Source organism: Peromyscus maniculatus, chromosome 17 (assembly GCF_049852395.1).
Source record: "Peromyscus maniculatus bairdii isolate BWxNUB_F1_BW_parent chromosome 17, HU_Pman_BW_mat_3.1, whole genome shotgun sequence".
NCBI lineage: Eukaryota > Metazoa > Chordata > Mammalia > Rodentia > Cricetidae > Peromyscus > Peromyscus maniculatus.
The window spans coordinates 16,655,968-16,708,554 of NC_134868.1; the positions used below are offsets into that span (position 1 = coordinate 16,655,968).

At 41.6% G+C, this 52,587-nt stretch overlaps 1 long non-coding RNA gene and 1 pseudogene across 1 annotated transcript; both read left to right on the forward strand.

Moving 5' to 3' along the window:
* The first annotated feature begins 19,529 nt into the window (after positions 1 to 19,529).
* On the forward strand, positions 19,530 to 20,312 carry LOC102911638 (ATP-dependent RNA helicase DDX39A pseudogene; annotated as a pseudogene).
* Positions 20,313 to 25,287: 4,975 nt separating this feature from the next.
* LOC121823430 (uncharacterized) lies at positions 25,288 to 40,398 on the forward strand. The gene is made up of 3 exons (XR_006064881.2): positions 25,288 to 25,527; positions 39,856 to 39,988; positions 40,339 to 40,398. It is a non-coding gene; the product is annotated as an uncharacterized LOC121823430 (long non-coding RNA).
* The last annotated feature ends 12,189 nt before the right edge of the window (positions 40,399 to 52,587 follow it).

The window sequence follows — 52,587 nt, forward strand, 5'->3', positions numbered from 1 at the left end:
GGAAGAATGAGATAGGACTCTCTGGCATTGATAGCGTCCCCAGGGAGTCACGGAGACAGGCCAAAGTGGATCAAGGTTAACAGAGTGAGAGGTAGGGTCTTGTAGTTGGGAGCTCCGGTTCCAAGGGTCCTTTAGAGAGTGTAGGACATGTTGCTGCTGACAACACTCTCACTTTCCTTGTGACACATCTCAGGGAAGCAGCTGAAGGGGGGGGGAGCGATCAAATACAAGTCGCTTCGGGCATAAATAACTCAAGAGGCTCTGTTGACAACAACAATAAAAAACCCCTCTGGCATTCACAGTAGTTAACAACGCTATCTTCAGATTCAAAGGGCCCTGAGATCTGTCACTGTTGTCCTTTGTAGTCAAGTATGACACTGTTGACACTGTGCTAATTCCTGTACAAAAGTGTGGCTGAAAATATCCGAACGTGACAGATGGTACGGTCTTTTTGCAGAGAGCAGTGGAAAATCTTTTTTTGGTTTGTGTCCGTTGGGCCTCCCAGGGCACAGTTTACCTCGTCACAAAGTCATTGTGTATCTGTCTATAGAAGGCCCGGATGTTCTGGTTATTGTCTCTTGCCTCCAGCATCTCATGAACATCTCCATTGCTTGAGTGCCTTTCCTTTGGGATCATGGGAAGATCTTACCTGGTCCACTTTTGGTCACCCATGCCTGTACCGAGGCTTGTGAGAGGATCACTTTATAGTGGATACCTGTGTTCCCCAGTGGTTTTGTTCATTGATGGTTTTTACTTTTCTGCTTGAATGACTGGAGAATTTTCAACTGGAATGATGAGAGGTAGGATGGAGCCCCACCACTTCCATTTTGCTTGTCCTTGAAAATAGAAAAGCAGAGGTAACACTTTGGGCTGAGGGATGCCTCTCTTGTAGGTGAGCAGGTCAAACATTTTGAGGTCTGTTGCCTTACAATCTGTTTCTAATCCTGGAGAAGAAGAAAAAGAAAGAAAAATGTTTCCATAACAACACATGTTCAAAAACGACTTTAAGGCTTGAAATCCCTAGGGGTCATCTCTGAAGGCTGATAAGGGTGTCCCCAAGCCACTGCAAACATTTCAGAGAGCTTTTCAATGCTTGGCTGTTCAGGTAGCTCATTTGAGATAACAGCTGGATAGCTGCCAGGTACAAAGACGTAAGTATCATGGAGAAAGCCAAGTGCTTTTCTGGCAATTGGTCACTATCTTAGTTACAGTTTCTATTGCTGTGATAAAACACCATGACCAAAAGCAGCCTGGAGAAGAAAGGGTTTATTTCAGTTTACAACCCTCCGATCACACTCCATCGCTAAGGGACGTTAGGGCAGGAACTCAAGGCAGGAAGCTGGAACTGAAGCAGAGGCCATGGAGGAATGCTGCTGACTGGCTTGCTCACTCGTGGCTTGCAGCTGGGCTACATAAGTATATAACATAAGTTCGACTGAAAACGAAAGTGAGTTTGACAGAGTCTACGCTGTTCTAGAAGAGACTTTCTTTACTCCCCACCCTTCCCGGGAATTGAGCCTAGGGCCTGCTGTCTGTGAAACAAGTGTTCTACTTCTGAGCTATCACCATAGGTGTAGAGCGTCTTCTGTTTGGGCTGCCCGCCCCAGAGGATGCAGCATAAGGCATCATCTTGGAAGTCGTCACCAGATCTGTTGGAAGCTTGAACCTGGATTTCCCTAAATGATGAGAAGTACATTTCTATAATTTAAACTCATTGATATTTTGTAATAATAGCACAAACAGTCTAAGACGTAGTGGCATTTAAAGCTACAAACCATTTTCAGAGTATTTATTAGAAGAAATTGAGGCTAATTTTTAATCTCACATTATTTTGAATGTGGAGCATATTGCAAACTACATCTCACATCTCCCAAGAGAGGAACCATCCCATGTCTTTTTGGCATTTAAAAACATTAAAAAGTCAGAAATATGGATAATCCATCTATATGTGGTCATAGGACCCCAAAGAGGAGTCAAAACAGTTGAATTAAAGTCTTTTTTTAAATGAAGAATTCAGTTAAACTTAAGTTGTTTGCTTGTAGTCGAAGATGACCTTGAGCTTCTGATTCTCCTGTCTCTACCCTGAGTTCTTGGGTTACAGGTATGTACGACCATGTCCAGGTTATGTGGCACTGGGGATTAAATCCATGGCTTCATGAATGGCAGGCAGACATTCTATCAACTGAGCTGCACCCCTTGCCCAAATAGCTTTTAGCTTAAGACCAAAGTTGAAATTCTGTGATCTGTCACTGTTTATTTGCTATTCTCATGTAATAGGCTCCTTGGCTTTCTTGTAAGAAATGTGAAAGTTCGGCCGGGCAGTGGTGGCACACACCTTTAATCCCAGCACTTGGGAGGCAGAGCCAGGCGGATCTCTGTGAGTTCGAGGCCAGCCTGGTCTACAGAGCGAGATCCAGGACAGGCACCAAAACTGTACAGAAAAACCCTGTCTTGAAAAACCAGAAAACAAACAAACAAAAAACAACAAAAAAGAAATGTGAAAGTTCATACCTGTCATAAGTCAAGTGACACTATAAATATTTCCCGAGTTTGCACTATGCTCAGAGGGCTCCCATGCTCTTGGGTGCTCAGCACTTCCATAGTGGGGCCACTGGAATATCAGAGGAAACTTTGGAAGACTGCCCAGCAAGCCATTCCTAAATACTTGGAAGAGCCTAGGGCTGGCAGGAGTCTAACTATGCACTAAAGGAGCACTGAAAAGATAATCCCAACAATTTTTCATGCACATCTTCATGTTATACATGAAGTATACACATTATACTTGTTACAGAACATAGACCTGTAGCTTGTGTTTCAGGGAGCAAAGGACACTTACTGAATGAGGGCGAGTGTGTTCCTTATATGTTGAGCACTGCATTTTTCCAGCAGGAACGGGGTCACAACAATCTCAAGCTTACTTTCTCTCTTTCTCTCTCTCTCTCTCTCTCTCTCTCTCTCTCTCTCTCTCTCTCTCTCTCTCTCTCCCCCTCTCTCCTCTCTTTCCTTCTCTCTCTCTCTCATTCTGCATTGTTTTGTTCGACACAGGGTCTTGCTATGCAGTGTGTGACCCATGCTGACTTTGAACTCACTATGTAGTGCAGCCTACCCTCAAACCTCACATCAATCCTCCTGCCTCATTCTCGAAAGTGCTGGAGTTGCCTGGATGCGTGCCACTATGCCTGGCTCAGCAGCATTTTTTTCTGAGAAGCTCCTTGTCCATTGACCGCCCTTTAGTAGGTGAGCTGTGGGCCAGCAACACTCAGACCATCATCAAAGTATTCCTGAAAGTCTGGTTGTTCCCAGTGATCAGTTCTTCAGGAAGAAGAATGAGCGTGGGAGCTTGGAAAGACAAGCTCATAAAAGAAGTCAGCAATGACAATCCCCCAACAGATTGCCATACGTGAGGTAATTTGTGGTTGGATGCTACAGCTAAAATATAAACCAAGAACTGAGGGTTGGTTTGGGGGTGGGTGGGCCAGTGGTAGAGAACTTGTCTAGCTGATGTAGGGCTCTGAAGTTTAATCCCCAACATGGAAGGAAAGACAAAAGAACAAGAGAAGGGAGAGAGAGAGGGAGGGGGAGGAAGAGAAGGAGGTAGGGAGGGAGAGAAGGAGGGAAGGAGAGCAGATGGGCCTTCAGAGGGGAGGGAGATATATTCAGGTCAGGCTGGAAAGGGTTGACAATGTCTGCGATGGCTCGTTTATCCACTTGACACAAGCTAGACCCACCTGGGAAGAGAGTCTCAGTGAGGGATTGGCTACGTCAAGTTGACCTGTGAGCGTGTGTATGGGAGATAGTTTGGATTGCCTTAGCAGATATGGAAGGACCCAGCCTGAAGGTGGGCAGCACCTTTCTCTGGTTTGGAGCTTTGGAGTCTTTAAGAGTAGAGAAAGCCAGCGGAGGACTACGCACTCCTTTCTCTCGGCTCTTGACTGGGTGTGATGTAACCCATGTCAAGCCCCTGCTGCCGTATCTTCCCCACGGTGACGGACTGTACCCTGGAAGTACGAGCCAAAGTCAACGTTTTCTCCCCTAAGCTGCTTTTTTGGTAAGGGTATTTTATCACAGCAACAGAGTGAAACCTGGATGCATGCCATGCCTGGAACACTTGAGGTCACATCAAAGCAAGTGAAACTCTTTTAAAAAACCAAAACCAAAACCAAAACTTTTTACTGATTCTTTGTGCATTTCACATCATGCATCCTGATCCCACTCATCTCCTCCCCCCCTTGCTTCTGTCCTCTGCCCTTGCAACCTCACCCCATCCCTTGAAAAACAAAACATGAAAGTAAAACTGAAAAACAAAACAAACAAACAAACAACAACAGCAAAAACAAAAACAAATAAAAAGATCTCAGCATGGAAGCCGCAGTGTGGCCAAGTGAGTCACACAGTGTACCCTTTTGTCCATATGTCTTTACTTGTAAGTGTTCATTGCAGTGAGCCACGGGTCTGGTCCGAGGCCTCTGGCTTCTGTTACACCCTTGATACTAGGCCCTCACAGGGACTCCTCTTGGACATCCTGTTGTTGCCTGTGTCTTGGAGATCCTGTAGCTTTGGATCTGTAGATTCATCCCCTTCACACGCTCCAACAGTTTATAGATGAGACGGATGTTGGGTTCCAACTCATAGGCCTAGTTCTGGGTCTGGGTGGTAGCTGGGTCAGTCAGCCTGCCAGCTTTCCCTCATCATCACCACCCAGGCAAGCTCACTAGCACTGCCCTGTCTAGCTCACCCAATGTAGCTGACAGCAAGGAGTATGGCCAGTTCTCCTGCCCTCACGCCCTTGAGTCCAGCTCACCCACACTCACACTACCAGGGACAGCTCTACTGTTTTGTTCAGGCAAGGTGCAGGGCCCATTCTGTGAATCGCTGCACTTGGTGAGGGGCAAGGCCAGTTCTTCCAGGGAAGCTCATTTTCACACTGGCCACATCTCAAGTACTTAATAGCTACATAGAGCTGGTGGCTACTGTATTAGACAGCAAAGCTTTAGTTAAGGTCTTACCTGTCAGGTCCATGGCTTATGTATTCTTGATAATTGTTGCTGTTGGTTTAATAGCATGGTGCCTTGGAGTCGGGACATGTTTTATTCATGACTGTTCCTTCCACAGCATCGTTTCAGAAGCTTGGGACTCGGCATCCACAACCATCACAAAGCCTCTACTCCCCAGGAGTTTATATTCTAGTGTCTAACATTGACAATAAATTAATAAGAATATAGAATAACTGCTGCTGGTAAGGGATGGTGTGACGACAATAAAAGAGAAGACAGGATCAATAGTTTGGGGCCGGCTGAATGAAGTCTCGGCAAGACTAAGTTTGCCCTTGGCCTGCCCTCGGCCTTGATGTGTACGCTCTGCTCTAAGAAAGGCGCGTTTATCAGCTCTGGAGCATACAGATGGGGTTGAGGGCCCCTTCTGGATATGGACTTAACCACATGTTCAAATTCTCAGAACGCAATCTCTTCATGGCTCTGTCTGGTATCAGTCACCGGTATGGGCTTTTGCCAATGAAGAGAGGCATATGGAGGAAAGGTATCGGGTCCAAGGATTGGTAGCCATAACTTCTCATTCCTGATCTGTTACTCATCAACTCCAGACAAGCCCTCTGACCTCTCTGGCCTTGGCTTTCCTCTGTGTCCCTTAAATGTTAGCATTTTTGTGGTTCTGTGTTCATATAAAAAGAAAAAACCCAATGGCTTCAGGCCCGTGAGACCCCAGTTATAATGAATATTGGGAGCTTGGAAAGGACAGGGAAAAGAAATGAGTGGACCAGCCTCGTCCCACAGTACAGGGAGTACAAGGCTGGTACTCTGCCCCATAGGTCAATGACAGCACTAAAGAAGAAAGAAGTAAACTAACTGAGCTGGTGGTGTGAAAGGCGGCTGAGTCAGAACTAAACAAGCAAAGGGATGAATGATGATTTCAGCAGCAGCCAAGGAACACACACACGTGACCAGATTTTAAAATTAGTGGAAGTTTGGGAGGGGAGTAATGGGTCTTCCAAAAGGTTTTGCAAGAATCTCAAGCTATTCCCTCACTTAGAATTATTCAGATTTCCTCCAAACCCACAAAGCATCAAACTGAAGTTACACACAGAATCAAATCATCATCACCTCATCTGTCACTTGTTTTAAAATGTATTTTTATTAACTCTTTGAGAATTTCTTGCAATGTGTTTTGTTTCTTTGTGTGTGTGTGTGTGTGTGTGTGTGTTTTTTTTTTTTTTTTTTGAGACAGGGCTTCTCTGAGTAGCTCTGGCTGTCCTGGGACTCGCTCTGTAGACCAGGCTGGCCTTGAACTCAGAGATCCACCTGGCTCAGCCTCCTGAGTGCTGGGATTAAAGTGTGAGCCATCATACCCGTTTCAGGTAATGCGTTTTGATGATATTCACCTTATATTCATCCCGCTAACTCTGGCCATATCCACCCCCACCTCCACACCTACCCCAACTTATGTCCTCTTTAAAAACAAAACACACAAAAAAGGCCAAGTGTAGCTGTAACACGAATTGCTAAACGGTCTTATTAATAAAAAACCCAGAGTCAGATATTGGGGTGAGAGCTGAGAGATCAAAGGAATAGAACAAGCCAGCCACAAGTTCTTACTGCTAGGAAATCCTCAGCCCAAGAGAAAGCTACTTCCTGTATACTCATGTCTATATCCTGTCTGTGCCCTGCCATCTTACTTCCTCTCTCTGCCCAGCTACATCACTTCCTCTTTCCAATAAGCTATGTCATTTCCTGTCCGTCTGTACAGACCTCCATGGTTAACTAGTGCAGGGATTAAACGCATGTGCCACCATGCCTGGCTCTGTTCTGAGTGTGGCCTTGAACTCACAGAGATCCAGATGAATGTCTGCCTCCTGAATGCTAGGATTAAAGGCGTGTGCTACCATTGCCTGACCTCTCTATTTACTATAGTGGCTGGCTTTATCCTCTGATCCCCAGGCAAGCTTAATTTGTTAGAGTACAAATAAAATATCACCACATGTAGTAGCACAGGCCTGTGATTCCAGGGGTTGGATTTATCTTATTTTTATGTGAATGAGTGTTTTACTTGCATGTAAATAAGTGCACCATATACATTCCTGGTGCCCATAGGGGTCAGCAGAGGGTGTCAAATTCCCTGGAACTGGAGTTATGGATGGTTGTGAGCCACCATGTGGATGCTGGAAATCAAAACCAGGTCCTCTATAAGATTAACAAGCACTCTAAACCACTGAGCCTTCTCTCTAGCCCCCTCTTTTTTAAAAAATAACCCCACGAAGCCCAATATGTGTTGCCCACATACTTCTGAGTGTGGGGCATCCCCTGGAATGTGGTCAACCTGCCAGAATCCATACCTGTAAGGAAGACAAACTTTCTCTGCCAGCAGCTATCAGTTGTCAACTCTTCAGCTAGAGGTGGGACTTCTTGACCTCCTTCCCGCTCCAGGCTGAAATTTTTGTCAAGGCTTGTTCTTGGTCAGGTCTTGTGCATGCTATGACAACCACTGTGAGTTCCTACTTGTAAATACCCGGTTGTGTCCAGGAAACTCTTCCCATGTAGTCCTCTACAGCCTCTGGATGTAGCACATGAATCTTAAGCATTCTTATTGATAAAAATAAACCTGAAGCCAGGTATTGGGGTGAATGCTGGAAGATTAGAGAGACAGAACAAGCCACAGCTTCCTCCCCCCACCAATTCCTCTGCTGATTGTGGTGGTAATCTAATTGTACTGAAATATTATTTTGATTGTATGTTAATAAATAAAGTTGTCTGGGGGTCAGAGCTATTAGAGCCATAGCAAGAGTGTGGCGGTGGTGGCACACGCCTTTAATCCCATAGATATCTGTGTGTTCAGGGTCAGAGTTATTAGAGCCATAGCAAGAGTGTGGCGGTGGTGGCACACGCCTTTAATCCCATAAGATCTCTGTGTGTTCAGGGATACAGTCAGCATTGGAGACATATGCCTTTAAGACCTAGGGGGCTGTACATTCAGACAGTGACGAGGCAGTCATGTGTTTGGGTTTACAACCAATGAGAAGGCAGAACAACATACTATAAAAAAACGAACCGACAGGAAGTAGGGCTTTTTTCGCGAAGCTGGGACAGCAGGAGGAAGGGTGAGATTTTAGCTCTGAGCTCTGACTTCTCGGCTTTCTCTTTTACATTGTTTCTGTGTTTCTTATTTAATAAGACGGTTGGTTACATCTACATCTGGCGCCCAACGTGACAAGAATCCATTAAAAACCGCTTGGCTTGACGGCAGGTCCGCTTTCCCGCAAGGGCGGCAGGCGGTGGCAGGCGGCGGAGGAAGCGGCCGGCGTCTTAGTCCGAGCTGCCGGCGTCCTAGTCCGAGCTGCCAGCTTCCTAGTCTGAGCTGCCGGCTTCCTAGTCCGGGTAGCAACTTCTAGCCCGGGCCTAGGTCTGTGAGCAGCTTGCCTAAAGCCGGTGCTACAAACAACTCAGACCTGCCCTGCCGAACAGGGCCCTGCCTGTAAAGCCAACGCACGTGGTCGGAGCTTAAGGAAGCCAGACCCAAGCCTTGACTCGGCACAAGAGGGAACACGTGGCTGCATTTAAGCTTTAGCCGGCTACGCTTTCTTGTGCGTTCTCTCTTTCCTCTCTCTCTCTCTCTCTCTCTCTCTCTCTCTCTCTCTCTCTCTCTCTGGATTTACACCTGGGACACTAGGTGGCTGCTTTGAAAATCCCCTCGGATTTCTACTGTTCTACGCAGATTTGGTAAGTCATAATATATCAGATATTTTAAAGGAAACTATCTAAAAGAGAATTTTTTCCACATTAAAAAACAAATGGGTTTTATGTGTACATTGGAAGAAAATTGGTTTTTGTTCGAAATTTTAGGCAGTCTGGCAATGGAACAACTATATAATATTAGTGTTGGTGGAATTATGCACCTTATCACTATAATTATCCACATTTTAATATTTAAAAAGATAGTCAATTTAAGTGCCAGGATAACAGCTTTAGAAGAACTTGTTAAACCTGTAAAAATTCAGACAGAAGAAATTAACAGTGAAGTTGTTTCAAGTCGGGATCATAAGGTTGCAGAAAGAAAGCCTGTTTTCACACAGTCACCCTTAATTTATCCTGTAACTGTACAGCAGATGCCTGATCAAATGGCTACACAAAATACTTGGGCTCCAATTGAAATGTTGGATTTAAAAAGGTTTAAGGAGGCAATAGTATCTTATGGCATGCATTCCCCATATGTAAAGCAAATGTTAAACACTTGGTCAACATATAATAGGATAGTACCACAGGACTGGCGGGACCTCGCACAAGGTGTTCTGGAACCCAGCCAGAGACTTCAATTTCTGACTTGGTTTAAGGAGGAGGCTAAAAACATAGAAAAACAATGGAGGGATAAAGGAATACAAGTTTGCCAGGATCAGCTTATGGGCGAAGGCCAATATGCTTCAGCACAAGCACAATGTTTATATGATGTCCAAACCCTAATTTTATGTCGAACGGCAGCCTTGAATGCATGGGACAAAGTTGAGGAACCAGGAAAAAAATCTGAGTCATTTACAAAGGTGAAGCAAGGCCCAAAAGAGTCTTTTACAGATTTTTTACAAAGACTGGCTTCAGCAGTAAAGAGAATGGTCTCGAATTCAGAAGCTGGTAAGGCAATAATTGAATCTTTGGCCTTTGAGAATGCGAATGCAGCATGCAAAAGAATAATCAGGCCATTAAGGGCAAGATCTGCACCTATGGAAGATTGGATTAGAGAAACAATTAATGTTGAAGCTGATGAGCATGATGATACATGGGTAGGAGAAGTAATTTCAAAAGGTTTGAGGAGTGTTAGATGTTTTGGATGTGGAAAGCAAGGACATTTGAAAAGGGACTGTAGACAGGTCATTTCCAGAAACAATGTTTCTTCAAGGAACAATGGCAACAGAATGCCCCTTCCTTCTGGAGTATGCAGAAGGTGTGGTAAGGGAAAACACTGGACCAACGAATGTAGATCAACAAAGGACAGACAGGGTAATCCTTTGCCTCAGTCTTCGGGAAACTCCCAGAGGGGCCTCAGGCAGGCCCCCAGTGCAAATCCAGTTCAAACCTTTCCGGCAGCCATAGAGGAAATGCCTGCTCTGGAGAGCGATTAAATAACCAAATGCCTATTGGAATAAATCATGCTGGTCAGGATGATGAAACAGAGAGAATAGAAAATTCAGGAGAAAACATAAAGAAAATTTTTTGGCAAACTTCTATTAATGAACAAAGACCAAAATTAACAATAAAAATAAATGGTGTTTTGTTGTCTGGTCTGGTAGACACAGGTGCGGACGTTACCATAATTGCACCAGAATTTTGGCATCCAACTTGGCCTCTTCAGGAGGTAAACGTTCAACTGTTAGGAATTGGGACATTATCTCAGGTGAAACAGAGTGCAAGATGGCTCGAATGTATAGGTCCAGAAGGACAGAGAGGAAAATTAAAACCATATGTGGCTAACATAACTATGAACCTGTGGGGTCGAGACTTGTTGCAACAATGGAATACTCAGATTAACATCCCTCCAATCTCAGAAACAAATCATAAACTAGCACATGTTACTGAGAGAAATATTAGAAGATATTGTTCTAATGAGTGGTCACCAGCCATCCATATTATACAAGAACAGGGCACAATAACTGATGATCTTCCAAAGACACCAACAGCTCTACCTTTAAAATGGTTAACAGACAAGCCTGTATGGGTCCAGCAATGGCCTTTAACAACAGAGAAACTCCAGGCTTTAGAAGAGCTGGTAGAAGAACAGTTAAATGCTCAGCATATTGAAGAATCAACCAGCCCTTGGAATTCTCCTGTATTTGTTATTAAAAAGAAATCTGGTAAATGGAGAATGGTAACAGACCTTAGAGCAATTAACAAAGTAATTCAGCCAATGGGCTCTCTACAATCTGGGATGCCTTTGCCTACTCTGTTACCAAAAGGATGGCCTCTCATAGTTATTGATTTAAAAGACTGTTTCTTTTCAATACCCTTACAAGAAAAAGACAGAGAAAGATTTGCTTTTACAGTGCCTACTTATAATAATTCTCAACCGGTTAAAAGATTTCAATGGAGGGTCCTCCCACAGGGAATGTTGAATAGCCCAACTCTGTGCCAATATTTTGTACAACAGCCATTGGAAGTGATACGTAAAAAATTTCCTAAATCTATAATTTATCATTATATGGACGATATTTTACTAGCTGACTCAAATGCAGATACTTTAGAAATAATGTTTGAAGAAGTAAAGAAAATTTTGCCTCGCTGGGGATTACAAATTGCTCCTGAAAAGATACAAAGAGGAGATTCTATTAATTATTTAGGATATAAAATAGAGCTACAAAAAATTAGACCCCAAAAGGTGCAAATTCGGAGAGATAGACTACAGACTCTTAATGACTTTCAAAGATTATTTGGAGATATTTCTCATCTACGAACTATTGTTGGGGTAAAAAATGATGAACTGACTAATTTGTTCAAAACCTTAGAAGGTGACAAGGACTTAAATAGTCCAAGAGAATTATCACCTGAAGCTGAGAAAGAATTAGCCTTGGTAGAAAAGAAAGTGCATGAAGGACACGTGAATCGTATTGATCCAAAGCTGGATTGCATTTTGGTTATCTTACCTTCTAGGCATTCTCCTACTGGAATATTAATGCAGAGGGAAGATATTATATTGGAATGGATATTTTTACCAAATAAGCCAAATAAAAAATTAAAAACTTATGTGGAAAAAATCTCTGACTTGATTTACAAAGGAAAACTGAGACTTCGTCAATTAGCAGGCATAGACCCAGCAGAAATTGTCGTACCATTAACTAAGGAGGACATTGAAAAATTATGGACAGAAAGTGAACCTTGGCAAAGAGCTTGCAGTAATTTTTTGGGAGAAATTAACAGCAAATATCCCAAAAGCAATAGAATTGATCTTATAAAGAGAGCTGAATGGATCTTGCCTCGAATTGTACGGCAAAAACCCATATCTGGAGTTCGTACATTTTATACAGATGCCAACAAAGAAGGAAAGGCAGGTTACAAATCAGAAAATTTAAGTAAAGTGGTTCAAAGTCCGTATAATTCAGTGCAAAAATCAGAATTGTATGCTATTCTGTTGGTATTAATGGATTTTTCAGAACCTCTCAACATAGTAACTGACTCTCAGTATGCTGAAAGAGTGGTGTTACATATTGAGACTGCAGAATTTATCCCTGATGCTTCAGAATTAACTTCACTATTTATTCAATTACAAGATACAATCAGGAAAAGGAATCATCCTTTATATATAACTCACATTCGATCCCATACTGGTCTGCCAGGCCCTCTAGCACAAGGCAATGATGAGATTGATAAATTATTGATAGGAAATGTGCTGGAGGCCTCAGAATTTCATAAAAAACATCACGTCAATAGTAAAGGTTTAAAAAAGGATTTTTCCATAACCTGGCAACAAGCCAAAGAAATAGTAAAGAAATGTCCTACTTGTTCCTTCTACAATCAAACGCCATTACCAGCAGGATGTAACCCAAAGGGTACTCAGAGAAATGAAATCTGGCAGATGGATGTGTTTCACTTTGCAGAATTTGGAAAATTGAAATATGTACACCACACTATCGATACTTATTCAGGATTTCAATGGGCAACTGCTTTGAGTTCTGAAAAAGCTGATTCTGTAATCACTCATTTGCTAGAAGTTATGGCCATCATGGGTATACCTGCACAAATCAAAACTGACAATGCTCCATCATATGTCTCTGTTAAAATGAAACAGTTTTTTGCTTATTACAATATAAAGCATATTACAGGCATACCACATAATCCTACAGGTCAAGCAGTTATAGAAAGATCAAACAGAACTCTAAAGGATATGCTAAATAAACAGAAATGGGTAACAAAAACCCCCAGAAATAGACTGCATAATGCTCTTCTAACTTTGAATTTTCTGAATGCCAATGAGAAAGGAACAACAGCTGCAGAGAGACATTGGATAATAGAAAAAACTACAGAATTAAATCAGCCTATATACTTTAAGGATGTGCTGACCTCAGAATGGAAACCAGGGTATGTATTACATTGGGGACGAGGTTTTGCTTTTGTTTCTACAGGAGAAGATAAGCTGTGGGTACCATCAAAATTGATAAAGGTTCGATTTGAACAAGACAGACCTCTTAATTGAGGAGGTGATAGTTCATCAACCAACATGAACATCCAATTTAAACTAACTTGTATCAATAACACATGCCTTTTCATTTAATCAGATAATAACTTGCCAAAAAGGAACATCCCCAAAATTAGTCTTGGGGAAAGGTTTTTGTTTTTGTCTTTTAGGAGAATAAAGGTTAAGGAATCTGAAGAACACTGGACAAATGAGACAACTGAAGAAAAGGGACAAATCATCTATCCCAAGAAACAGAGTGAAACGGTGTATGGGTATATATTATCTAAAAAAAAAAAAAAAAAAAAAAAAATCCTAAATGTTTGTTTCTGCTTTTCTCTAAAGATTTAACACTATTGGTCTTCTAACAGTCCCAGTTCAATTAAAATTTAAAGCTGACTTTGGAGTTGGAGAATGGCTCTCTCCTTCTTTAAAATCAAGCATGTTGTTAAAAGGTAAATGCAAACTCCCTGTATCATGCCAGAATAAGAGCCATCTTCTGCTATGGTACAGGACAAAAGCAAAATTAATTAAGGGACTATTCTATTACTAATCTCAACTCTTTGATTCTATTCTGATTCTTTAAACTTTTCTCAAAGTATAAATTTTATATCAAAATTTACAAGATTAATATATATATATACATTTTAAACTTTGTTAAGATATGAATGGTCACATAGAGTGCTAACTAATTCTAGAAAACAGGCTAGCTGCATATATATGTTTTTGTGTTCGAGTCTCTTATCAGTTTTCTGCAGGAAATCATGGCCAGGCCTAACATCAACTGAAGTCTCCAGAAAGAAGATGGGGCCCCACAACAACAACAATTCCACGTGGACAATAATAATATCATTAAGCTGACAAACATCATCCACAGATCAGCTTTGAACTACAAGGTGCTCAGAGCAAATTTGAGATGACTAGCTGAGATGATCCAGTCTCAAAGACTACTTGAATAAGGACTTGAGATAAACCCTGAACTTTGGCATTATACACAGACTGGATAATGAAGGATATAGTTACCTCTCCTAGAATTTGACAATTAACCTAAAATTTTTCTTTCAGGATAAAGAAAACTTCGCCCATACCCAGCAGGAAGCAATTTTAAGAATACGACGCCCACATTCCCAAAGAGGTGGTGTGGGGCGGGTGTTTTTTTGGTCTTTTTAATGGGTTTTGGGTCTGGGATAATTTTCAGTAAATAGGGGGGTTGGTTACAAGTTATTGTCAAGGGTTAGGAAAAAGGCTAAGCAAAGGAGATTAGATTTAAGTTTCTTGTTTAAAAAAAAAAAAAAAAAAAAAGGAAAGAAAAGAAAAAGACAATTACTAATTTTAAATACTTTACATTGGATTGAATTGTTTTATATTGTATACAAATTTGAAATTGATATTAGAAAATGCTATATGTATATTTCTAATTGTATTTATACCATTCATTTAACAATGTAATGCAAATTTCTGATCCTTGAATGTTATTATCAACTATTAGGATATAAAGAAATGAAAGCTAGTAGTTAGACATTATCATAGAACTTGTAGTCATATTAGATATGTTTTAAAAATTGAACAGAGATGTTTTAGACAGGTCATCTTCAAACCCTTCAGAGATCTACAGAATATGGCATTTAAAATGTTTTAATAATTTAGAAAAATTTTCTTTTTTTGAGACATGTCGGCTCCTGGCAGTACCAATCTACTTTAGAGAAAATATGGGCATTGAAGAAACTGCATATGGAGTCAACTTTCATTCTGGCAAAAGTTAGCCACTGGACAACAAAGTATCCTCGAATCAACAGGACAAAATGGATAGACAGATCACGAAACAAGGGACTACTGATTCTTGCCAAAACAAGTGTGGTTATGGCTTTATCAAAAGGCATCTTCTGAGGCCAGGACAATATGGCCCCATCCCTGAAGTGGCCTTCGCATCCGGAAAAGGTACAGTGCCCTTTTCTTCGAAGGCAGCTTAACAGGCAGAGGGCCGATGGATTCTGTTGTACAATGGAACAGCAGCTGAAAGCTCATACCTCTCAAAAGTAGACTGGCATTTAATAGAGGGATGTGGAGAAGAAGGGGATGCTGAGATGAAGCCATATATACACAGCCAAGAAGAATGGACAGCTGAATTAAAAAACTGTCAACAATTTCCAGAATTTAAAATCCTGAATCATGACAGGACACTAGTGGAATTCAGGTGTTTCTGGTACATGGACTGCTCTCACCCAATGTGAGGTTGAACTGTTGACCTTGTGTACATCCTACTTCACAAATGAGTCTGTCAGATACACTAAGCCTATAGGCTGAAGATGATGCCCCAACATTGCGGAGAAACCTCAGGTGACTGCCCAGGCAGCTGGCTGTTTCTGTCAACTCACAAAATTTTTTGGAAGTTGCTTGCATGCACTTCCTGTTTTTTATTTTTGTTAGCTAATTATTCCCTTCTTGGGTCTCTGAGGGAGTTGAAGATTAGTTAGTTATGGTTGAAGATTAGTTAGTTATAGTTGAACATTAATTAGGATAGAAAGTACATTAGATACATCTTGGAATTACCAAAATAGGATAGATAATGGAATTATTTTCTCTGATTTGTCAAATACCTGTTTAGGTATTTATTACTTGTATATATTGTATATAGTTATTGTACTTTTGTATATAGTTTTTCTTTTGTTAGTTATAACCTTTTGCTTTTTTTCTTTTTATTAAAATAGAAAAGGGGAAATGTGGTGGTAATCTAATTGTACTGAAATATTATTTTGATTGTATGTTAATAAATAAAGTTGTCTGGGGGTCAGAGCTATTAGAGCCATAGCAAGAGTGTGGCGGTGGTGGCACACGCCTTTAATCCCATAGATATCTGTGTGTTCAGGGTCAGAGTTATTAGAGCCATAGCAAGAGTGTGGCGGTGGTGGCACACGCCTTTAATCCCATAAGATCTCTGTGTGTTCAGGGATACAGTCAGCATTGGAGACATATGCCTTTAAGACCTAGGGGGCTGTACATTCAGACAGTGACGAGGCAGTCATGTGTTTGGGTTTACAACCAATGAGAAGGCAGAACAACATACTATAAAAAAACGAACCGACAGGAAGTAGGGCTTTTTTCGCGAAGCTGGGACAGCAGGAGGAAGGGTGAGATTTTAGCTCTGAGCTCTGACTTCTCGGCTTTCTCTTTTACATTGTTTCTGTGTTTCTTATTTAATAAGACGGTTGGTTACATCTACAGCTGATCCTGTTTCCTCAGACTGGAAGCCTCTGAGTCCTCATCCAAATGGATCTCAGCTGAATTGCTTCTTGAAAGCCTGAAAGCTTAACCAGGCTCTAGTTCCTGGTCCTCACACCTTAAATACCTTTCTGTTTCCTGCCATCACTTCCTGAGATTAAGGGCGTGAGTCACCATGCCTGGCTGTTTCCAGTGTGGCTTTGAACTCACAGAGATCCATCCAGAAGGCTAGGATAAAAGGTGTGAGTGCCACCATTTTCTGGCCTCTATATCTAGTGGCTCTTCTGTTCTCTGGCCCCAGATAAGTTTATTAGGGTGCACAATATTTTGGGGAATACAATATCACCACATCAGGATCTTACAGTCTTTCTACCCCTGCTTCCATGATGATCCCTGAGCCTTGAAGGGAGCCAGCGAGTATGATATAGATGTCCCATTTAGGGCTGAGAACTCTAAAGTCTCATATCCTCCATGTGTTGCCCAGTTGAGGGGTTCTGTGTTAATAGCCATCCACTGCAAAATCTTCTCTGAGGGTTGAGAAATGCACTAATCTATGGGAAAAAGTGATGTCACCCCAGAATGGGGGTGTGGGAGAAACAGTGGCAAACCCATTTGATTTGTAATACTAGATGCCAGTCACAAGGAATAAAATCAACAGAGCCACAGGATATGGTTGCCCTACACTATAGGAAAGAAGGTGTTAGCTGCTTTCAGAAAGCTTGGTTAATGGATTCACTTGGATGCTCTACTAACTGTAGTGTCTCAATGAACAAATTACCACCAGGTTAACCACAAACTATGGTGGTTAAGAAACAGTGCCAGGATGGTTCTTTCTTCTGTCAAAGTATTGTTTTCCAAAAGTTAAAAAAATATGTGGGTGGTGAGGCTAAGGGTGTGGCTCAACAGTAGAGTACATGCCTAGCCAGTATGTGAGACCCTAGGCTCGATCCCCTAAAGGGAAAAAGTGAGTGTGTACCATTTGGAATGGTCCTTATTTTTTAATGAATGAATTGATTGGTTAATTAACTGACTGATTTAAGACCAGATCTCCTCATTCTGAAGTCAGTTTGACCTCTTAACTCACCAAACTTGTGAGGATGGTCTTATTTATTTATGTAGAGACAGGGCTTATCTGGGTAGCCCTGGCTGTCCTCAAACTCAGAGATCTGCCTGCCTCTGCCTTCCAAGAGCTGGGACTAAAGGTGCTGCTCTCTATACTCAGCTCAGCTGTGATTAAAGGTATGGCTCACTATGCATAGCTCCTAAATTTTTGTTTTTTTGAGACAAGGTTTCTCTGTGTAGCTATAATTGTCCTAGAACTTAAGCAGTAGACTAGACAGACCTCAAACTCAACAAGATCTGCTGGCCTCGGCCTCCTGAGTGCTGAGATTAAAGATGTGCACCAACACTGACTGGCAATGAATCAGTTTTTAAAAAGCAGAAAACATAAAAAAAAAAAAACCCAAAAACCTAAAAATAAAAAACCAAGTGTTGGAGAAAATGCAGAGAAAGTAGAAACATTTGGAATTGCCCAGCAGCAAATGAAATCATGTAACTACTGTGGAAAACAATTTTGAATTCTCTTAAAATTTTAAACTGGTAGCTGGTTATCTCTTCTGGTGGCTGTGGCAAAAGAATTACCACAAAATCAGGGCTAGATTGTCCCACACAACAATTCTATCCCATCAGGGCTGAAAAGTGAGACTCTTAAAAATAAAATGAAAAACAGTTTAATAAAATTACGGTATGAATCAACAGTTCTATTTATAATACTAGATAGCAGAAATCATTGAATTTAGGGGTCATCACCACGGCTCATCAAGTAAGATGATTACCAAGCAAGCCTGATGATTGAAGTTCAGATCCTGGAACTCACATAAAGAACACAGAGGAGAACAGACTCCACAAAGTCCTCCTCTGACCTCCACCTGTGTGTGCCCAAAACACATATCATGGGCATGAAAACACATTAATAATAAAAGAGAAAATTTGAAACTAAAAGGTCGAAGATGGATGCCCCAATGTTGCAGGAGAAGTGTGGGTGAATGTCCAGGCAGTCAGCTGCTCCTGTCATTTGTCACATTTTTTGGAAGTCAGTTGTTCGCACTTCTTGCTTACTCAGTTAATATTATTTCCTTCTCGGGTCTCTGATGGAGTTGAATATTAGATAGTCTTAGTCCTAGTTTTCCTTGTTAACAAATTCAGAAAAAAAAAAAAAACTTACTGAAAGAGGTGTAAAGTATATAAGACAGAAAGACATCCAAAGAAAGTTTTGGGTATGGTAAGACAAGTTAGGATAAAAAGTGAATTAGGTACAACTTTGCATTCACCAAAATCAGATAAATGATGGAGTATTTTCTCTGAATTTGTCAAATGTGTTTGGACTGGACATTGGGAATGTAATGATTGACTGTATATGTCGTATGTACTTATGTATATAGTTTTTCTTCTATTAGTTATCACCTCCTTGTATTATTTTAGATGGACAAATAAAAGGTGGGGTATGGGATGGTCTATTGTGTATCAAATGAAGCTTGCCTGAGGATCAGAGGGCAGTGCAAGCCACAAAATTAAACACGAAGGCCAGGCAGTGGTGGCCTAGCCCTCGGGAGGCAGACATCTGTCTGGAGCTGTGAGTTCCAAGCCACCCTGGACCTCAGGAGATTGATTCAATCTAAGTGAGAACCAAGGCAGGCACTGGTGGCCACACCTTTAATCCCAGGCCTTGAGAATCACATGCCTTAAGTTCCAGCACCAGCAAGGAAGTGATCTGATTGGTTGGAGAAAGGTATATCAAGGCATGAGAACACAGAGGCTTTCACAGACAGGCTTAGCAGAGTCAGGGCGGCAAGACAGTGGCAGTAGCTTGTTCTTTAGTCCCTCTGATCTTTACACTAATATCTGGCTGCTGGTTTTTTGGTTTTGTTTTGTTTGTTTTTTAAAAAGGGCCATTTAAGATTTTGTGCGACACCTGGTGCCCGACGTGAGAAGCGAAAAGACAATGGCCCAGGGAGCAAGACCCAAGTCGGCCTCCCAGGTAGAAGGGTTGCAGCTGAGGTCATTGTCCCCAGGGTCAGGACTTAGGAGCAGAAGGACAGCTGGCGGCTCTCTTTGCAGCTTCTGGGGGCGAACCCGAAATGGGCGACAGTGCCATGGCAGAACAGGATGTGGAAGAGCAGCTTTTGGATTATGATGAATTTGAAGAGCCCCAAGCAGCCCAGGAGATCACCCCAGCTCCCCCGAAGAAAGAAGTCCAAGGATCTTATGTGTCGGTTCACAGTTCTAGTTTCAGGGACTTTCTGCTGAAGCCGGAGCTCCTGAGAGCCATAGTGGAGTGTGGCTTTGAGCACCCTTCAGAGGTCCAGCATGAGTGTGTTGCCCAGGCCATTCTGGGTATAGATGTCCTGTGCCAGGCCAAGTCTGGGATGGGCAAGACGGCGGTGTTTGTGCTGGCCACCCTGCAGCAGATGGAGCCCATGGACGGGCCCGTGTAGGTATTGGTCATGTGCCACACCAGGGAGCTGGCCTTCCAGATCAGCAAGGAGTATGAGCGCTTCTCCAAGTACATGGCCAGCGTGAAGGTATCTGTGTTCTTTGGGGGCCTCTCCATCAAGAAGGATGAAGAGGTGTTGAAGAAGAACCGTCCCCACGTGGTAGTGGGGACCGCAGGCTGGATCCTGGCACTGGTCCGCAGAGGGAGTCTCACCCTGAGGAACGTGAAGCACTTTGTGCTAGACGAATGTGACAAGATGCTGGGACAGCTGGACATGCGACAGGACGTGCAGGACATCTTTCGAGTGACGCCCCACGAGAAGCAGTGCATGATGTTCAGCGCCACCCTGAGCAAGGAGATCCGGCCCGTGTGCAGGAAGTTCATGCAGGATCCCATGCAGGTGTGTGTGGAGGACGAGAGCAAGCCTCTCGTTAGTAGCTAGTCATTACAATAGAACTTGTATTTATGTTAGGTATGTTTTCAAGTTCAAACAGATATTTTAGAGAGTCTTCAGACACTTCAGTGAGCTGCAGAATATGACATTTAAGATATTATAATAACATTTATTTATTTAAATGGAAATGCGACCATGATTTTTTTGATTTTTTAAAATAATTTTTAATAAGACATTTTCTATTCATTTCACATATCAACTACAGATTCCCCTTTCCTCCTTCCTCCTGCCCCACAGCCTCCCTCCCCCACCTCATACACCCCATTCTCACATCCTTCAAGGCAAGGTCTCATATGGGGAGTCAAGAGAGCCTGGTACTTTCAGTTGAGGCAGGTCCAAGCCCCTCCATCCTGCACCAAGGCTACACAAAGTGTCTCACCGTAGGCACTAGGTTCCAAAATGCCAGCTCATGATTGAGGGACAGGTCCCTATCCCATTGCCTGGAGGCTCCCTATACAGTTCAAGCTAAACACCTGTCTGGCTTATCCAGAGGGCCTAGTCCAGTACCATGGGTGCTCTTCAGCTATTGGTCCACAGTTTATGAGTTTCCACTAGTTTGGCTAGTTGTCTCTGTATTTTTTCCATTCATGGTGTTGTATCCATTGCTCATAGAATCCCTCCTCTCTCTCTCATTGATTGTGCTATAGGACCTCTGCCTAGGACCCAGTCTCTGCATATACCTCCTTCAGTCACTGGATGAGGGTTCTATGATGACAGAGTATTGAGCCATCCCATCAGCAGAGTATGCTGGCTCAGGCAACCTCTCAACTATTGCCAGTAGTCTATGGTGGAGTCATCCTTGTGGATTCCTGGGAACCCCCCTAGCACTCTGTTTCTCCCTATGCCCATGGTGTCTTCATTTATTAGGGTGTCTCTTCCTTGCTCTCCCACTCTGTTCCCGTTCCAGTTCCAGCCTCTTACTGCCCTAAGATCTCACCCCCCCATTCCTTGCCCCCCATTACATGCCCTCACCCCCAGTTTGCTCATTGAGATCTCAGACTTTTCTCTCTCACTGGGCAATCCATGCATCCTTCCTAGGGTCCTCTGTCCATGCTAGCCTCCCTGGAGCTGTGGGTTGCAGTCTGCTTATCCTTTGCCTGACATCTAGTATCCACTTATGAGTGAGTACATACCATGTTTGTCCTTCTGAGTCTGGGTTAGCTTACTTAGGACGATAGTTTCTAGTTCCATACATTTGCCTGTAAACATGATGTCATTGCTTTTCTCTGCTGGCTAGTACTCCATTGTGTATATGTACCACATTTTCTTCATTCATTCTTCAGTTGAGGGGCATCTAGGTTGTTTCCAGGTCCTGGCTATTACAAATAATGCTGCTAAGAACATAGTTGAGCATGTGTCCTTATTGTATTTTTGAGCATTCCTTGGGTATATGCCCAAGAGTGGTATAACTGGGTCTTGAGGAAGATTGAAAGTAGCAAGTAGTCTTGTACACATTGGTACCAGAGACCACAGACACTGAGAGCAACAATTAATAAATGGGACCTCTTGAAAATGAGAAGCTTTTGTAGGGCAAAGGACATGGTCAAGAAGACCAAACAATAGCCTACAGAATGGAAAAAGAACTTCAGCAACACCACAACTGACAAAGGGCTGATCTCCAGAATATATAAAGAAGTCGGGGAACTAGACATCAAAATTCCTAACAATCCATTAAAAAATGGGCAATAGTGCTAAACAGAGAATTATCAACAAAAGAATCTCAAATGGCCGAAAGAATTTGAGGAGTTGCTCAACATCCTTATTCATCAGGGATCTGCAAATCAAAATGATTCTGAGATAGCATTTACACCTGTCAGAATGGCTAAGATCAAAAACACTGAAGACAGCTTATGTTGGAGAGGATATGGAGCAAGGGGAACACTCCTACACTGTTGGTGGGAATGCAAACTTTTGTGGTCACTTTGGAAATCAGTGTGGCGCTTTCCGAGAAAAAATTTTTTTTTTAATAATTATGAGACATCAGCTCCTGGCAGCATGGATCTACTTCAGAAAAGACGATGGGCATTGTAAACACTCTACATAGAGTTTATTTTCTTTCTGGGAAAAGTGAGCCAGCAGGCAAGAGAGTTTCCTTGCCTCGACTTCTGACAGTATGCTGTAGGAAGGTCTCTGGATATCTCCAACATTGTTTTTGCTTTAATTTTGAATACATTCTTAATTTCTGACACTGCAAGAAGCTTCAGATTCACCTACATTTTATATCTTGATTCTATAAGGAGGTATTTTCTGAAGAGTGTAGACTTGAATCATGGGATTCAATAAAAACCAAGGCCTTGGCAGTAGGTGTGTTCATTGTATCAAATTGTTCTCACACTTTGATCTTCTCAGCTCTTTGAAGAGTTGTCTTAAGTAGGGTTTCTATTACTGTGAAAAGACACCATGACCCAGACAACTCTTTTTTTTTTTTTTTTTTTTTTTTTTTTTTTTTTTGGTTTTTCGAGACAGGGTTTCTCTGCATAGCTTTGCGCCTTTCCTGGAGCTCACTTGGTAACCCAGCCTGGCCTCGAACTCACAGAGATCTGCCTGGCTCTGCCTCCCGAGTGGTGGGATTAAAGGCGTGGGCCACCACCGCCGGCCCAGACAACTCTTATAAGGAAACCATTTAATTGGTGTAGCTTATTTACAGTTTGAGAGGTCTGTAGTTGAAAGACCTCTGAAATGGTAGGAAAGCCCTTCAGAAGATCCTCTTTCACAGAAAAGTCTGTCAGATACACTAAGGTTGTAGGCTGAAGACAGAGGGACCAATGTTGCAGGGGAACCTTGGGTGAATGTCCAGGCAGTCAGCTGCTCTTGTCATTTGTCACATTTTTTCCAAGTCAGTTGCTTGTACTTCCTGCTTACTCAGTTAATATTATTTCCTTCTCAGGTCTCTGATGGAGTTGAAGATTAGATAGTCTTAGTTCTTGTTTTCCTTGTTAACAAATTCAGAAAAGAAACTCACTGAAAGATGTGTAAAGTATGTAAGACAGAGAGACATCCAAAGAAAGTTTTGGGTTGGTAAGACAAGTTAGGATAGAAAGTGAATTAGTTACAACACTTTGTACTCACCAAAAAAGGATAAATGATGGAGTATTTTCTCTGAATTTGTCAAATGTGTTTGGACTGGACATTGGGAATGTAATGATTGACTGTATATATCATATGTACTTATGTATATAGTTTTTCTTCTATTAGTTATCACCTTCTTGTATTATTTAAAGTGACAAAAAAGGGGTGTGTGTGATGGTCTATTGTGTATCAAATGAAGCTTGCCTGAGGATCAGAGGGCAGTCAGTGCAAGCTACAAGATTAAACACAGAGGCCAGGCAGTGGTGGCCTAGCACTCGGGAGGCAGACATATGGAGCACTGGAGCTGTGAGTTGCAAACCACTCTGGACTACAGGAGATTGATTTAATCTGGGAGAGAAACAGAGCCAGGCACTGGTGGCCTACACCTTTAATCCCCATACTTGGGAGTTACATGCCTTTAACCCCAGCACCAGGAAGGAAGTGATACTGCTGCGTGGAGATGGATATTTAAGGCGTGAAAAGACAGGAACTAAATCTCTTTTCAACTAGGGGCCTTAGGCTAGAGAGCTTTTTCAGCTGAGTTCTCTCTGAGCCTTTGAAATATTGGATTTGAAGTGTTGGTGATGTGAGAGATGACTGTGGCTTGTTCATTTTTCTCTGTGATGTTTCAGCATTTACCCTAGTATCTGGCTCTGGTTTTTTTTTTATTAAAGGACCACTTAAGATTCATACAAGGAGTGGGCAGGGAGGAAGGGGCAGAGACCAGAGAAAACCTTACAGAGAAGAGGAAAACTCTTGTGAAACTTCAGCATGCTTACACTCATGGTCAAATGAATCAAGTTTCTTTTTTTATTTGGTACATAAACTTGTTGTAAGCAAAGCACTCAAAGGGAAAATTCCTAAGCAGCAGTGCTGGGTTTAGGAGTCATTTGTCAAATTAATCATGATATATTTTCTTGCCTTGAGTGCGTCAGCTGGGATGTATTACATTCCATCCTAGGAACAGAATCCAAGTCATAGGTTCCCAGCAAACAACTGCTCAGTCTACGGAAGAGCAGAGTACTCCTGGTATTTCAGTACCATTCTCTTGAGTTTTCTACCATCTTCCAGCTGGGGCGATGCTATCCGGGTAGGAACCCTCATACAGAGTTTTAAAGCCAACACAGTGCTGGCGTTCTGATTCTAGCACAAGGCAATCGTGGGTCCAGTATGAGGGAGTCGCTTAGGGAGAATGGGGTGGAGGGAGTCGGTTTTGATAAATATTTGAAATAAGCTTCAAGAAAGAGTCCCAGTGTTTAGCTCAATCTCTCTTCCTAGCACTATAGCTAAGTAGGTGGGATGCCTAACAATGAAATTATAACATTTGATCATGTACCATTTGACAAAATAATGTGCTTAATATTATGTTAAGCCAAAAAAGTATACTGAATATAATCAATTTAAACATGTTGGCATTCTTAAAAATGTGAAAATTTATAATCTGAAATTCAGCATGTTTAGAGTAGCATGGCTGAAGATGAAGGCTAATTCTATAATTCTGAAATGCTATGTTTATTTTCTTAATTTGTAGTAAAATATGGCAATATTCTGTTTAATTAAATGAAGTTGATGTAGATACCTTGTGCACAAATGTCCATAGGAATAAAATGACTCAGGCTAAACTAATATCTCTGCTTCTGAATGTATATCATCATGCATTCTGCTCTCTCTATTCCAAATTTGGACTTGACATTGGTGGGACAAGGACCCATTATACCTACAGTTGAAACTAAAAAGCTAAGAATTTTCTAGATCTTTTGAGTATTTTAAATTCTCTTATGGTATATGTAACTAATCAAAACAACCTTTTTAAAGACAAGTAGTTTTATCCATTTGTATGTTAATTTCCTCCATCCCATGGTTTAAAAGTAAGTAAGCCATCCCCATCGCCCACCAGCCAGAATCTTGCTGTGTAACCAAGCATGGCCTTGATCTCATAATCCTCTTGCCCCAGCCTGCTGTGGGATGGTCTGTATGTCAAATTGCTCTGATTGGTCAATAAATAAAACACTGATTGGCCAGTGGCCAGGCAGGAAGTAGGTGGGACAAGGAGAGAGGAGAGTTCTGGGAAGCAGAAGGCTGAGGCAGAGAAACTGCCAGCCACCACCATGACAAGCCGCATGTGAAGACACCGGTAAGCCACAAGCCACGTGGCAAGGTATAGATTTATGGAAATGGATTAATTTAAGCTATAAAAACAGTTAGCAAGAAGCCTGCCACAGCCATACAGTTTGTAAGCAATATAAGTCTCTGTGTTTACTTGGTTCGGTCTGAGTGGCTGTGGGACTGGCGGGTGACAGAGATTTGTCCTAACTGTGGGCAAGGCAGGAAAACTCTAGCTACACCAGCCTCCTGAATCTTGGGATGATAAGAATGTACCATACACTAAAGTTTTGTGAATAGTTATTTGAGAAAAGGTACTTTCTTTCTTTATAAAGAAACATTTATTTATTTAAAGTGTTTTATGAGGGATGTTTTGCCTGCATGGGTGTCTGTTTATCACACATCTGCATGGTACCCTCAGAGGCCAAAGGGGGATGTAACTCTCTTTAACTGGAATTACAAAAGGTTTGCAGCAGCTCTGTGGGTGTTAGATATGAAAACCAGGTCCTCTGGAAGAGCAGCCAGTGCTCTTGACTGCTGAGTTATCTCTCCACCCTATTACTATTATTACTGTTGTTGTGGTTGTGCATGGCGCAGGGTTGGGGGGGTAGGGAGGTAGGGGTGGGGGGTGGGGGTAGGGGTGGGAGGGGGTGGGGGTGGTGCAGTATCTCCATCCACCACATGTTCCTGAACTCATGTTATCATTAGTGGCGAGAGCCTTTATCCGCTGAACCATCTTTCCGGGTAGGAGAAACAATATTTTCTTACTGTCGTAAAAAAACACACCATCTAGTTTCTTGACATTGTTCTAGAATCTAGACATTTTATTCCATGCCACTCAAATGAATAGAATTAAACTTAAATAGCTCCTCGACACATTAGATTCAAACTGAACTAATGTGCTTGGGAGCTCAGCAAGCAAAGGGAGGGAAAGTTCATTTCTGGCACATTGACTATTGCCTTTTGGGTTATGGGAGCATGGGGGAGGGTACAAAAGCCTGAGCTTGTTGACAAAAATTGCTAGCCATCCCAGGCCAGATTTTTGTCTTGGCTTATTTTAGAACAATTTTCACAAACAAGTTAGGAAAGATGATAACTTGAACTTTTGTCTATATTTCTCTGAATTCCTCCCAGATGGAGCTAAATAGTAGCCTCAGAATAGGTATATTCAAATGGTCCTTTGAGATTTAGTACCTCTAGGGTGACTGACGTGGCCTCAGCCCCATGTTACCTGGATTCTAAAAGCTGCATGGCCTCTGATTCTCCAGTTATTTTGAATTACGTACAGACGTGCTAGACTTAGGATTTGGTGGAAGAGAACATTTTGAAGTATCAGAAGAGAGAGGGGGCTTTTCATTTTTTTTAACTAAATACTTTAAATTATAAGAGTCTGGGTGGAGAATGAGGAGAGTTTTCTGCAAGTAATTAGACCCAAATGGCTTTGCAGCGGTAGAACTATTGACGGATCTTGGTAGAGTGGTGTCTTGGTGTTAAGTCAGTTGCTCCTCAAATGTTTTAGCCCAATTCCAGCCCATAAAGTTCACTCTCTTGAATTCATTCAATGATGGATAATTACTAAAAATTCATTGTGTACCTAGCATGTGGCAGGGTACGAGCTAGCATTAATGTATTGGGGAAATGAAGAAAAAAATGTCTTCCGGCCCTTCCTGGAATTACATTCTTAGAGACAGCCCAAGCCAAGATGGATAAACTCTCATACGATGTTGGTCTCCCTACCAAATACTATCACAGAGAGGAGACTGGGATTCAGAATACTTTTGGAGTCTTTCTTTGGTCTGTCCTTTGTTATTGACTAGTATGCGAGAGGAATCATGCCCCGTTGGAGGGTCCAGGCACACAAAAGACGCAATGCACGGCTCATACTACTTCCTCATTGGACAAGCTGTTGACAATGCTTTGCATCGAGAGACCGTAACATCACAATTCCATCATCTGTTTAGCAAAGAATTCAGGACCGAGTCCTGCCCACCTCGTGCTCAGGGAAGATGCTCAGACAATCTTTCAGCAGGAGTGGAAGGCGTGGGAGTGTGTGCAGAAGCTGCATAAGCAGAGGCTCAGAAGGGATGCTCGGTGCAGCAATCTGAATAATGCAATTTTGCCACTGTGTGTAAACACAGACTGCCTGAGGTATTTTCATGCTATTTAGCCACACAAGACAGACTGTAGGAGTAAGAAAGGAAATACTGTCTTGGATACTGGTGATGGGCCATGAAAAATAAATGAGGCCCTTTAAGAGTAATTACCAAAAAAACTCAGATTATCTGGAGAGTAAGGGCCGAGAAAACCTTTCCAATATGTTTTTCTGTAATTGGCTGTTTAAGAATTCAAACAATATAAAAGACTTATAATTTGTCATAAAACTGCCAAAAGGTAATATAAAATAAATGTAGAGTGCTTCATTGTTGTGAGTGTGATTTTTTTTTAAAGAAAATAGAAACTTTTCCAATTTATCCAACAACCTTCCAACTGTGTAAGGTATTAAAATTATATATGCTATTTAAAAATTATTAGGAATCCATCAAATTGGCAAGATATCAGGTTTCACGTATTCAGGATTTTACTTTTGTTAGGAAGCAACTTCTATAAACTCCCTATTGGAGTTAGGTAATTGGTGGATGTGAGCAGGGTTTTCGTGGAGGGGAAATATTGTCAAAGAAGAAGGAATTAGACACAGATGAGCATGCCTGTAACCTTAATCCTCAGGAGGCTGAGGCAGGAGGATTCTGAGTTCAAGATCAGACTGAGCTACACAGTGTGACTGTTTTCGCTCAAAAGAAAGAAGAACGAATGATAAATATTCTTTTTTTTTTTTTTTTTTTTTTGGTTTTTCGAGACAGGGTTTCTCTGTGTAGCTTTGCGCCTTTCCTGGAACTCACTTGGTAGCCCAGGCTGGCCTCGAACTCACAGAGATCCGCCTGCCTCTGCCTCCCAAGTGCTGGGATTAAAGGCGTGCGCCACCACCGCCCGGCTTGAATGATAAATATTCTTTGTCTGAATCCTCCCTTAGCATAAGATGCCAGCCAACAAGACATCAAGAAGAGAGGAGAAATCGCCCTTCCATCTCTAGAGCCCCTACACATGAAGACTTAGATAAACAGAAGGGAAGAACTGTTTTCTGGCTCTGATTGGTGTTTGTTCTGCATCTGGGGAAGTCTGTAACTGCAGTGCCCTTAGACAAGGCCAGTGTTCCTATGGAGGCACAACCTGCTAGGAACCTCTGCTTTGCAGCAACATGGAACCCAACTGTGTGTACAGATGTTACCTCCCTCTCTGTTAGGCATGATAGTTTTTCTGTACTCTGCCCTTTGCAGGGAGGCAAATAGAAAAGTTGGAGAGAGTGGGTTGGGGTAGGAGAGCAGCTCATGGTAGTTCTGTCCTTTCCTGTTTCTTGTCCCTCTTTGAGTTTTGATCTTTGTTTTCTGGCATTAGGGCAAAACATCTGTCTTAGGGTTTCTATTGCTGTGAGGAGACACCACGACCATGACCATGGCAACTCTTATACAGGAAAAGTCTTAATTGGGGTTGCTCACTTACAATTCAGAGCTTTAGTCCATTGTTGTCATGGCGGGAGGCAAGTGAACTGTCACTGAGCAGTATCTTGAGCATATATGAGACTCAAAGCCTGCCCCCACGCTGACACACTTCCTTCAACAAGACCACACCTACTCCAACAATGCCACACCTCTTAATAGTGTCACTCCCTTTGGGAGCCATTTTCTTTCAAACCACAACAGCATCCCAGTATGTGTTTACCAGGTAGTATAAGTTGTTAAAAGAGAAAAAGGTATTTTAGTTACAGTTGCTGGGACTAAACGCGTCATAGAAAGAGCTTGAGGAAGGAGGGGTTTATTTTTGCTTGTAGTTGGAGGGGACAGTTCATCAGAGGGGGAAAGGAATGATGGCAGGAGCTGCAGGCTGCTGTGGCCATGTTGTATCTGCAGTCAGGAAACCCAAAAAGCTGAATGTAGTCAACTTCGGACTCCAGTCCTGGAAGGGTAGCACCTACATTTAAGGTGGATCTCTCCACCTTAATTAACCAAAAGTAGATTATCCCTCATACCTGTGTCACTAGAGATTTGTTTCCATGGTGATTATAAATCTTATCTAATTGATAAGATTGACTGTCATGGGCAGTGAGGAGACTTTTAGCAGGTACAAAAATGTACAGTGGTCATCTGTGATAAGCAACAGATCTTAAGTCAGACAGGATGATGTATATTGTTAGGCTTTTTCCATGCTTCTTGGTGTTTTTCTGTAAATGGCTGAAATCAGCTCACAGGTACCTCATGTGTCAGGCAATTGTTTGCTCAAGTAGTCTTGTATTGGTGAGCATGTGATCACAATGCCTGTAAAGAGACAAATCATTCTCCCACCAAAGCAAATTAAATAACAAAGACCCAAATTAGATTTACCATTTTCTCTTTTAAATGTACTTTACAGGGACATTTATGTACTCACATGAGTTTTTGTTTTATATAACATTAATGAAGCCAAATGACTTTTCCCTTTATTTATTTAATGCAGTTACAGTTTAATGTGGTTAGATCAAAATGGAATTATCTGAGTTAAGGACAAAGATTTTTTATTTTCAGTTTTTAGCATTGCAAGAGCTTCAACAATCATCCCAATCTATTAGCAATAGAGTTTATCTACATTTAGTAGTATTTAAATGTTAGATATATTTATATTTGAATATCGCAACATGACTAAAATTAATAAATCTCATGAAATATTGGTGGATTTTTTTAAAAGTCCTTTGTGAGCAATAGAAATTTAGGAGACATTTGTCCCCATGATCAAAGAGTATGAATTAAAGTGAAATAGAAGAGCTCAGTTAGTTTTTAATCTTTAAAGTATTTAAGAAGAAAGGAAAAAAATCTAAAATGCCTTTTTTTTTGTAACTCATAAAAACATGGCCACTCTGCCGGTGGAGCGATAGAATACTGCCTGTACACAAGGGGGTCATAAAATCCACTTTTCCTGGGTGCTGAGATTAGAAATTTTTCATAGACTAAGAAAAGTAGAATCACCCAATGATTTATGAGAATAATTTCCAAGTCCTTTGAAGAATTAAAACCAGTCTATATAATAGCAAGCACATGGCAGGCGAGTAATAAATATTGGGTGTAATTGGGAGTAAATAAGGCATTTTGGGACTGAGGGCTACAAAAATGTCTTCTGGTATTTTCTTGGCCTCTTCGTTATCCTAAGCCTCCAGTGGGCCTCATTTGTGACTTGGATTCTAGGAGACATCACCTCATCCCTGGGCACGTCTCCTCTTAAAGCTTTTATCTGCTTCCTCGATCACCTCACCTCCATTTTCCTATTCAAATGAGTGTCAAGTCTGATATTTTTCAAGTGAAAAATAACCATTTCAGGATAAGAAAAATGCAGACCGACTAGGTTGTGGCTATAACTGCCTGGTCCATAGGCAAGCCGTCACTCTGGTGGCCAGTGAGCAGAAGCCTGAGAGGTGGAGGGTAGGGAGGGAGCGCTGAACACACACACGGAGGAGCATGTCAGCACCCACCTCCCTCCTCTTCTTCCTTGTTCCTCCCTCCATGGAAGCGCAAACCTTTCTGCTGTTATTTAGTGATTTGGTTATTTAGTGGAGGAGTTTCTCTTTTAAAGAGGATGGCCAAGAAAAGTAACACATGCAACATCCAACACATGCCCAAGTTGTAAACTAATTATATTGTATAGTTTGTTTGCTGTGCTTTGCCTTTATCATAAATGCTTGCCTTTTCTCAATTACGTATTTGCTCTAGAAGCTTTGCTTTTTCTTTTTTCTTTTTCCTTGAGGTAGTTTCTCATCACAGGCTACCTTCCAGTTCATCATGTAGCAGGCGATAACTTCCACTTCTGGTCCTCCCGCCTCTACTTTCCAAGTGCTGAGATTACAGGTGTTTAGTTTTACAGGTGACATTACAGGTGTGGTAATGGGATGGGACCCAGGCACCCTAGGTAAACACTGTGTCTCCCAGACCCTAGAAATATTACTTTTATGTAATTATTTCTAATACTTCAAGGCTGAATTTGATAAAACTGGAATTCCTTTTGTCAGGTACATTAGTCACTTTTACTCCAGAGAAACAGAAACACTATAGAAATTTCCTGCAGGGATTTCTGCCTATGTTATGGTTGTGAATAGTTGAGAAGTCCCAAGATCCAGTCAGCAAGCTGGAGACCCTTCAGAGAAGGTTAGTTCCACTTTGGAAGGTGACTCAAGACTTGGGAAGAGCTGGTGCTTGATTTCAGAGGCAAAAACACCTTGATATCCCATCTTGAAGGCAATCAGGCTGGAAGAATGACCACTTACAGAAGGGAAGGAAAGTCAGACCTCCAGCTGAGCTCCACCAATGTTAATCTCATCCAGAAACACTCTCGTCTACAAACCCAGGATAATGTTTGACCATGTCTTGGAGCACCTTATAGCCTACTCAAGTTGACCTATTAAAATGACCCATCAGAGGCTGGGAAGTCAGCTCCATCAGTAAATGTCTACCATGAAAAGAATGAGGAACTAAGTTCAGATTCCCAGCATCCTCAAAAATCTGGACATTAGATGCGGGGTCTGTAACCCTAGTGCTGGGGAGACCAAGGGTCAGTGGGGCTTACTGGCCAGCCAGCCTAGATAAATTGATGAACTTCGGGTTCATTGAGAGACCCTATCTCATAAAACAATGTGGACAGCAATAGAGGAAGACACCAATGTTGACCTCTGGCCTCCATACACATGCACATGTATTCATGCACATGTATACACAATCACATGAACACATGCATACACACTACACACACACACACACACACACACACACACACACAGAGCCATCAACTCAGGTAGGATCCATTCGTGTGCTGAAACAATTTTTGATCCATTTATATGTGAAGGATGGCGCTTTTGTCAGGAGTCCAGGTGTTTGGTTGTAGAACTCGTGAAGATGTGATATGATTTGAATGTGTCCTTGCATGTTGTTAATCTCCAAAGTCATTCGTTGATGCTTTTGGAGGTCGGACCTTTAGGAGATAATTAGGGTTAGATGATGTCATTAGTGTGCAGTCCCATTGTGGGATTAGTGAATTTTTTTCTATTTTTCTTTTCCTTCTTTCCTTCCTTCCTTCCTTCCTTCCTTCCTTCCTTCCTTCCTTCCTTCCTTCCTTCCTTCCTTCCTTCCTTCCTTCTTTCTATCTTTCCTCCCTCCCTCCCTCTCTGTTGTTCTTTTTGTTGTTGTTGTTGTTTGTTTGAAACAGGTTTTCTCTGTGTATGCCTGACTGTACTCGCTGTGTTGACCAGACTGGCTTTGAACTCAGAGACCCACCTGCCTCTGTCTTCCAAGTGCTAGGATTAAAGGCATGAGCCACCATGCCTGGCAGATTAGTGGATTTCCAAAAAGACTTGACCCCTGGGTTTTCCCACCAGGCCATGTCTTCTTCCAGATTATGAGGCAGTCAAAGGCGGTTTCCTGATGCAGGACTTGTGACCTTGGTCTTTCCAGGTTCTAAAACTACAGATCTCTTTTCTTTATAACTAGTCAGTGATATTCTGTTTAACAACACAAGATAGACTAAGACAAGATTAGCCATTTTAAAGGAAAATAGCAGAACTATCTGTAAAAATTGCTTAAATAAAAAGCTATTTAAAAAATATTAGCCAGCATTTAATTATTTCATTAAAACATTTTTCTAACCTAGATGTATTTTGCAAACCTCAGTGAGTATCTACTAAATGCCAGGCATTGGGCCGGGCATGAAGCGAACAGACAATAACAAAAAACTTGCCAGTTGCCTGGCAAAGTAGGACAACCAAATAAATATAATAGAAAATAAAACATTAATACTGGATGAACATGCACTTATTATACCTTTTACATTTTTGCACTAATCTTCTAACTAATAGTTCTCTATTATTTGTAGAAATGTCATAATTTGGAAAATAGATTATGCTGCCACTAGATCATAAGCAATGTGAAAAAAAGTTTCTATAAGCTAGAATAGACAAAATTAGAGTATAGTTTTTATAGAGAGACGGCTCAGTAGTTAAGGGTACTGTCTGCTCTTCCAGAGGATCAGGGTTCCATTCCCAGTGCCCACATGGAGGCTCACAACTGTCTGTACCTCCAATGCCATCTGATACCTTTTTCTGGCCTCTGTGGGAAACACATACATGCAGTACACAGACATACATGGAAGCAACACACACACACACACACACACACAATGCATCTTTTCTGAAAAAAATGTAAGAGCAGGAATATCTCTGGTGATATTTTATTTGTGCTGAAATGTGGTGATATTTTATTTGTATGTTAATAAATAAAGCATGCCTGGAGATCAAGGGGAAAAAGGCCAGCCATTTTTAAGTAAACATGGAAGTCAGGCAGTGGTAGTACACACCCTTAATCTGATCACATGGCAGGCAGAGTCTCTGTGTATTCAAGAACACACCAGGGAACAGCCACATGTGGTGACACACGCCTTTAATCCCAGTACCAACCATAGAGACCTGGAGGTCTGTACAGACAGGCAGTGACAAGGAAGTGAGGTAGCTGGGCTAAGAGCCAATGAGAGGGCAGAAAAGCAAGACAATAAAGGTGCAGGTTAGACAGGAAGTAGTTGCATTTTGGAGACAGCTGAGCTGGTGAGGTAAGGTGGTTGGTGGCTCTCACTGTTTCCCTCATCTCTAAGACTTTCACCCCTATATTTGGCTCCGTGTTTTTTGTTTAATAAGACTGTTTAGAGCCTGGCGGTGGTGGCGCACACCTTTAATCCCAGCACTCGGGAGGCAGAGGCAGGCGGATCTCTGTGAGTTTGAGGCCGGCCTGGCCTACCAAGTGAGTTCCAGGAAAGGCGCAAAGCTACACAGAGAAACCCTGTCTCGAAAAACCAAAAAAAAAAAAAAAAAAAAAAGACTGTTTAGAAATTCATCTACAAATATCTTTAAAGGGAAGCGGATGATTTACCTAGCAAGGCCCCAGTTCTGGGATTGACAGAGACAGTCAAAGTAAGGGCGCTACATATGAGATGAGAAAGAGAGATGAATGAGTGGGAGAAAGCGGCTGAACACAAGTGCAAAGAGACGGAGTGAGTTCAGGACAAGGGTAGATGAGTGGGCATGCCTGGGGCATGGTACCAAAGGGTCGGGAGAGGCAGTGAAGTGCCAGGCTTTTGAAGCCACAACATCTTGAACTTATCCTGCAGGTGACAGCGACATACAGCAGAGACACGGAAGACCGCAGCTGAGATCTCTACTTACAAACAAAACCTGTCTCTTAAGACTTCAGTGCCTGCTTATTTACTCATTGGAGAGACAACTTTTGAAAACTTAGGAAATAGAATTATTGGCATCCGTATCTCCTGCCCCTCCCCCCCCCACACACACACTGGGACTTTTTATTGAATCTCCGATCACTGAGTGTAGCGAGTCTTTCTCTGTCCCTCCAGCCAGCTCCCAAATCAGGACACAGAGACTTATTATTAGTTATGAATGCTAGGCCAATAACATCTTCACAGTGTACAAAAAGATGACTCCACCACAACTGAGCTCTGGTTACTCCAGTGGCTGAGCAGGTTACGCACATTGCTGTGACTGACAATTTGGCCTGCCCAGTGTTTCCAGATTCTTAGGGGGGGTCTTATTCAAAACATCGAAACAAGCACTCACAGATCTGTAAAGTAGGAAGGAAACTTTATTCAAAGCAAAGCAATACTAAAGATCAGAATATGTGGCAAGAAAGCAAGGAGCCACACTAGTTAGAAATACTCAACACCCTGGCCTTTGTGTGGGGCTTCCTTTTACAGGATCCAAGAGAAGGCAGAGTTTGGTTGCTAAGGACTTTAGTGTGAGTCTGTCTCTATTTTGACTGACAGGCTTGGATTCAGTAGGCCTTTGCTCACTGCTCATGTTCCTTCCCATGGTACACTTGATTTTAATGATGGCACAACAAATTATGCATAGGAATATTATAAACAGGAGATTCTCCCTTAAAAGTTCATTTGGGAACATAGGTTTGCCTTATTGCTCTTGTTCTCAAAACCAGTTAAGGCCAGATCGTCTTTCTTACTTTCAAATATGATCACAAGTCGGTTATGATTGAATAGAATTTATCTTAGACTGATAGTTGTAGCACGAATCTTAAAAGGTCTTACTAATAAAAACAAACCCGGAGCCAGGTATTGGGGTAAACGGTGAATTATCAGAAAAACAGAACAAGCCACATCCAACCTCACCTTGCCAATTCCTCAGCTGATCTTGTTTCCTCAGACTGAAAGCCTCTGAATCCTCATCTGAATGGATCTCAGCTGAACTGCTGCTAAAAGCTAAACGCTTAAAAAAAGGCTCTAGTTCCTGGTCCTCACACCTTATATACCTTTCTGCTTCCTGCCGTTACTTCCTGGGATTAAAGGCGCGTGTCACAATGCCTGGCTGTTTCCAGTGTGGCTTTGAACTCACAGAGATCCAGATGGATCTCTGCCTCCAGAATGCTAGGGTTAAAGGCGTGTGCTACCACTGCCTAAACCTATGTTTAATATAGTGGCTGTTCTGTTCTCCGACTCCCAGATAAGTTTATTGGGGTGCACAATATATCCACCACAGATAGTCCTTACATAGAAAAACCTACTCCATTGTTAAGAGTAGGGTGTGTGAGTAGCTTGATGAAGGTGGGGGTCTTTAGTTGCTTAATCTGCAACATGCTGTTAGGCATATTGTTTAGAGAAGGGTGTGGGTACACAGGACATGCAGGTGAGACCCCTGGCTGTCAAGTCCATTATTAGAAGGGGTGTGTGTGCACAGCCCATACCAAGTGGAGTTCTAGGTCACTGAGCTGCTACTCCTGTGCTTTCCTGCCTGGAGAAGTTCTAGTTAACATCATCTGTGACGGCACAGGGTATTATGAGTGACTTGGAATTTTTTGTTTTATAACTTAAAAATGTTTAGCTGAATGGCAATGTATGTTCTCTTAAACTGTTGACTAACTGTTTACATTTATACACTAACGAAATGGAAAGGGACATAAACATCATTATTCTGGCCAAATAGAATGAAGTTTTTCTTTTCTTGTAGGAAAACTGTTTTAAGTATTAATTTAATTTAACTGACAATTCTTTTTATTTTATTTTTTGAGACAGGATTTCTTGTAACTTGGGCTGGCTTCAAGCTCACTATGTAGCGGAAACTAAGCTCAAACTCCCCTTGATGCTCCTGCCTTCGCCTCCCAAGTACTGGGATTATGTGCTGTGCTGCCCTGCCTACCTATTAGTCACCACTTTTCAGGGCTGTGACAAATTCTGAGTCTTCAGATGAGGTCTTAGGTAAGCTGATTAGTAAGTAACAGATGGCCGGGCGGTGGTGGTGCATGCCTTTAATGTCAGCATTCAGGAGGCAGAGGCGGAGCCAGGCAGATCTCTGAGTTCGAGGCCAGCCTGGTCTACAGATCAAGATCCAGGACAGTCACCAAAACTCTTCTAAAAACAAAAACAAACAAACAAAAAAAAACCCAAAAATAAATAAAAATAAAGATAAAAGAAGGTAGCCAGATGTATGCTCTAAAAGCCATTTAAGGAAGTAGATTTCTTAATATTTTTATTTTATTTTATTTTATTATATGTGCATTGGTGTTTTACCATGGTGTCAGGTCCCCTGGAACTGGAATTACAGACAGTTGTGAGCTGCTGTGTGGGTGCTGGGAATTGAACCCTGGGTCCTCTGAGAGAGCAGCCAGTGCCCTTAACCACTGAGCCATCTCTCCAGCTCCAGAAGTAGATGATTTTGAAAATGATTTTTTAAAAATGGAAAAGGTACATAAGTTGTAAACACTGTAGGAAAAGGATATGCATACTTTTGTAAAGCTCCTTCACACAGCACGTGAATTCTTGAGATTAGTAACTCAGTTTCACTGTTTTTAAGAGACAATGGTGATAATTCAACTGAGTTTCCCTGCTTTTCTACTGGAGTTACCTGAAATCATATGATGTCACAGTCAGGGCCATGCAGATGGCTAGATCAGCCCCATGTTCCAGGCAGGACTTCCATACATCACTGTGCTCATTTCACTAATATATTTCATCCTGTTTTGGAAGGATTATTGCAAGTCTTAGACTTTTTTTTTTTTTTTTTAGAAAAAAAATTGCATTTGAGAAAAGAAAGATTGCAAAAATGTCTACTCAAGAGAAGAAAGCAAATAGGAGAAATTCTGTGTAGGAAGTTAATATTTTAAAATATTTCTCCCTCCTTCTTTCACCCTGTCTTCCTCCTCCCCCATTTAATTAAACCAGGGCATCCCCTGCCTACTGAATTGGAGGAGGGCTGTGACAAGACAGAGAAAGGAAGAACATCTTCTATGATGTTCAGTTGAGACAAAGCCTGGCATCAGGAAAAGATCTCTACACAGACTGAGGTTTCCCCAGGCACATGTCTCTCTCTTGCAGCCATTCTTTTAAGGGACATTTGAAAAGGTGGGGATAGGGGAAGGTGTGTGTTACCTACAACTACGAAGTATTATCCTGTTACTTAAAAATAGCCAGGAGTGGCAGTCCTGAATTACAAGGAAGGCCAAACTGCAAGTGTGAGAATCACCCTTGTGTAAAAACTCTCAGGGGTGGGGTGGGAAGCTACGGAGGAAATCCAATTTTTTTTAACATTATTGGTGGGGATGTAAAATGCACAAGTGTTGTGAAAAAATAGCTAGCAATGAAACATAAATTACTACAGGCTGCGGCAGTTCTACTTCTTGTATAGCCCAGTTGAAAGCAGGGATTAGAACAGAACCTATCTAGGTTCAGAGCACCATTGTTCACAACAACCAAAAGTTATTAAACAACCCAAATATCCATCGTGGAAAGAATAGCTTCACAATCAGAGTGTACTTATACTAATGAAATATTATGTAGCCCGAAATAGGAAATATGCTTCAAAAATTAGTCTTTTAAAAATATTTATTTATTCATTTATTTATTCATTTATTTATTTATTTATTTATTTATTTATTTATTTATTTATTTATTTATTCACATGTGCACAGTGTTCTGCCTGCATGCCAGAAGAGGGCACCATATCTCATTATAGATGGTTGTGAGCCACCATGTGGTTGCTGGGAACTGAACTCAGGACCTCTGGAAGAGCAGCCTATACTCTCAACCTCTGAGCCATCTCTCCAGCCCCTGAGTCTTGGTGGCAATATATTAAGTGAAATAAGCCAGTGACAATAAGACAAATGCTGTGCAATTCTGCGTCTTGTCTATGAAGTACCTACAAGAGTCAGAGTCACCGAGGTAGACGGAACATTAGATGGCAGCTTGCCAGGGCCCAGCAGAGAGGGGGAGGGGGCTTGTGTTTAATGGATGCTTAGCTTCAGTTTGAGAAAAAGACAAGATCCTGAGGCTGGATGGTTGTACAGTGCTGTGAACACACTTAATATCTCTTGAACCGTACATTTAAGAATGATTGAAATGAGACTGGGGATGTTGGTAGAGAGCATGCCCAGCATGCGCAAATCCCTGACCCCTATCCCTAGCACCAGCACCAATAAACCTGACATGGCAGTACATGCCTGAAATCCCAGCACTCAGGAGGTAGAGGCAGGAGGATTCCAAGTTCAGGGCCAGACCCCAAACCATGACATGGCAACTTACTGTTAATTATGAATGCTCTGCCTTAGCTTAGGCTTGTTTCTAGCTATTTTTTTTTCTTAATCTAAATCAACCCATTTCTATTAATCTATGTGCTGCCCCGAGGCTCATTTACCTCATCAACGTTTTGTCCATCTTGCTTTCCTTCTTCCTCGATGTCTATGTGGTTGGCCCCCCTTTTCTCTCTGTCTGCTTGCCCTGCCTGTCCTTCCTCTGCCTAGCTATTGGCCATTCAGCTTTTTATTAGATCAATTAGGTGCCTTAGGCAGGCAAGGTGAAACAGCAACACATCTTTACATAATTAAACAAATGCAACACATCTTTACATAGTTAAACAATTATTCTATTTCACAACAGAAACCCTACTGCAGTCAGCTGCTGAGTGGTTAGTTGCTTAGAATACAAGTATGTTCTGAAATTCCAGCTTCTCCTGAAGGTGTGACTTAGAGCCTAGAAATGTGGGCCGGGGGAAGCTGGGGGAGGTGGTGCAAGCCTTCAATCCCAGCACTTAGGAGGCAGAGACAGGTGAATCTCTGCAAATTTAAGGGCCAGCCTGATCTACATAGAGTTCCAGGACAGCCAGGACTACATAGAGACTTTGTCTCAAAAAAACAAAAAAAGAGAAAGAAAAGAAGGAAGGAAGGAAGGAAGAGGGGAGTATCCACTACATAAAACACAGGAAAATTTCCTTCCATTTGCCTTCTGTTAGATGGATGCTTTCCTGCTCCCTCAGTCCTGTCATCCCCAAAATGCACTGGAGTAAGGGTTAATCAATAATAGTACACGTCCTGAAGAGAGCTGGGACAACTCAGCCTGCCATTTGCAAGCAGTTTTCACAGTAGGTGAGTATCTTCTGCTCAGGAGTGGAGGACAGAAAATGAGTCGAATGGATGGTTAAGCTGCTGGCAGGAAACCTTTTCAGCACATGGCCTTATGCTGGCTTTTCTTTAAAAGAATAATGCTGGACCATATTGAGTTTTAATTAGGTTTGACTTGCACAAACACTGGGATTTTAGTGTCTAAAATGTAAGCTAACTGGGAAAACCTAATTCCTACTTAATACAGTTTTCATCTGCCGATACCAATGTAATATGATTATGTCCACGCTGATTACCAGTTCTAACTAGAGTCTCACGGAAAAGGTGGTTCCCACGGAATCTCACCTCTTCCTTTTTTTCTCATTTTTCTGTAGATAAATGTTCCCTTGGATATTCAGGCAAATCCTTGTAATCCTGGGAATGTGGTCCTTAAGTAAGTAACTCCTTGTTGGGGGGAAAAAGTAATACCAGCCCTGGTCTTCATCACATTTCTGTACAGTGCTAAGCCTAAGCTTGAGTGGTTTCCAGCTTTCTGGTGACTGGAGACTTCATCTACCCATATGACTTCTGAATGTTCTTATTTTCCTCTTATTTTTGTTGTGGGCTGGCCTCATGGTGTTCTCTCTCTCTCTCTCTCTCTCTCTCTCTCTCTCTCTCTCTCTCTCTCTCTCTCTCTCTCTCTCTCTTAAAAGGTATGTGCTCTGCAGTCTCAGGCATGCTGGCTTTTAAGTGAGACCACAGTATGAAATAATCAATGAGATTTTAAACAGTGTTTGAAGTGGGTGGGAGCCATGCTGTACATTTTGAGACTGATATTCTTGCAGAAGCAACTCTGGGAGACGGGGAAAGGCAAATGAATCACAGATGAGGTCGAAACAAATGAAGTAAAGAAAGTGAACAGATCCGGACTTCAGAAATGGTTTCTATCCCTAATTAGGCATGATACCACCATGCTTGGTTATTGACATGTACTCACTCACATCTTTTGACTTGCTTTTAAAAAAAGAAACAAAGAAGTCACTTCAAGGAAGCCACATCCCATCCCAACTCCGGTGTGTGGCACAATTACCCCACACAAAGAGTCAACTAGCCATCCGACCTACAGTAAAGCTTGACACAGTGAGCGTTTCCCTGATCTCTCTTGGTTGCACATGGATTCATTTCTGCAACATTCTTCCTCCATTTATGAACTTAGCATGTAATAATCATAAAATAAGGAGAATGGATAAGGAACCCACTAATGCCCAAATCAGCCATCAAGGTAGATACGACTACTGCTATCCAGAATGTCACACACACACACACACACACACACACACACACACACACACACACAAACACAACCCCACAAAGACTTGTGTAGGAAATTAAAAATTGCTTTAAATTTTAAAGCAGATGTTCATTTCTTTTTGTAGCTTTAGGTTGTAAGTCACCCTAAAGGAACTTTCAGAAATCAGAATGTATTTCTTTGATAAAATCATGGCGTCAAGGGTATTTCAGAGGTAGATCATGTACCTGGCATGTATGAAGCCTTAGATTCAGTCTCCAGTACAGCATAATGATGTTGATGATAATAATCAAAAGTATATAACATTGTGTTTTAAAGAATTCAGTAAAGGAACTCACTTTAGGGAGCTGGAAATTTTTATGACATCAAATTATCACCTTATCAATGATAAACAAATTGACAAGATCTTACTTGTCTTACGGAGTGTCTGAATTATAGTCTTTTTTTTCTTTTTTGCATTATGTTATGTTTGTTTTTTTACAAAATGCTAACAGTAGGGGCTGAAGAAATGGCTCAGTGGTTAAGAGCACTGACTGTTCTTCCTTAGGTCCTGAGTTCAATTCCTAGCAACCCATGGTGGCCCACAGCCATCTGTAATGGGATCTGATTCCTTCTGGTGAAGACAGGTCACTCATATACACTAAATAAATAAATAATAAAATAAAAGCTAACAGCAAGAATTTCCTGATTATACAAGCAATTAATACTAATTTTTTTGTTTATTTTCGATATTGTATTTTAATGATAACTTTTCTCCCTTCCTTTCCCCATTCCAAAACTTCCCATAAACCCCTCCATGCCCTCCTTCAAATTCATGACTTCTTTATTCTTGCCAGTGAAGGTGGGTGTAGATGTTTTCACCTTAACTCAAGGGTTAAATCTGACATCTGTGGTAGTGGGGCCAACAGGCTCATGTCCTCCCAACATGGCATCTTATGAAGTTAGGAGCCTCACTCTAAGGCATTCTTCAGAATATGAAACATGGACTGAGTAAGACTTTAGACAAGAGGAGTATATAAAGATGAACATGTTAAAACACAATGAAGAAAGAATTAAAAGGTACATACAAATATGTGTGTGTGTGTGTGTGTGTGTGTGTACTATAACAGTAGATGGAAAAAAAGTCATGAGTTTGAAGGAGAGCAGAAGGGAGGGGTATTTGGGAGGATTTGGGGGGGGAGGAAAGGGAGAAATAGAATTAAAAATACTCTCAAAAATAAACAAAAACTAATATTCATTGCTTATGTAATCAGGAAATGCTTGCAGTTAGCTTTTTATAAAAACAAAATGAAACATAATGCAAAAAAGAAAAAAAAATTAGGATGCTCCATAAGACAAGTGGGCTGGCCTCTTTAAGGAGTGTGTAGTGTGGGAGAATATGAGGTAGATTATAGATTGAAACAGACTAGAGATAGATAAAACAGCTGTAGTATATGCTTTTTGAATGGAATTGGAAATTGGAAAAAATCTATAAAATGGAAGGAATAATTTGAATTTGGACATAGCTTTATATTATTAATGGTTTTAATTTATTAAGTGGGACATTTGAAGATATATGTAGAGTGCATGTGAATGACTTTAAAATGGTCCTACAAGAAAAAATCCTCGGCTGGGCATAGTGGTGAACTTTTAACTTTTTCCAAGTGCACAACTTGGAAAGCAGAGGTAGGTGGATCTCTGAGAGTTTGAATTAATCCTGGTCTACATAGTGAGCTCCAGGCAATAGGGCTGCATAGTGAGACGCCCCAGCTAAAGTAAGCAAATAAACAAAAACAGAGATGAGTGAAAGACGGCAAAATGATAACAATCGTTGAGGAAAATCTGGGGTTATGGCGTTCATTTACTAATTTTCTATGTCTTTGCATGTTTTCTTTTTTTGTATGTGTGCTTTTATGATAAAAGGCTTTCTAAAGAGCTCACCTTTAGAACACATGCAGAGTATGGAGGCCATGGACTCTATCCCTTTGCACTGTAAGCAGAACCAAGACAAAAACCAAAGCAAATGACTCAAACAAAAGCCATTGTATCAGTTTCTTTTCTGGTCGCTGTAACTAAATACCTGGCAAGAAGCAATTAAGGGAGGAAAGGCTTACAGGTGAAGGGGATACAGTCCATCCATCACAGCAGGAAGCCTTGACAACAGGAACACAAAGTAACCAGTCATATTACATTTGCAGTCAGGAATCAAAGAGCCGGGCCACGTTATCAAAACTCAAGGCCTGCTTCCAGCTCCCAGTGACCCACTTTCTCTAGCAAGGCTCCACCTCCCAAAGATTCCATAACCGTCCAAAGCAGCTCCTCCAGCCAGGAACCACCAGCTGTTCAAACATAGGAGCTTTGGGGGAATATTTCACATGTAAACCACAATACCCACCATCCACTAACTGAGTGAATAATGTCTGAAAATCAGATATTTCAAATTTATTTGGTTACTCCCATTCATTTGGGTAAGATCAACCTGCATACCTCATCCCTGAAATTAAAAATAAGATAGTAATACTTTCTTAAGTGATAAGTAAAACCTGGGTGTCTTAGTTACTGTTCTAGGAGACTCCAGGACCAAGGCACCCCATAAAAGGAAGCATTTCATGGGGGGCTTACTTATAGTTTCAGAGAGTAAGTCCATGATCATTTCTGCACAGAGTGGTGGCAGGCAGGCAGGCAGGCAGGCAGGCAGGCATGGCACTGGAGCAGTAGCTGAGAACTCATATCTGATCCACAAGTTGCAGGCAGAGAGCTGGAGGCTGGGCTGGTGTGACACACCTCCTCCAGCAAGGCCACACCTCCTAATCCTTCCCAAACAGTTCCACTAACTGGGAATCAAGCATTTAAATGTATGAGCTGTTCTCATTCCAACCACCACACTGGGCCATCTCAATGGCCATCTCAATGGTCCAGTAGGTAGTCACCTCTGCCACCAAGTATAATGACCAGAGGTCAATCCCTAGGACCCTCATAGTGGAAGGAAGGAGAGAATCAACTCTATAAGTGGTCCTCAGATCTCCACACGCATGCTATGGCAGGCATGCACATGCAGATACATAACTGTAGCTAGAGTTTTCCTGCTTTGCCCACAGTCAGGACAAATCTTTGTCACCCACCAGTCCCACAGCCGCTCAGACCCAACCAAGTAAACACAGAGACTTATATTGCTTACAAACTGTATGGCCGTGGCAGGCTTCTTGCTAACTGTTCTTTTATCTTAAATTAATCATTTCCATAAATCTATACCTTGCCACGTGGCTGGTGGCTTACCGGCGTCTTCACATGCTGCTGGTCATGGCGGCGGCTGCAGTGTCTCTCTGCCTCAGCCTTCCACTTCCCAGAATTCTCCTCTCTCCTTGTCCCACCTACTTCCTGCCTGGCCACTGGCCAACCAGTGTTTTATTTATTGACCAATCAGAGCAATTTGACATACAGACTGTCCCACAGCACTTCCCCTTTCTTTTTTTTTTAAAAGGAAGGTTTTAACTTTTACACATCTCCAAAGTCAGCTTGGTATATTTGGGAATTTGGGCGTAGCTTCTCTTACTACTTCCTGCTGGAGGGGGGGCGCTGTATCTTATGGGGACACAAAGAAAATTTTAGGATCATGGAGTAGTCCGTGAGACCGTATCGTCTGAACCAGTTGCCTTGAAACGATTCTGGATGTTGGATCATCTGGGCCATGGTGTCATCGGAGACCTTTCAGGTGGTCTTGGCTGGTGAAACCTGATGTATCTTAATCTGGAACAAATCCATAGCCTCTGGCTTTCTGTAGAAACAAAAGCAGAGCCTCCTTTCCAAAGCAACATATCCTTACATCCAAATTTTGAAGTTAAGGTACCTTTAAAATACACATTTTGGCATAACTCAACAGCTTTTGCAATCAAATGTTTCTCTTCAGTTACGAATATCAAAGAGAACATAATCCAGATTCTCTGTGTGGTAGCCATTTTTATGTGGCTTATGTTTTATATTACCTTGAGCCTATTGCTTTAAACAGCAGCCTTCTAAGCCTGAAACAGTGCTGTGGCTGCTGGCTCCGCCCACGTCAGCTTCCCAACATGGCGGTGGTACGTTTTCCGCCAGCTCTGGGAGTCAACAATTCTCAGAAATAGTGGGTCTACGCTTTTATCCAAGCAGCGTGTAGCCCAGAAACCTCTTTTTTTTTTTTTTTTTGTACTAGCAAAGGCTAAATCCACCATGCAGCTTAATGTGCCACTTGCAGAGGCCTCATTTCCGCCTTACTGCAGGTCAAGCGCACACGCCAGGAACCCGCCAGTAACTCAAACCGGCAGCTGCTGCTCATTTGAGAGAGACAATGAGGAAGCTGTTTTTAGCTCCGTTTTAGAATCTTTTCTCAGGTTTTAGGTGGAAACTCTTGCCCTCTCGTTGGGCGCCATTTGTAGCTAGAGTTTTCCTGCTTTGCCCACAGTCAGGACAAATCTTTGTCACCCACCAGTCCCACAGCCGCTCAGACCCAACCAAGTAAACACAGAGACTTATATTGCTTACAAACTGTATGGCCGTGGCAGGCTTCTTGCTAACTGTTCTTTTATCTTAAATTAATCATTTCCATAAATCTATACCTTGCCACGTGGCTGGTGGCTTACCGGCGTCTTCACATGCTGCTGGTCATGGCGGCGGCTGCAGTGTCTCTCTGCCTCAGCCTTCCACTTCCCAGAATTCTCCTCTCTCCTTGTCCCACCTACTTCCTGCCTGGCCACTGGCCAACCAGTGTTTTATTTATTGACCAATCAGAGCAATTTGACATACAGACTGTCCCACAGCACATAACGAATAAAAGGATAAATGTAATTTTAAAATTTTTAGGTAAGTGAAAATCTAAGCCTGCTGTGGTGGTGCATCCTGGGAGGCTGAGGCAGAAGAATCACAAATCTGAGACCTTGTGTCAACCAGCAACACAGAACAACAGTAAAGTAGAAACTGCAGCCCTCCCATTCAGTTGCAACAAAAACAGCCACAGCAAAAAATGATCATTTAAACTATACCACATACATTTTTCTTCATACACATCTTTTCTTCATGTTTTTTTCATCTTATAAAGGAAAACAAAAATTTGAAAAGGATGGCAGTATCAGATTTTTGGCTGTCCTGGAACTCATTCTATAGACCAGGCTGGCTTCAGACTCAGAGATCTGCCTGCCTCTGCCACCCAAGTGCTGGAATAAGAGGTGTGTTCCACACCTGGCTTAAACAATAGCAACTCTTTTCTTTTTGTACTGGGGATCAAATCTAGGACTTCGTGTATGCTTGGTGAGAACCAATGTATGACTTTTAAAAATAGATGATTTAACTGTGAAAACAATCCTGCTTATCACAAATCATTTGTTACAAATTTTCCTTTTGTGTTGGGTGAGAGATAAAGAGTATCTGTCTGAATAAAAGTGAAACAGACTTAGAGAACTGCCCACAGCTGTGCCAATTTTCAGATTAGCAAAACAATTTACTTTTCTCACCTATTTTTATCCAGCCTACTTTCCCATTTGTATGTATGTGCAGACTGTGTCAACCAAATGAATATTTATATTTTATTGTATACATTTGGAGTAACTTGTCCTGATGAGATAGAGTAATGATTTTCATTATGTTGAGATTCATTCCCTACAGTAACAAGGTAAATATTAGTTAGGCATGATGGAAATGACCTGGAACTGTAAATTACGAAACCTGGGTGAGAGACAACACATGAACATCTACTGGATTTGGGGCAAGTCTTTAATCTCAAGGAGCTTTAGAATCTTTAGGCAGTGGTGGCACATGCCTTTAATCCCAACACTTAGGAGGTAGAGGCAGGTGGATTTCTGAGTTTGAGGCCAGCCTGGTCTACAGAGTGAGTTCCAGAACAGCCAGGGCTACACAGAGAAACTGTATTGAAAAACGAAGAAAACAAAACAAAAAGGAATCTTTAGGTGCCACTTTAATCATGTCTATGACAACTGATTTCTCAGCAGGTAAAAGTGCTGGATGCCAAGCCTGGTGATCTGAGCTTGATCCCTGGTACCCACAAAGTAGAAGGAGACACCAACGGCAGAAAGTTGTTTTCTGCCATGCACGTGTGTGCTTGTGCACATGTACATGTGCATACACATACTTAAAATGTTAATTAAATAATCCTTCTCTGAGTTTGAGGGCAGCCTGGTCTACAGAGCAAGTTCTAGGATAGCCAGGGCTACACAGAGAAACCCTGTGCCGAAAAACCAAATTACACACACACACACACACACACACACACACACATACACACACACACACTTCCTTGATTAAAATGGACTGAAGATTCTTTGACTGGGTTGGAAGGATCCATGAATGCCCTGAAAGTAATGTGTGATAGTATGCAAGCAGTTTTACGAGAAGGGGTGTAATAAACTCCACGTTATTATAAATCTTTGCAGCAAGTCCCCCCTAAGTTACCATCTGTTTCCCTGTCCAGGGATCTGGGCTGACTCTGTGACTTCCTTCCACCGAGAGACTGAGGCAGGCTTCCAAGCATTGACTTTAAGCATCCTTGAAGCTTTCATTCCCATTTTCTTGGAATGCTGCCGCCACCCAGTGAATTATCTCCAGTTTGCCGGCTGGTGACTCATGGCCCAGCTTCCATCCAGAGACCACCACCAAACATACAATGGGGGCTACCTGGATCATTCAGCCTCACTTAAAGCACGGGATAACTTAAGATGGCTGAAGGACCCCAGATAAAGCTAAGACGAGAGCCGACCAGGTTGGCCCGTGGTTGCAGAACGAAACAAGTGGTGTACGTTATCCAAACCTCTTGGGATTAGAAGTGTTTCCAGCTTCAGATTTGCTTTGTATTTTGAAATATTTGTACACCTAGGTATCACGGAGGTAGGACCCAAACTTGAACACAGTCCTTATTTATGTTTCATATACATCTTATACATAGAGCCTGGAGGTAGTTTTATTTGCTATGTTTAATGTGTCAACATTTGACTTGCTGTCTTTTATCAAATGAGGTCAAATGCAATTTTTCACTTACAGCATCATGTTAGTGCTTGAAAATTTTTAGAGCGTGGCCTGTTGGGTTTGGGGATGGTTTGGTGTACCACTAACTAGCTATTTCAAAAGGTCACTTTGCTTTTATCTGATCTTAAAGCTTATGAACTACTGAATTTAAATAAGCCGACTTAAAATATGACTGTTTGGCTCTTCTCTGTTCATGAACTATGTCATTGCCATGATTTAATTAGCAAATCTTAAATTCAAATGGCATTTTAAAGTAAATCCTGGGACTTCTGAATAGCAGTCTACAGTTCCAAGAATTTTCCTACTTTGCCCTTAAAAAACAAAAATGTGGGCCAGTGTCTGGGAACCTCTCTCATTCTTCCATATTTTTTTCAAAGATTAAAGCAATTGCATCTGCAGATTCTATTAACACTCTGGTTTGTTATTTCCAGACCAGTGTTGGAACTGACTAAGGACAGCTGCCATTGGCTCATGATGCCATTGGCTCTTGCCCTTCAGTTCTTCAGCAAACACTGCGGGATCACCACTTGCCTCCTCTAGAGAGGGGCTGCAGCCTGGGGTGTTGGAATTTTTTCTTTCACCTTAGACATCATGTCAACAGAGCTGTGTGGATGCAGCTGCTTTCTGGACGTGGGCTTTCTGAGTCTTTTCTTGAGTATTCCTGGCTGATCTCTTCTGTATTCATGCTTTTCTTCTCCCAAAATTGTCTTTCATACTTGAGACACACCATTCTCCGACATACCTTTTTTTTTTTTTTTTTAATTTTTTATTTTGTATGCATTGACGTTTTGCCTGCGCGTATGTCTGTGTGAGGATGTTGGATCCCTGGAACTGGAGTTACAGACAGTTGTGAGCTGCCATGTGGATGCTGGGAATTGAACCAGGGTCATCTGGAAGAGCAGTCAGTGCTCTTAACCACTGAGCCATCTCTCCAGTCCACTTTGCCACATATCTTATCTCAGTGGACTGTTTCATAACCAAAGACACTAATCTTTCTGGCTACCTCTTTAAAGCACCCTCACCACCACCCCAATATATTTAGATTTTTGCCATTTGAAATGGCAGCATCAGAATTTTATTTGGTGGGATGTCTCCTTGTCTTTTTGGAATTCCAGAGAAGGGTGTGAAAGTCAGGCTTTTACAGTTTCCTGAAATTTTCTTAAGCTCCGGCTAACAGTGTGTCTGGCAGTGACGACATCCCTCTGGAATTTTCTGATGGCCAGGTGGCCCTCTTCCAGATTCCTGTCACTTCTGATTTTTCCATTCAAAGCCTCTCAGTTGGCCAGAATTAGAAGCATGGTGTTAGCTCTCCTCATCACTGAAAGATGACATTTTCATGTAGGTTAGTGACTGTCGGCCTGGCTACAGATTTGAACCACTTGGGGGCACTTAGAAACAGTAACAACAACATCTGGAGCCCAACCCAGAGAGATTCTGCTTAGCTAGTAAGGGATCAAGGCTTCCTGTCATGTTTTCCTCCTTTAGTTTGCTTTTGATTTGTTGAGACAGAATGTGACCCAGGCTGATCTCAACTCTCCATCCTCCTACCTCGACTTCCCAAATGCTGAGGTTATTTGCAAGTGTCATGCTAAACAACTCAATTTATCTGATTATTTTGCATCGCTGGGCTCAAACCCAGGGCTGTGTGCATGCCAGGAACGTTCTCTACCACCGAACTGCACCCTCACCCCTCTTAAAAAAAAAAAAAAGTCAAAAACCAACCTGGAATATCCTAACATGCAGTCAAAGCTGAGAATACTAATTGAGGAAATCATGGATTTATCAGATGTTCTGAATTTAGAAAATAAGACATCTGCCAGATGCCTGAAGAGTCAAAGCCTCCATCATTAAGATTTTTGAAAACTTCTCTTCTCCAGTCCATTAAATTTTAACACAAGCAATCTAGTTCTGGCATGTCTAAACAGGATAATGGCAACCAGAACCATGATATTACTTTCTGATTGTTGATATGAATCTCAACACAGCTCTAACATCTTTAAACAAGATGAAGCTAAACAGTAAAAGCCCTTGGGAATGCTCATAAAACAGAGTTCAGGACATTAGCTATTCTGAAATTCTAAATAACAATGAACCATATTTCTCTGAGACTTTTCTTATTAATTAGGATGAAGGTTTGACAAAGGAAGTCAATGTAAGAAAATACCTTTTCTCCTTCTTTAAGGAGTTTTCAGGTCACTAGTTCTGTGTTGGCCAAGAGGCAATTGATATGCCAAATATACTAAATATCAAAACATTATTTCTTACCACTTATTACACTTGAAACACTTATTACACTTGAAACACAATGCGAATAGTTAAAACGTTTGCATCCTTGTTGTTACCATTATTATGTTGTAAATGTGTCCTTCCATGGTCAGGGGTTTGAAAGTGATTCTATGGGTCATGAGGAGATCAGAGCATGGATGGATTAATGCTCTCATCTGGGGAGTGAGTTAGTTATAAGTACAGTGGGCTTCTCAAACCCGGGTGTTTGGCCCCTCTTACTGTGAAAGGACACAGCACAAGAGCCCTATTGGAATGGCAGCACCATATTCTTGGACTTGCAAGCCTCTGACACAATAAGCCAAGTAAATTCCTGTTGTTTTATAAACGATCCATTATATATATAAATATAAATAATATATTATAAATTACTCATTAATATAAATTATATAGTATTCTTCTTCAGCAAGGCAAAGCAGTTTAAGGAGAATGTTGAGTAAGCAAATTCAGCTTTCCATAAGGCAGCTTTTCTCTTTTCTCAGTGGAAATGGCCTTGTTTCTGGTCAGGGGCAGAACTGATTCTGATATCATTCTCAAAGGCAGGCTTAGTGTTGGCTAAACAGACATTTGGGGACAAATGGCAAGACCACTCTGAAGTCACATGACTTGAAATGAGCATCTCGTAAGAGAGCTTGAAGAAAGGATTGCTGAATTTGGCAATCAGCACATTTGGGGAATGGTCAAGGATGATTCAGCAATTCTTTTTTTTTTTTTTTTTTTTTTTTGGTCTGTGTTGTTGGACAAAATGAGCAATGCAGGAAGAAACTGTATTACAGATGACCAAGGAAGAGTACTAAAGTGGGATTTTCCTGGATGTTAACTCAGGGAGCAAAAATCTGGAAGGAGAATGTTGTAAAACTCAAGCTCTAAGCTGCTCTGAGTTAGCGATGGAGAAACTGCTATTTGGGTCCAGTAGAAGTCCAGTCTGTAGGAATCTATGAACACACCAACAGAAAGGGTAAGCAACATTCTCACATGGAAACACAGCAACTGCTTTCAATCAAGCAGGCCCTTTCGGAATCGCAAGTATTTTGTCAATAATTTAGTTCTGCAATGTGGTTTCATCTGACAAACTCTCAGGAGAAAGCACATGTAGCAAAATGGTGTCCAGTAACATTAAAGGCTGTGTTTTAACGTTGTGTATGCTAAGAAAACAGTGTTCATTCTCTCTCCAGCTCTAACTCAGGCCGTCTTGAGCTGGGATTACACAAGTTTGAAAAAAACGCATAAGAAGATAATGGAATGAAAAAAAATTGACAAAGCAAGACAGAGCTAACAACAGAGCAAAAACAGTTGATATAGGGTTTCCAAACTGATAGGTTTAACCTAGACTGAGTGTTATTTTAATGCCTTGCTGATTTTTTACATAGATAGACATTAGCTAACTGAACAAAAATATTTCATCCTTTTTTTCCTCAGATATCAGCACCAAAAACAATGCAAATTTTTCTCCGTATTAAGGCAAAATCATTGATTTGTGTATGTATTCATAAAAGGTTTTTTTTTTTTTTTTTTTTTTTTTTTTTTTAAATCAGGTTACATTTCTGCCCCTACCAAAATTATTTCCTTCCTTCCTATCTTGTTTCCTTTCCTCTTTTCTCTTTGGGTCTTTGACTCCTTTATTATTCTGAGATTTGAACCCAAGTCCTTGTTGCAAGCAAAGCATACATGGAACTACATACCCTGACATTGTGAAGTCTTGTTAAACAGCCTTGTTGAGTTTCTGGAGAAATGAGAAAAGTCTCATTGCTTCAGAGTAAGGTCTACATATTAGCACAGGAACTATAATATTAGTTATGACTGACTAAAAATAGATTGAGCATTCCATCCCTTAGAAATAAGGATCCAGGTCTTGGTAGTGAAGCTCAGTAGTAGAGTGCTTGCACAGATGGAATGCTGTCCTGTGTTCAGAGTCCTTATCACTGGAAAAAAATATCTATTCTATATATAGTTTGCAATCAGAGGAAAAATCATGTTCAGTCCTGAGATGGACATCACAGATTGTCCTTTTTACTTCTGCCCTCAGCAACACAGGAAAAAGGAGAAAACATACTTGGCACTTCCA